Source organism: Pleurodeles waltl, chromosome 7, assembly GCF_031143425.1.
Source record: "Pleurodeles waltl isolate 20211129_DDA chromosome 7, aPleWal1.hap1.20221129, whole genome shotgun sequence".
NCBI classification, from domain to species: Eukaryota; Metazoa; Chordata; class Amphibia; order Caudata; family Salamandridae; genus Pleurodeles; species Pleurodeles waltl.
This window is the reverse complement of record NC_090446.1, coordinates 821,672,624-821,744,712: the sequence shown is the minus strand read 5'-3', so window position 1 is coordinate 821,744,712 and position 72,089 is coordinate 821,672,624.

Below are 72,089 nucleotides of genomic sequence, written 5' to 3'. Positions count from 1 at the left end.
TGTGGTCCTCTAAAACTTGTAAAAATTGGCTAATTCCCAATTAGCTTATTTAACTGTATTACAAGGATATAGAATGTGCATATGTATTTACAAAGGAATCACATACACTATTTGATTTTTAGGCCACTATACCTGTGATACTCATTGTAACAAATTGAGTTATTGGTTGCCTGGTATGTTAACCATGGTTAAGAAACAGTCACGAGTCCCTTTAGGGTAGACTATAAAAGTCACTAAATTAACCTGTGGTTAACCCTCTAATAGCTTGGCACAAAAGCAGCCTGGCTTAACTTAAAGACAATGTGTAAAATATTTAGCAGCACACAAACAGTAATGAATTGAAAACCCAGCACAAGTAAAATCCCACACCAAGTTAGGAATATAGAGTACAATTTAATAAATGATTTGACACCAAAATGACAAATGTCTGATCAGTAAAATCAGTTATTAATTTTTAAAGAAGTTAGTAAAAAACCCTAGGACTTAGAAGAAATTCTGTAAAAACATGTCCTAAGAAGGCACAGTTCAGCTGGCAGTGTCCAAGGATGGAGCGTTGCCATTGGGGAGCCAATGGACGAAGTCCCGGTGAAGACTTCTACTTTCTGATTTTGTAACTTTTATGGAAGTTGAAAACCTCAAGCAGGATGAGGCAGGAGACTGTACCCGACATGAGTTCATGAGGCTGGATACCCCTTTGGTAAAGGACTGCTGAATAGGATTTGCCTCTGAGTGTTCAAGGTAGGGTCCAGGTAGCAAAGCAGTCCTTCCAGGTGCAGCAAAGCAGTCTTGTTGAGGATACAGTGCACCACAGCAGCAGGCAGTCATCTAAATCTTGCTGTTGGTCCAGAAAGTGAACTGAAGAGTGGGTCTGAGAGTTAAATTTTTATACCTGCTGCCTTCTCGGAAGTGGGAAATGATTCCAGAGGTTTCTGTAGTCTTTGCATTTCCCGAGTCCCTTGCCCTGGCTCGAGGCTGGCTGAAGGACAATGCAGGGGTGACTGCCCTTTTTTTGAAGGTAGAGCACAGCCTGTTCAGTTACAAGTGGTGTTGTACCCAGCTCCGCCCTCACATTCTGCCAGCAGATGACCCATTCAGGCACACCCAATCCCTTTTTTGTGTGACTATCTAGGAGGAATTTTTAAAGTGTAACTGTCAGCTACACCTAGTCATTTGACCTAGGGCAGGCTGCATAAACCAAATGAGAGAGGGCCGGAAAATGCCAAATTGCTAAAAGCGACATTTTCTAAATTATAATTTAAAATCCAACTTGTTCCCAAACAAAAGTTTGCTTTAAATATAGGTAACAAAGTATTATCTTATGGGGCGGCACTGGAAGTATGCATTGGGGTGGCTGCTGCCAATTTCTCATAATTATAGATTCACCACATTTGCCACATAATCCATCAACTGCTGCATAATCTGCAGATTTTATCAAAAAAATGGTTTCTAGCTTGTCATAGCTGTGCAGTGATCCCACACAGAAATGTGGGGAAAATGTTTTTTTTTAGCTAAATTTGAGGTTTGCTGAGGATTCTGTGTAAGAAAATATTGGGGGATCCACTCAAGTCACACCTCCTTGGACTCCCTCGGGTGTCTAGTTTTCAGAAATGTCTGGGTTTGGTAGGTTTCCCTAAACGGATGCTGAGCCCAGTGCCAAAAACACAGGTGCCCCCGCAAAAACAGGTAGTTTTGTATTTGATCATTTTGATGTGTCCAGATAGTGTTTCGGGGCATTTCCTGTTGCGTGCACTAGGCCTACCCACACAAGTGAGGTTTTATTTTTATCGGGAGACTTGGGGAAATGCTGGGTGGAAGGAAATTTGTGGCTCCTCTCAGATTCCAGAACTTTCTGTCACTGAAATGTGAGGAAAAAGTGTTTTTTTGGCCATATTTTGAGGTTTGGAAAGGATTCTGGGTAACAGAACCTGGTGAGAGCCCGACAAGTCACCCCACCTTGGATTCCCCTAGGTGTCTAGTTTTCAAAAATGTGAAGGTTTGGTAGGTTTCCTTATGTGCTGGCTGAGCTGGAGGCCAAAATCTACAGCTAGGCACTTTGCAAAAAACACGTCAGATTTCAATGTAAAAATGTGATGTGTCCATGTTGCGTTTACTGTCAAAAGCATTGCCCCTACCCACACAAGTGAGGTACCATTTTTATCGGGAGACGTGGGGAAACACAGAATAGCAAAACAAGCCCCTTGTCTTTCTCTACGTTTTTTCCTTCCAAATGTAAGACTGTGTAAAAAAGACATCTATTTGAGAAATGCCCTGTAATTCACATGCTAGTATGGGCACCCCGGAATTCATAGATGTGCAAATAACCACTGCTTCTCAACACCTTATCTTGTACCCATTTTGGAAATAAAAAGGTTTTCTTGATACCTATATTTCACTCTTTATATTTCAGCAAATGAATTGCTGTATACCCAGTGTAGATGGAAAACCCATTCCAAGGTGCATCTCATTTATTGGCTCTGGGTACCTAGGGTTCTTGATGAACCTACAAGCCTTATATATCCCCACAATCAGAAGAGTCCAGCAGACGTAAAAGTATACTGCTCTCAAAAGTCTGACATCACAGAAAAAAGTTACAGAGTAAAACGAGGAAAAAAATGGCTGTCATTTTCACCTCAATTTCAATATTTTGTTATTTCAGCTGTTATTTTCTGTGTGAACCCCTTGTAGGATATACACAAATTACCCCTTCCTGAATTCAGAATTGTATCTACTTTTCATAAATGTTTAGCTTACTGAGACCTAGCATTGGTTTCACACCCATTTCTGTCACTAACTGGAAGGAGTCTTAAAGCACAGAAAATAGTAAAAATGGGGTATGTCCCAGTAAAATGTCAAAATTGTGCTGAAAAATTGGGTTTTCTGATTTAAGTCTGCCTGTTCCTGAAACCTGGGAAGATGGTGATTTTAGCACCGCAAACCCTTTGTTGATGCCATTTTCAGGGAAAAAAAACCACAAGCCTTCTTCTGCAGCCCTTTTTTCCCATTTGTTTGAAAAAAACAAACTTTTCGCTGTATTTTGGCTAATTTCTTGGTCTCTTTGAGGGGAACCCACAAAGTCTAGGTACCTCTAGAATCCATAGGATGTTAGAAAAAAAGGACACATATTTGGTGTGCATAGCTTATGTGTACAACAATTTATGAGGGCCTAAGCGTGAACTGGCCCAAATAGCCCCAAAAAAAGACCTGGCATCTGAGGGGGAAAAGGCCTGGCAGTGAAGGGGTTAATGCCACCCGGGCATCATATTTATACTATGACGCTGGGTGGGGCTAAAAATAAGTTGGAGTCATTTTTCGCAACGTTAACCATTGCGCCTTGTCGTAAGGCAAAATGACGGTAACGGAGGAAAAATTACTCTAATCTGTTTTACGACATGGAAACACGTAGCAAAACAGAAATGTACCATTTTTCCCCTCAATAGCATCAAATACAGATGCAAACAGAGAAAACAGTTTAATGGAGAGGCAAAATGGACCCAGGAGAGACCCCAGGGAGACCCCTTACAACCAGGAACCAGCCAGGAGGTCACAGACAGGACCCTGGGGAAGGGAGAAGAAAAAGAGAAAGTGTAATTTCAGTGCAGAGGAGCAAGAAATACTGGTGAGAGAGGTGACGGAGCATCAACATCAAATCTTCATCACCTCAAAATTGCCAATTGTAAGAAGAGAGGTTATTTGGCAGCAGATAGTTGATAAGATTAAGACTGTGACAGAGGTCAGGAGAACCAAAACTGAGTGCAAGAAATACTGGCATGACTGCAAGCGAAGGTCAAAGGAAAAAATGGCAAGGAACATTAAGGCAGCACTGTAAACTGGAGGTGGAAGTCCAGCATCACAAGAGGACTTGGACAAAACGGAGGAGATGGTTGCAGCAGTCATCCCAGAGGAAATTGTCACAGGAATCACAGGACAGGACAGCGCAGACTCCCAGGAAACAACACAAGTGCAGTGTAAGTTGCATGGGGGAAATGTATGCTAAAATGTCAAGTGCAAGAAGGGAGAGGCACATAAAACTCACACAATGCATGTCAAAGGAGTGCAGAGGGACACAATGCACACTAAGCAAGTTGCACAATGCTGATGTAAGCTACACATGTACCTACGCCTTGGTAATGCCATACACCACAACACATACACAACCTGGACATACGTTGAACACCAGGCCTAAATAACCCCATGTACATATGCAGCACATGGGATTGATTGCATGTATAATAACAGTGCCACTGGTTGTGTCATCACAACATCCCTTGCATACAGTCATATCAACACTACCAACATGACCAAGACCTCTGAGACTACGTAGTCAGTCAATACTATTCCTGGGGTAACGTCATGGTCCCTTGCAGTAACACCTTGCAACTGCCTTGCCTCATTGCCCAAATGCATGTGTGCTGAATCTCACAGCACACAAGTCATCATAACTGTCCCAACAGTACCTAGAGATGTGCTGGTAGCACCACCACACCACACATTGACAACTCATCCACATGAGGCAGCCACTACTCCATCCATCATGCAGTCAGGGTGCCCCCTGGGTGCAGGGAACAATGAACTGAACAGGCGCTGGTGGAATAGCAGGCTGGTCCTGTATCATTGGTAACATGCCACTACCCAGACCAACTAAACTGCAGTAGTGTTGAACCATACATCTTGATGCTGAACTGAAATGTGCCACTACAGAAAATATGTACCACAGATAACAAACAGTAGGTCACAACAGTCACAGGCTGAGCCCACAACTACTCTGACACAACCATGTCAGACACATATGAATGGGGAAATAAATACACACATACAACACATGTGGTATGACTGTGAACATAATGGCGTATAATTCTACATCGATGGCCGGGGGATGGTGCATGGGTAATTCCGGTGTTGGTAAGACTGCCAGTGCAGTATACACTTTGTGGTTGGCAGTATGAGTCACACGTTGGGATGGCGGCTGGAAATCTGTCTGCTCATGGTAGGTCTGTAGGGCACTTAATACAATAGTCTTGATGGATCAGGTAGACTCAGTACCAGTTTTGGGCTGCATTGGGTGTGACAGGACACGCTTCACTCAGCCCTGCAAATCAGGCAGTGGGCCAGGGCATGGAATCCCCTGCACTGCGCATGCCAAGTGCATGGGCTGTGCAGGGGCACCCAGGGGCTCACCACGTCACCAACAACCTTTGCATGGGGGTTTCACCGTCATGCAAAGGCTGGTGGAAATGCGGAAACAGATCTGGAGGGTAGCCTTTAACGTTATTCTGGTCTGGTGTGTTTTTGAGAGTGGCCAAATAGACAATGGCAGTCAGGTGCCCATAGGACTGACACACTTGAAATGAGGGACCAGTATGACTACATGCAGAATCACCACAAACTAGCTTCAGGCCCTGACCTAAGTACAACTGCTGTTAACTGGCTATGTCCATAGACTCATTTACCATCAGGCACTGTCACATACGTAATGATGTACACAGCAGAAATTTCATGCCCATGCTGTCCATACCTGTGCTTCTGTCAAATAATAAATATATATTTGAAGATAACAGCACTCAAACAGATGTATATATACAGTAAGCGTATGTTGTCAAAGAATGTTCAATACATTTTATCTCTAAAGATGTATTTATCCAAAAAGAATTAAATAGCAATTTCGTAATTTAATTGTATGAGAAGAGAGTCCTTCTTGATGTAATTGTGTTTCCATTCAATCAAGTCCAAAAAGTAATAGTTCGTAGTCAAGTTTTGTAGTAACAGCCACACGTAATTGTTCTTTGCAATGACAGCCAACACCTGTTTCGTCACACAGTGACTGTTTCAAGGCTGCAAAGAAATGAATATGTGTGCATGTTGAAAAACACAGTTAGTGAATGGATAAGGACATGATAAAGTCAGAAGAAACTACAACAACAGAACACAAAAGGTATCTCTCTTAACCATAACTCGTTGAGAAAAAGTGCCAAATTGTGATTGTGCCGAAAGAAACCCCTTGTATTTCCAAAGGAGTCATATTAGTACTGGAACATATTACAAAGGTGAGCATGCATTAATCTGCGTATATATGTGTTAAGAACACACCTGAAGAATGTGGGCAAAGAGTCCCTTGTCCAAAATAGATGAGAAGATAAAAATAGTCACAAAATACTATTCAAATCAGTGGACCTACCAGAGAGATCAAAATCAAGGCGTCTAAGTAAAAAGTTTTTTCAATTCTAATTTTTATAGCAGATTAAATACCATATTTGACGCCAGTCAGTCAAATGAAAACTGTCTAAAGATAAATGTATACCTGAAAATTGATACGTAAGGAGAGACGAAAGGTAAGCAACATATATATATTGTTCACCAATTGCATAACTGATGTGGGCCACAGTATATGAAGAGATGCAGAAAAATTACCTGCAATTACGAAATATAGAGGACCAATTAATGTGTCAAATTAGCTGCAATGCCACTATGCTGCACTCACGTATCTTAGTGTAAGGAGGGCTGCATTGAGGGTGAGGACATAAGTGGGTAGGAAGGCAAACACACCTGCACAGACAGAAGATGAAATTGAACTCTACTAAGGTCCATGAGTGCTATGCAATGTAGCACACATACACAAACATCAACAAGAGGAGCCATCAATGGTAATAAGAGCATAGTTTCCTAGCAGTGCGATCCCTGGGGTGGTGCAAGGTCTCAGCACCGCATGGGTGTATGTGAAACATGTAAGATTGGGACAGGGGAAGCTTGCCATGTGTGGGGCCGTGGCATGAGCACAGCAACACCCATTGCAAGGCCTCACCATGCAAATGGATGCATAGGGATAATGACAAGATGGTGTCAAGCCACAAAAATGAGAGACATCACACCTATAAGATATGACGCATCCAATTGCGCCAACTGGGTTTCTCTTCATGTGACACACAGGTGGGGCACAGGGCTGTAGATGGCAGCCATGTTGTACAGGAACAATGTTTTGGAACTAAGATGACAATGAGCCTCAAATAGCAAGTCAATGACGTCACATATCAACTGCAACAACACAGACAGACTGATTTAACACCATCTCATTGCAGAGGATGATAACTCTCATATGTATCTGCCTGTGCTGGAGTACCCAATGACCTGGATGACCGGCTGCCAACCATCAGCCAAGACACCCTCCAAGAAGTCCTTGTAAACTTCCAGACACCACCTCTAGTCGCAAGGAGGAGTATTGATGTAGCAGCCTTCCCACAGGCCCCACCTAACACCCCGATATTACGACCTTCCAGGATCGACACAGCTGAGGACTCAGAGGAGCCAGGGACCAGCTTTGAAAGGACAATGGTAGGAGTCCAGCGGGAGCTAGCCAAGGAGGTGCGGGTGGGGTTGCAAACTATGGCAGCCAGCCTAGAGGGTATGCACACATACATCGTTATGGCTACTGAACAGACTGCAGCCAACCGAGGCACACACTCCCCAATGCATGGAGTACAGCAGTGTCTGAGGGACATAGCAGCTTGGGCCACAACAATTGCCCTCCCAAACTGACATCAGAGTGCTTTAGAATAAGATGGATTCCTTGCACCGGGTGTGGTCTCCCACAAGGCAGACATGCCTGCCTATCACAGAGATGTTGCTGATATACTCAAAAACTAGCAGTTCCTCCTTGCTGCAGTTATGCCATATGTAGTTCCTCAAATGGCAGCTGCCAGGAATTGGGAGTTTCCGGTAGCACTAGCCCATGCCACATAGGCAGTGTTTTCCTTTGTCCTGTGCTTGACATCATGCCAGTGTTAGCACAGTTGGAGTTATGCACTCTTCACCGACACACTGTTGACCTTTCTGCTATGGACTGCAATTGTCTCTCACTTTTCAATTGGCAATTTATGTTCCCCTGCACTGAAAGACACTTTACCCAACCATGTCCTATGACATGTCCCTCAACTCTCGACTTGTGTTGTGTCACAATTGTATGGATTTCACTAATGGGGTCACAGACCTGGACATTGTAAATGTTGCACTACAACACTTGTAAATGAACACCACCTACACAACCAGCATGTCTTTGTGTATTGTGACACATCTACTATGCTTAGGAATTGTGATGTGTGTAACATGTCTTTAGTCACAGAGTGTCAATACAAGAGTGTAGGAATATGGGGGCACATATCTACGTACAAGGTACCTACATGATGAACATTGATGCTGGTCTCACTCCCTACAAGCAATTCACTGAGTATGTCAAAAATGCTGAACCCATGTAGGCTTCATCCACTACATATGGTAGGAATGGCTGTGAAACAGTTCTCGGGCAATACTGTCAGCTGGGAGTACCAGTAGAACACATTGGTGTGAAACAGAGGTACTTAACCTCATCTGTAATTGGCACTGGTCAGTCTAGCAGTATAGATATGAAATGTAGGCTTTTTTCAGATGTCCCACAGTGCCTGACATCCCGAAACAGGACCCAAACAATGACAGCTGAATTACCACACCTACTTGTCCAATACATGGTTAACATAGTCACATTGAGTGGTGAGTACACTGGATGGCAGATGCATAGAAAAGTAGATGTGTTGCAGCTGCCAATGTGACAGCTCAGTTGTAAGAAGGTGATGAACATGTCAAGAGAGGGATCTGGAGGCAGGATGCAATCCCTAGGCCAACACACAATGTTCACTGTATACTCATGAGAAGATCCTGAGACCCAAGCATATGAGACATGAAGTTAGGGAATACCCAAAGATTTTAAATAAGAATTAAACTAAACTAAAAAAGAATGCCTATCCTAATCTAACGTAACCTATCCTAACTATGTATAACCAAAAACTGACCCTAACTACCATATGCAAAATTTACCTAACACATTTAACAACACACTCTAAACATTGACCCCTCCCCCCTTATATCACAAGACACATGCAGGACAACATATACTAAGCTCCACATATACTACCTATATCTAAACAAATATATATTGTTTTGGTATTTTTCTTTTTGAAACTTTTTATATATTTTTTTTTATGGCCCAACATTACACAAAGTAAATGTAAAAAGTAGAAAACCCTCCCACAAACCTACTTATCCTAACTAAACTACTAACCTAATCTAACCTGACACTAACCCACTAAAACCCACTATAAAACATTAAAACAAATGAGGTGGGAGGGGACTGAACTGGGGGTGACAATCATTAAGCCAATTACAGATTGGCCCTCTTGAGTTTCCTTTTGATGAACTTCTGTCTGTTGGTGTTCTTCTCTACCTCCTTCTCCAGACTGTCCAACTTTGTCAGGACCAATGTCCATCCCTCTGTAGCTCCTTTGTTGCATTTATGTCCATGGCAGCAGGTGGGGTGGGCTGTGGCACAGATGGTTGAGGGTGTAGCAGAAGGGGTTGTTGTGATGGTGGCAGCTGTCCCCCTGCACAGATGTGGTGCTTGGTACTCTCTGTGTGGCCAGTGTGGGCCACCTTGGGTGAATGCCCGCCATTCCCCAGTGAATAGCTCCCTGCAATTTTGGCGTGCCATGCTATGGAACCCAAATTGCACTGCCAGGATATGCATGTAGCGGACTGCCCTCTTTTTAAATGCCCGCAGTTCCTCATTGTTCATGTTGGCAGCTCTTAAAATGAGACAGACAACCATCAATGTCAGCATTGTGTAGATTATGTACAGATTAATATTTTACACTCTACATCTAATTGCACATGCACTCCAACTCACATTCCGGATAAAACAATGGCCCTGATAAATATAATGGCAAATCTGCCTTAGCATAATTTCATTGACACCAAAGTGACGCGCAACAAGATGAGGAACCAAACCAAATTAGGTGTGCATTGATTTTGTGCCATGTGTAACAATGCAAAGGCAGCGTCAACTTCACAAAGATCAGGGCCAATATTCCTCATCACCTGTGTCAATATTCAACCATACATCACCAGTAAGTTGAATATGTTATTGGGAGCATGGGATGCAGTTGGTAACCATACGGGGTCAGTGTTTATAGGTACATATGCATGCCTGATCAAAATGACTGTCATCTACACTGTGAGCATCACATCTACCTACAAATTTGTTGTTCCTCTGCCCCTGTGCCTCGGGGGTGGCCATGCAATCCATAATTTCAACTGTTCAGGTTATCCACCAAGGTTTGCCCACGCATACATGGAGTCAGGGAGTGGACCATATGTTAGGAGGGCTGCCAGCTAGGAAGCTGGTATCCATAGGTGTATCACATCTATATTCATGTTTGCAGGTGTAGATATCCATCAATACCGGATCTGACAATACTATTTATTACATACCCATATCCATGCCAACACATGTCTGGCCTTGACCTGCATGCACGCCTATTACATTCCACATAAGTGTCACGTAAATGGAGTGCAAAATATGGGGCAAAATATTAGTGCAGTTTAATAGGTCAATCGGACGTGGTTGACAAGTCGAGATTGAGTCAAATGTGTGAATGCAACCTTCAATGGAGATTTGGCAAGTTCTAAAGTGCACTAGAACAAACCATTTACAAGTCGAGAGTAGGATTTGTGGGTCGAATTCTGCTTGCGAGTGCGGGATCTGAGAAGGAGAGAGTAGCGGCCAAGGCTTCAAGTGAAATCTCTGTAAAGTTCGGAAGCGAGTGTGTTATCCTTCCCGTAGTAAACTGGCAAATTTGGGTTTTGGGTTTGTGTTGTTAAAGGTGCTCGCAATATATTGCATTAGTTTCTGTGTGAGGAAGACAAGCTACAAGACTTTGTCAGCCGCAGTGTGTGTAAGTGTGACATCATTGGAGCTGTGCTGGGATAGGTCAGTTGCTGAGAGGGGTCACGCATGGATTGGCAGCCGTCTGTGAGAGGCAATTAGTTGAGAGGGTAGGCGAAGAGTGTTCTGGGAATTAAAGTCACTTCCTGATTAGATTCAAAACAAAATAAAAGACGCAAAAATTAAGTTTTTCATGGCTCTAAAGAGTGCTTTGAGGGGAGATGCATACATTACAGAGTGTGGGGGAGCCAACACCGCCAGAGGATACTCCGGCTTATACCGTAATAGAGGAGAAGGGAGTCGCGCCTTGTCTTTGGCTAAAGCAGTGGTGCAAAATGACAGAAAAGGAGGGAACGTTCAATATAAGGATTTTGGAAAATTTGCACAGGGTGTTAAGTGAGCAAAAACCGCCTCCGAGACCAGCTCAGTTTGAGGCATTAGCAATTTGGGATTTAATGGCCATACAACAGAGGCAGCAGAAATTTGTTAGGAGAATGAGAAGAGCAAAAAAGACTCTAGCGGGGGCTAGATGGGATGACGAGACTAAGATGTGGAGAAGGGGAATAATTGATGGAGTTAGGATGTTTCCGGCAATGACTCAAGAAGACGAGACACAGGGAAAAAAGGCCACTTGTAAAACCGAAAAGGGCTCTAGTAAGCCGAAGGAGACTCAGAAGTCCTGGGCAGATGCAGATGATTCAGATGATGGGGAGTTTCTTAATCAGTTGTTACATGATCGCCTGCCACCATATGCTATGAATGATAATGGACTGAGTACTAGTGCGGGTCCTGAAGATCTGAAACAAAATAAGGGAATCACGAATACAGTACAGACAAGCAATACAGTTCCGATACAGAATGGTATCAGTGTACCCACTGCACCAGACACACAGATACAGTTGCAGCCACCACCAATTCAGAGGCTCTATCCTGATATCCCAGTATTGGAGACAACTACGAGTTTGATGGTGCTGCTTGATCCGGTATGCACGAAAGCAAAGTCAAATCAAATCAAATCATTAGCATTTATAAAGCGCGCTACTCACCCGTGCGGGTCTCAAGGCGCTAGGGACAAAGGGGGTGGTTATCGCTGCTCGAACAGCCAGGTCTTTAGGAGTCTCCGGAAAGCGGAGTGGTCCTGGGTGGTCCTGAGGCTGGTGGGGAGGGAGTTCCAGGTCTTGGCCGCCAGGAAGGAGAAAGATCTCCCACCCGCCGTGGAGCGTCGGATGCGAGGGACGGCGGCGAGTGCGAGGCCAGAGGAACGGAGGGGGCGGGTGGGGACGTAGAAGTTGAGGCGTCTGTTGAGGTATTCCGGTCCCTTGTCGTGGAGGGCTTTGTGTGCGTGGGTGAGAAGTCGGAAGGTGATCCTTTTGCTGACTGGGAGCCAATGCAGGTGTCTCAGGTGTGCGGAGATGTGGCTGTTGCGGGGTACGTCGAGGATGAGGCGGGCTGAGGCGTTTTGAATGCGTTGCAGGCGATTTTGGAGTTTGGCGGTGGTCCCAGCGTAGAGGGTGTTGCCGTAGTCCAGGCGGCTCGTGACGAGGGCGTGGGTCACGGTTTTTCTGGTGTCGGCGGGGATCCAGCGGAAGATCTTGCGGAGCATGCGGAGGGTGAGGAAGCAGGCGGAGGACACGGCGTTGACTTGCTTGGTCATGGTGAGAAGGGGGACCAAGATGAAGCCGAGGTTGCGGGCGTGGTCTGTGGGGGTCGGTGCGGTGCCGAGGGCCGTGGGCCACCAGGAGTCGTCCCAGGTGGACGGGGTGTTGCCGAGGATGAGGACTTCAGTTTTTTCAGAGTTCAGCTTTAGGCGGCTGAGCCTCATCCAATCTGCGACATCCTTCATACCCTCTTGTAGGTTGGTCTTGGCGCTGGCGGGGTCCTTGGTGAGGGAGTGTATAAGTTGGGTGTCGTCGGGGTAGGAGGTGATGATGATGTCGTGCTTGCGTACGATGTTAGCGAGGGGGCTCATGTAGACATTGAAGAGTGTCGGGCTGAGTGATGAGCCTTGAGGTACGCCGCAGATGATCTCAGTGGGTTCTGAGCAAAACGGAGGGAGGTAGACTCTTTGGGAGCGGTTTACGAGGAAGGAGGCGATCCAGTCCAGGGCCTGGTCTTGGATCCCGGTGGAGAGGAGGCGGGTGATTAGGGTGCGGTGACAGACGGTGTCAAAGGCAGCCGAGAGGTCGAGAAGAATGAGGGCGACTGTTTCACCGTTGTCCATCAGGGTTCTGATGTCGTCTGTGACTGAGATGAGGGCGGTTTCAGTGCTGTGGTTGGTTCGGAATCCGGTCTGTGAGGGGTCGAGCAGGTTGTTGTATTCCAGGAAGGTGGTCAGCTGTTTGTTGACGGTCTTCTCTATTACTTTGGCTGGGAAAGGCAGAAGGGAGATGGGGCGGAAGTTTTTCAGGTCACTCGTGTCAGCCGTAGGTTTCTTTAGTAGGGCGTTGACTTCGGCGTGTTTCCAGCATTCGGGGAAGGTAGCAGAAGAAAAAGAAGAGTTGATGACGGTCTGGAGGTGCGGGGCGATGATGTTGTCGGCTTTGTTAAAGATGAAGTGCGGGCAGGGGTCCGAAGGGGCGCCGGAGTGGATAGAGTTCATGATGGATTTGGTTTCTTCCGTGCTGATGTGGGTCCAGTTGTTGAGGGTGATGGTCGGGGATGTGGGTTCGGTGGTGTTAGGTTGGGTCTGGTGTCCGAAGCTGTCGTGGAGGTCGCTGATCTTGCGATGGAAGAAAGTGGCGAGGGATTCGCATAGATCCTGTGAGGGCGTGACGGCGTTGGCGTTGGCGCTGGGGTTGGAGAACTCCTTGACGATGCTGAAGAGTTCTCTGCTGTTGTGGCTGTTTTTGTCCAGTCTGTCGGTGAAAAAATTCCTTTTGGCAGTGCGGATCAGGTGGTGGTGTTTGCGGGTAGCGTTCTTGAGGGCGGTCATGTTGTCAGCGGTGCGGTCCTTGCGCCAGGCGCGACAAGTTTTCTTTGATTCTTTGACGGTGTCAGAGAACCAGAGGGGTTTCTTGGTGTTGTTCTGTCGCTGCGAGCGTTTGAGGGGAGCAAGGTTGTCTGCGCAGTTGGAGATCCAGTTTGTGAGGTTGAGGGCTGCGACGTTGGGGTCGGTGGTGAGGGTGGGTTGGTTGGTGGCGAGTGCGGCGAAGAGTTGCTCTTCAGGGATCTTGTTCCACTGTCGGCGAGGGATGGGTTGAGTGCGGAGGTGGCGGGTCTCGCGTCGGAATGTGAAGTGGACGCAGCTGTGGTCGGTCCAATGAAGGGCGGAGGCGTGGCTGAAGAAGACGTGTTTGCTGGCGGAGAAGATAGGGTCGAGTGTGTGTCAGGCGATGTGGGTGGCAGTGTTCACCAGTTGTTTGAGGCCGAGGTTGGCGAGGTTGTCGAGCAGGGTGGTGGTGTTGGGGTCGTTGTTTTGTTCCAGATGGAAGTTGAGGTCGCCTAGGAGGATGTAGTCCGGTGAGGCGAGGGCGTGCGGGGAGATGAAGTCGGCAATGGTGTCGCTGAAAGGGGCGCGAGGTCCGGGAGGACGGTAGACGAGGGATCCTCTGAGGGTGGTCCTCGGGTCGGTGCGAATCTGAAAATGCAGGTGTTCAGCGGCAAGAGGGGAGTCTTCAGTGGAGGTGGTGACGCTGATGGAGTCTTTGAAGACGATGGCGATACCTCCTCCTACTTGGTTGGTGCGGTCTTTCCTGGAGATCTTGTAGCCTTCGGGGATGGCGGTGGCGATGTCTGGAGCAGAGGAGGCGTTCATCCAGGTCTCCGTGATGAAGGCGACGTCCGGTGCTGTGGAGTCTAGGAGGTCCCAGAGTTCAACGGCGTGTTTGTGAATGGAGCGAGCGTTGACTAGGATGCACTTGAGGTGGTTGATGGCGCGTGGGCTTGTGGTCGTAGTTGTTGCGTGGTGGAAGATACGTTTGCAGGAGTTGCAGGCGAAGGGTCCATGGGTGCGTTTGGGGTGAGCTTGGAAGCAGGTGTTGGAGCGTCCTGGGTTGAGGGCATGGAGGGTGGTGGGGTCAAAGAGGATCATCGGGGCTTGGGAGCGCTGGGGACCAGGGGTCATGGCGCTGGGCGCGGGCCAAGCGCGGACGGGCGCAGACGGACTTGCCTCTGCCGCGCCTCCGGCGCGCCAGCGGCGCACCCGCTGCGCGATCGCGCAGCGGCCGCCATATGAGGTAGGAGGGGGGGAGGGGTCAGCTGGGGGCGAATGGGAGCTGGGGGGCGGGGGCGTGCAGGAGGTCGTGGCGGGAAAGCGCGAGGGAGGGGGGAGACAGGTAGAGTGAGAAGAGCTGGGGGAGGGGGGTTTAAGGGTGGAGGGGGGAGAGTGTTAGGAGGTTTAGGAGATTAGGGAGAAAGATAGGTGTAGGGTTGTGAAGATAGGGGAGGGGGGGTTGTAGAGGTGGGTGAGGGTGAGAGGTAGAGTGAGGGGATAGGAAGATAGGTAATAGAGGGGGTGGCGGGAGGGGGGGAGAGATAGAGAAATAGGTAGAGAGAAAAGGTAGATAGAGAAATCGATAGATAGGGAAAAAGATAGAGAGATAGGAAGATAGGAGGAGGTGGAGAGTGAGGGAGTTGGATAGTGGGATAGAGAGATGGAGAGATAGGTAGATAGGAGGAGTGAGGGAGGTAGAAAGTGAACGGGTTAGATAGGGGAGATAGAGGGGGGGATGCGAGTGGGGGGGGGGATGAGGCAGGAGCAGGAGGGCAGGCGCGGGGAGAAGAGGACGGAGGAGGCAGAAGAGCCGAAGGCAGAAGACAAGAAGACAAGAAGAAAAGAAGAACAGAAGAAAAGAAGAACAGAAGAGCAGAAGACCGGAAGGACTGAAGACCGGAAGAGCAGAAGACCGGAAGAGCAGAAGACACACAGAAGAACACAGAAGAACAGAGAGGAGTACAGAAGAACAGAGAAGAATACAGAAGAACACAGAGGAAGACAGAAGAAGACAGAGGAAGACAGAAGAACAGAGAAGAATACAGAAGAACACAGAGGGAGACAGAAGAACACCGAGGAAGACAGAAAAACACAGAGGAAGACAGAAGAAGACAGAGGAAGACAGAAGAAGACAGAGGAACACAGAAGAACACGGAGGGAGATACAAAAAACGAAGAAACAGAGTGCAGAATACCACAGCAGAAGATGAGGAAGAAGAGAAGAGGAGAGAAGACGGGGAGAAGAGGAGTACAGAAGAAGAATACAGACGAGGAGCGAGGAGGAAGAACAGAGAAGAAGGAAAGAGGAAAAGAAGCAGGAGCAGGAGAGAGGGTGAGTAGCGCGGGGCAGAACGAGGGGCTGGGAGGTGGGGGGTACTTACTGTGGGGTGGGTCTCAGGAACTCAGGAACCTGGAGCAGCTGCAGTGGCAGGGGGAGCGACCTACCCTTGGGTCAAGGGTCGCTACCACTGTCGCGCAGCGGCCGCCATATGAGGTAGGAGGGGGGGGAGGGGTCAGCTGGGGGCGAATGGGAGCTGGGGGGCGGGGGCGTGCAGGAGGTCGCGGCGGGAAAGCGCGAGGGAGGGGGGGACAGGTAGAGTGAGAAGAGCTGGGGGAGGGGGGTTTAAGGGTGGAGGGGGGAGAGTGTTAGGAGGTTTAGGAGATTAGGAAGAAAGATAGGTGTAGGGTTGTGAAGATAGGGGAGGGGGGGTTGTAGAGGTGGGTGAGGGTGAGAGGTAGAGTGAGGGGATAGGAAGATAGGTAATAGAGGGGGTGGTGGGAGGGGGGAGAGATAGAGAAATAGGTAGAGAGAAAAGGTAGATAGAGAAATCGATAGATAGTGAAAAAGATAGAGAGATAGGAAGATAGGAGGAGGTGGAGAGTGAGGGAGTTGGATAGTGGGATAGAGAGATGGAGAGATAGGTAGATAGGAGGAGTGAGGGAGGTAGAAAGGGAACGGGTTAAATAGGGGAGATAGAGGGGGGGATGCGAGTGGGGGAGGGGGATGAGGCAGGAGCAGGAGGGCAGGCGCGGGGAGAAGAGGACGGAGGAGGCAGAAGAGCCGAAGGCAGAAGACAAGAAGACAAGAAGAAAAGAAGAACAGAAGAAAAGAAGAACAGAAGAGCAGAAGACCGGAAGGACTGAAGACCGGAAGAGCAGAAGACCGGAAGAGCAGAAGACACACAGAAGAACACAGAAGAACAGAGAGGAGTACAGAAGAACAGAGAAGAATACAGAAGAACACAGAGGAAGACAGAAGAAGACAGAGGAAGACAGAAGAACAGAGAAGAATACAGAAGAACACAGAGGGAGACAGAAGAACACCGAGGAAGACAGAAAGACACAGAGGAAGACAGAAGAAGACAGAGGAAGACAGAAGAAGACAGAGGAACACAGAAGAACACAGAAGAACACGGAGGGAGATACAAAAAACGAAGAAACAGAGTGCAGAATACCACAGCAGAAGATGAGGAAGAAGAGAAGAGGAGAGAAGACGGGGAGAAGAGGAGTACAGAAGAAGAATACAGACGAGGAGCAAGGAGGAAGAACAGAGAAGAAGGAAAGAGGAAAAGAAGCAGGAGCAGGAGAGAGGGTGAGTAGCGCGGGGCAGAACGAGGGGCTGGGAGGTGGGGGGTACTTACTGTGGGGTGGGTCTCAGGAACTCAGGAACCTGGAGGAGCTGCAGCGGCAGGGGGAGCGACCTACCCTTGGGTCAAGGGTCGCTACCACTGTCGCGCAGCGGCCGCCATATGAGGTAGGAGGGGGGGGAGGGGTCAGCTGGGGGCGAATGGGAGCTGGGGGGCGGGGCGTGCAGGAGGTCGCAGCGGGAAAGCGCGAGGGAGGGGGGGGACAGGTAGAGTGAGAAGAGCTGGGGGAGGGGGGTTTAAGGGTGGAGGGGGGAGAGTGTTAGGAGGTTTAGGAGGTTAGGGAGAAAGATAGGTGTAGGGTTGTGAAGATAGGGGAGGGGGGGTTGTAGAGGTGGGTGAGGGTGAGAGGTAGAGTGAGGGGATAGGAAGATAGGTAATAGAGGGGGTGGCGGGAGGGGGGAGAGATAGAGAAATAGGTAGAGAGAAAAGGTAGATAGAGAAATCGATAGATAGGGAAAAAGATAGAGAGATAGGAAGATAGGAGGAGGTGGAGAGTGAGGGAGTTGGATAGTGGGATAGAGAGATGGAGAGATAGGTAGATAGGAGGAGTGAGGGAGGTAGAAAGTGAACGGGTTAGATAGGGGAGATAGAGGGGGGGATGCGAGTGGGGGAGGGGGATGAGGCAGGAGCAGGAAGGCAGGCGCGGGGAGAAGAGGACGGAGGAGGCAGAAGAGCCGAAGGCAGAAGACAAGAAGACAAGAAGAAAAGAAGAACAGAAGAAAAGAAGAACAGAAGAGCAGAAGACCGGAAGGACTGAAGACCGGAAGAGCAGAAGACCGGAAGAGCAGAAGACACACAGAAGAACACAGAAGAACAGAGAGGAGTACAGAAGAACAGAGAAGAATACAGAAGAACACAGAGGAAGACAGAAGAAGACAGAGGAAGACAGAAGAACAGAGAAGAATACAGAAGAATACAGAGGGAGACAGAAGAACACCGAGGAAGACAGAAAAACACAGAGGAAGACAGAAGAAGACAGAGGAAGACAGAAGAAGACAGAGGAACACAGAAGAACACAGAAGAACACGGAGGGAGATACAAAAAACGAAGAAACAGAGTGCAGAATACCACAGCAGATGATGAGGAAGAAGAGAAGAGGAGAGAAGACAGGGAGAAGAGGAGTACAGAAGAAGAATACAGACGAGGAGCGAGGAGGAAGAACAGAGAAGAAGGAAAGAGGAAAAGAAGCAGGAGCAGGAGAGAGGGTGAGTAGCGCGGGGCAGAACGAGGGGCTGGGAGGTGGGGGGTACTTACTGTGGGGTGGGTCTCAGGAACTCAGGAACCTGGAGGAGCTGCAGCGGCAGGGGGAGCGACCAACCCTTGGGTCAAAGTTAGTGCAGATTGAGCAAACTCCACAATTGCTGCCCCAGCCGCAGCAACAGGTGGTTCCGAATTACACTTCTGTGACAGGACCGCAGTCAGTAGCCACAGCACCTATGATGAATCAAGCAATGGGAATTAAGGCTCCACAGGTTTTGGGAATTGGACAGACACCAGCTGCTATATCACTGCCAATTGCTGTTGGTCCACCAGTACCGCTGTATGCGCAAGACACAGGGGAGACAGACAGCCGAAAGGTCTAGATCCTTGTTGGACTTCAGTCCAATTGGGGTTCCTTTAGAGACAATGAGGCAAGCAGGGTTGGGTACACTCACCCCACAGGTGATGAGTGCAAATATGTCACAGACATCAATGATGCAGTCTGGAAATGTCTAGTTGCAAGGCTTAACAGTGCAACAGTTAAATTAGTGGTTAGACAAGCTCAGCACTCTGCAGACTACCTCAGTGACTGCAGAGAGATCAGAAAGAATACCTGAATTCTGTGAGGCTGGGTGTGGAAGCCACAGAATTAGTAGAAGGAACAATGGGGTGAACAGATTAGAGTCATACACGGAAGCAGAATTGAGGTTTCTGTGCCCCAAAATAACCAAAGAAGTGAGTAGGGTGCATCAGAGTTTGGCAAACCTAGCAGACAAATACGGCATAGACTTAGACAATACTAAGCATTTGAAGAGGAGTTATAGGTGAGACTTCGAACCTAAAGATTTCAATCACATGAGATCCACCGGAATGAAGGCACATCTTAAAGAGATATTGCAGAGTGCTCAAATATGGGGAGCCTTAGAGAAGTGGGAAGACAGATGGGCAAAGAAGAGAGATAAGGAGAAAGGTGACTGCCCGGAACCGAAACAGGCGAAAGCTGCACCAGACACAGGGACAATAAAAATGTTACCAATGAGAGAAACAGCTGGAGGGGTTCTGGTCCATGTACTGTGGTCTAGTGGTGACATCCTGTCATTCACAAATGATTATCCCAGGTTAAGGGAGAAGCCAATAGAGTGGTACCAGCAGACGGACAGGTTTGTGAAGCTTGCGAAATGTCTTTGGGAAGACTTGAATACATTGTTTGAGATCATAGTCCCAGCTGACTTATGGCTTGAGTGCAAGAGGGGTGTGGATTGGCCAACAGAGGAGCCAGCAAGGGACAAGATTACTGGAGCACAGTCTTCTGAAGTGATGAGATATTATCAAAAGGTGATTGAGTTTTTGAAACAGAAAGTGTCGCAGAAAGTTACTGATTGGCAGAAAATTGATTGAACGTCACAGGAAGGCAAATAGTCGATGCATGCTTACTATGAGCGGTTGTTGAAGGCATTCAAGCAGTATAGTGGTACTGAGGTCATAGAACCAAAAGACATGAATCACCTTGTGTTCAGATTTGTTGAAGGACTGAGACCAGAGATTAGCCAGATGATTAAGAATCATTTGATCTGTTGGCAAGCAAAGCCGATTGATGAAGTGTTGCAGTATGCAAAATACTGCAGCGATGAGATTGAATTGAAACAGAAAAAGTTTAAAGAGAAGGTGATGGTGATGCAAATTAGAGCAGCTCAGGCGGGGATGCAGGGAAACGGAACACAGCAGATGGTACAGCAGCAACCCCAAGGAAACTGAATGTTTCAGTCACAACCAAGAGGACGAGGTTGAGGAGGTTTTGTGAACCGTGGTCCAGATTTGAATACTGTTGTGGTTCAAAATGATGTGCAAGGGATGAAAAAGGTGTTACCATGTCACGCGTGCGGGGGCATGGGACACTAGAAGTGGGAGTGCCCAATGATGGTGCAGGATGGTGTTGTTCAACAAAGCAATGATGGCAGTGCATTTAAAAATGTGAGGGGTTCAAGAGTGAAGGGTCAAAATCCAAACTTCCAGAATAACATCGTGCAGATGCAGGGTCTCCAGCCTATGCAACAAATGCAAATGCCACATGTTCAACCAGCACAGATGCAGCAGGTACAACAGCAGATTCCCATGGTACCTAGACAGCAAATGCAGTTACCACTAGCTCCAATGGGACAGCAACAGGTGATGCTTCCTCAACAGGTCACAGCTCAAACAATGAGTCCAAATGATACAGTACAACAGTTTCCATTGTGTGGTGAGGATGGAATAAATGATGAATGGTCGGATCATTGTTCAGATAGTGAGGAGTGCAGGCTTGCTGCGTCCCTAGAAGTAGATCAGAGGGGACCTTAAGTACAGGGAAAGGTGATGGGTCATAAGGTTTTGTTCCTAGTTGATACAGGAGCTACACGCTCTACAGTCAGAAGTGCAGAGGTTCCGAAATTACCACTTTCGGGGAGTACCATAAGGGTGGTAGGAGTAGCCAATCAGCTCCTGACAAATTCGATTACAGATCCGGTCCAAGTTGAGATTGGTACTTTCCAGGGATTACATAGATTTGTAGTCTGTGATTCGAGTCACGTATCTCTACTGGGAAGAGACTTAGTGTGTAAGACGAAGTGTTCAATTACCTGTTCAAATGAAGGGATTGAGGTGCAGACTAACAGTGATGATGAAGGGGACGATAGTCAGATCTCGGAGCTGGAGACGGAGTCCGCAAATGAGGAGTACCCTTTGATAGCCTTCTTCCCGATGTTCACAGTGACTGATTTACCAGCCGAATTACAGGGAACAGTGACAGAGAAAGTGTGGGACTTGACAAGAAAGGAAGTGGGATTGATAAAAGGAGTAGAACCAGTCAAGGTAGAAGTGAAGCCAAATGCTGTGTTTCCCCAGGTACCGCAGTTCCACATGGCACAGGATGTTCTTATACAGGTGACACAGATAATTGCAGACTTTGTAAAGCAAGGGGTTCTAAAAGAAGTGATGAGCAGCCCGTGTAATTCACCAATAATGGGTCTGAAAAAGCCTTGTGGGAAAGTTTGAATTGTCCAAGACCTGAAAAAAATTAATGAGATTGTGGTAAAATGTTGCCTCATAGGTTCGGTGTGATGCAGAAAGGTTCACAGTTGTGGACATGTCTCAAGCATTCTTTTCGGTGCCTCTTCATGAGGACAGCCAATTTCTCTTCAGTTTCAAATTCCTGGACAAGGTTTACAGTTGGTGTCGAATTCCTCAAGGGTTTTCTGAATCGCCTTCCATCTTCAATCAGATATTGAAGAAGGACTTGGAATCATTAGAATTGCCTTTTAGTTCGACTCTAGTACAGTACATTGATGATTTGTTAATTGCGTCCAAAACAAGAGATGACTGCAGGTACAACACTATTGCTTTACTGAATCATTTGGGAAAGAACGGACATAAAGTGTCCCCAAAGAAGCTACAGTACTGTCAGAAAGAGGAGAAGTACTTAGGTCACCTGATTGAAAAAGGGTCAAGGAAAATACCCAAAGAAAGGGTGACAGCCATATTGCTGATGAATCCCCCGACAACCAAGAGAGACGTTAGGATGTTTTTGGGAATGGTGGGCTACTGTCGTGAGTGGATTCCCAACTTCTCGATTATCTCTAAACCTTTGGTGAGGTTGACGGTCAAAGAAATTCAGGATGGCCCGGGTGCCATAACCATGTCTGACAAAGAGATGAGGGCATTCATTGAACTGAGGGAAAGCATGTGCAGGGCACCAGCTGTAGGTATGCCTGATTACACAAAGCCTTTTGTATTGTTTTGTCATGAACGTGATGCTTGTTCTTTGTCTGTCCTGTCACAAGTCCATGGAGGTGCAAACCGCCCAGTAGCATATTTTTCAGTTACTTTGGACCCAGTTGCAGCAGCCTTACCAGGTTGTTTGCGTGCAGTTGCAGCAGTGGGTCAAAGCCTCACTCAGTGTGAAGGTATAGTGATGGGAGATCCCTTAACAGTAATGGTCCTACATTCAGTTGAAATTCTGTTGACCCGAACAAAGACTCAACATATGACGAATGCTCGTCTAACTAAGTATGAAACGATTATACTGGGGTCACCTAATGTATCTTTGAAGAGATGTACTGTGTTGAACCCGGCAACCTTGCTTCCTAATGAAAATGCAGACATTGATGATGCTGAGGAGGTAGAACATGATTGTCTTGAGGTAACGGATCTGTGCACCAAACCGAGACCCGACATTAAAGATACCCAATTGGAAGAGAACGATTACATTATCTTTGTTGATGGTTCATGCCTGAGAGACTCAGTAGGAGTACTGAGAGCTGGATATGCAGTGTGTACAATCTCTGGTATCCTAGAAGCATCCTGGCTCGAAAGAGTATACTCTGCTCAAGTGGCTGAATTAATTGCTCTTACTAGGGCATGCCATGCTGCTGGGAACCTAAAAGTCACTATTTATACTGATAGCAGATACCGATTTGGAATTGTCCATGATTTTGGCCAGTTGTGGTCACAGAGGGGTTAATTAACCTCTTCTGGTTCTCCAGTGAAAAATGGTGAAAGAATTAAGGAATTGTTGCACGTGATTCAATTACCTCTTGAAATGCAATGCTCATGTGAAATCACAAGACTTTGGGGGTCATTCTGACCCTGGTGGTCAGTGTTAAAGCGGCGGCCAACCCGCCAACAGGCTGGCGGTCCAAAAAATGGAATTATGACCCTGGCGGGAACCGCCAACACAGGCCGCCGCTTTAACACTCCGACCGCCACGGCGGCACAAACAAACAGCGCGGCGGTCACCGCCAACAGACAGGCGGCAGACAATGTACCGCCCACCCTATCACAACTCACCAATCCGCCACCTTTTCCGGAGCGGGAGCCCCGCCGATAAAAACACGGCGGAAACAGACATTTCCAATGGAAAACGCTCACCTCGACACACTCCACGCGGAATCGGGACAGCATGGAACCGGAACTCCACATCCTCCCAGCCATTGCCTTCCTGCTCTTCTTCCAGGATCACGAACGTCGCCCCAGACGACAACGGTAAGTACTGCACCTACGACACAGGGGAAGGGGGAGGAGGAAAGGTTACGGGCACACACATACGCCACACACCCACCCCCACCCTCACCCCCACCGAAATACCTACACACTAATGCAGATTGAAAAGTCAGAGTGACACCCCCAAACCCTCAAAACAAAAATGCAAAGAAAAAAGGCAATGATTGTAAAAATAGAACTATATTACATCAATAATTAAGTATAGCGAACTTACCAATATATAAAGAATTAATACACATCTAGAACTATATATATACAAGTAGCAAAAGTCCGGCACAGTTTTGCAAAGTCCAAATGTCCAACACATGGGAAAAGCCCACACACGAGATCGAGTCCATTGGAGAGAACACTGCTGGGGCATCACAAAAATAAAAAGCTGGCACCTCAGGGGGAAGGGAAGGGGGGGCACCTCAGCCACATGAGTACACGACGCCAGATCCACGAAGGGCCTCCATGCCCACTGTGCCATCCTGGGGAGTGCAAAGCCACAGTCTCTCAAGTCTCTACAGTGGGTGGATTGCCCACTGTGCCATCCTGGGGGGTGCAAAGCCACAGTCCATCAGGTGGATTACAGCGGAGCTGTGCTTGACAGGAGGACCCAGCGGAGCGGTGCTTGACAGGAGGGCCCAGCGGAGCGGTGCTTGACAGGAGGGCCAAGCGGAGCGGTGCTTGAGATGAGGGCCCAGCGGAGCGGTGCTTGACAGGAGGGCCCAGCGGAGCGGTGCTTGACAGGAGGGCCCAGTGGAGCGGTGCTTGACAGGAGGGCCCAGCGGAGTGGTGCTTGACAGGAGGGCCCAGCGGAGCGGTGCTTGACAGGAGGGCCCAGCGGAGCGGTGCTTGAGATGAGGGCCCAGCGGAGCGGTGCTTGACAGGAGGGCCCAGCGGAGCGGTGCTTGAGATGAGGGCCCAGCGGAGCGGTGCTTGACAGGAGGGCCCAGCGGAGCGGTGCTTGTGATGAGGGCCCAGCGGAGCGGTGCTTGACAGGAGGGCCCAGCGGAGCGGTGCTTGAGATGAGGGCCCAGCGGAGCGGTGCTTGACAGGAGGGCCCAGCGGAGCGGTGCTTGAGATGAGGCCCAGCGGAGCGGTGCTTGACAGGAGAGCCCAGCGGAGCGGTGCTTGACAGGAGGGCCCAGCGGAGCGGTGCTTGAGATGAGGGCCCAGCGGAACGGTGCTTGACTGGAGGGCCCAGCGGAGCGGGGCTTGACAGGAGGGCCCAGCAGAGCGGTGCTTGAGATGAGGGCCCAGCGGTGCGGTGCTTGACAGGAGGGCCCAGCGGAGCGGTGCTTGACAGGAGGGCCCAGCGGAGCGGTGCCTGACAGGAGGGCCCAGCGGAGCGGTGCTTGACAGGAGGGCCCAGCGGAGCGGGGCTTGACAGGAGGGCCCAGCGGAGCGGGGCTTGACAGGAGGGCCCAGCGGAGCGGTGCTTGACAGGAGGGCCCTGTTCAGCGGTGCCTGTCTTGGCGGGGCCCTGTTCAGCGGTGCTTCTCACGGCGGGGCCCTGTTCAGCGGTGCCTGTCTTGGGGGGGCCCTGTTCAGCGGTGCTTCTCACGGCGGGGCCCTGTTCAGCGGTGCCTGTCTTGGGGGGGCCCAGTTCAGCGGTGCTTCTCACGGCGGGGCCCTGTTCAGCGGTGCCTGTCTAGACGGGGCCCTGTTCAGAAGGTGCCCTTCACGGCGGGGCCCTGTTCAGCGGTGCTTCTCACGGCAGGGCCCTGTTCAGCGGTGCTCCTCACGGCGGGCCCTGTTCAGCGGTGCCCTTCACGGCAGGGCCCTGTTCAGCGGTGCTTCTCACGGCGGGGCCATGTGCAGCGGTGCTCCTCACGCCGGGGCCCTGTTCAGCGGTGCCTGTCTTGTGTTTCGAGTGAACCACACCTGGCCAATACTTCCTGCTCAGTCAGCATCGGACCTTTCCGTTGCGGGGCCCTCCTGTGATGGAGTCCTGGGGCCCTGGGTCTCCTCCGATACCCCCGGAATGGGGCTGGTGAGGCCCTCATGGCCAGGTCGGCTGCTCCCTGCCTTTTGCGCTTTGCTGCCCTTGCCCTCCTTGGCAGACTCTCCGTGGCCCTTGGCTCCCTTACCCGATGTGGCAGGTGACGGTGCAAGGCTACCCTCCTTGGGGGCAGGCGTATCAGGCCTGTCGCGCCTGCCCTTCAGTTTTTTGCTCCTCTTCCCAGGGGGGGGCTGGCTGTGCCTTTGCTGCTGGCCGATGTCCCTGCACAAGGAAAGGGCGGACTCCAAAAACCAGCCACGACGTTCTTGGGAGTTGCTGGGCTGGTGGTGGCTGAGGTGTTTTTGGAACTCTTACGAGATGGAGGGGGTGGGTCAGGTGAGGAAAAGAGGTCCAGTTTATAGAGGATTAGTTTTTTAGGAGCCATGGGAAGGGTAGCTGGAGTGGGTATGGGAGTGGTGGAAGAGGATGTGGTTCTAGGAGAGTCAAGTCTGGTGTCTTTGGGTGCAGGTGCTTGGGCTGGAGGCTGACGTGAGGTGGATGGCTGTTGGTTGGGTGCCTGCCTGCGTTGTTGTGGTTTGGAAGCGGGGATGACAGACACACTGGGAGAGGACACAGGGGACGTGTACATGGCAGTGGGGGTGGTGACTGCACGTGTGCGGACTGGTGTGGAGGGTGTGCTGGTGATGGGTGTACTGGCTGATGGTGGTGTGCATGCAGGTGTGAGTGTAGACGTCACAGGGAGGGAGGAGGGAGACGCGGAGGTGGGGGACACAGAGGAGGTAGTGGCTGTTGGCATGTCTGCATCTGTATGTTGCTTGTGTGAATGCTTGTGTGTTCTGTGGTGCTTATGTCTGGATGAGCTTCCCTTGGGTGTGGAGGTGTGTGCAGGCTGGTCTGTAGGTGTGGATGGGATAGGCAGAGGAACAGGGGAGTGGGACTGGGTGGAGGGAGTTAGAAGAGGGAGGCTGGAGACAGGGACAATCGCTGCCGGCAGTGCTGAGGCCAGAGCGTTGAACTATCGCTGATGGGCAGCCTGACCCGAATGAAGGCCCTCCAGGTATGCATTGCTTTGATGCACCTCCCTCTCCACACCCTGGATGGCATTCAAAAGGGTAGACTGCCCAACAATGATGGTCCTCAGGAGGTCAATGACCTCCTCACTGAGGGCAGCAGGGGTGACTGGGGCAGGGCCTGAGGTGCCTGGGGCGAAGGAGATGGCCGCCTTCCTGGCCGTGCGGGCACGGGCCGAAGGCCGAGGGGCTGCTGGGAGGGCAGAGCTGGTGCGCTGGGTGGCGGCTGTACCTGTAGTATCGGAGGGCACGGATGTTGCCGCCACCGCAAGGGAGCTCCCATCCGAGGACGTGTCGGTGTCACTGACGTCTGCACGGGTCCCCGTGGTGGAGCCCCCCTCGCCCTCCGTCTCACTGGTCATGTCGGAGTCCGTTGCATGGCCCTCCGGGGCCATGTGAGATGCAGCTCCCTCTTGCGCCGATGCCACTTCTTCTCCGCCTGATGATGCTAATGCACACATTCACCGAAAAACTAAAAAAAGTTGAGTGCATGCATTGGGGACACTGTTGGCGGAGAGGACAGACACAGAAGCCCCCTGCACTACGCTGCGCACTTGGGGTACACTACTCATTCCCTGGGACATGCCCTACAAGCCTATGGGCGACAACTGCCCACACAGAATACACAGGTCCATGAATAGCGTTACTAGGCACCCTACAGAGGTGGGGGGCGGGGCACAGGACCATACCTCACGGAGGGGCCTAGCCTACAGAAATCGCCCTGGCCTAGGGATACCCACAGCCCTCCTCCCCCACCCAGGCACCTCCACTGCGCGCAAATTTAGCTGAATGTGCTGGTACTCACCCCCTTGTGTCTGCTGTGATGTCCTCAAGCGCCCATCTAAATCGGGGTAGGCCACCGCCAGGATCCGGGACATCAGGGGGGGTCAAGGTACGACTGGCACCCCTCCTAGGTTGGGAGGCCATCCCCAGCAGAGCCTCGGCGGTCTTCCTGCTCCCGCGGCGGATGTCCTCCCACCTCTTGCGGCAGTGGGTGCCCCGTCTGTTGTGGACCCCCAGGGCCCGGACGTCCTTGGCGATGGCACGCCAAATATCGATCTTTTGATGGGCGCTGACCTATGTGACATGTACAGGGGGGGAAAAGAAACATCATCACTTTTCTGCATGCTCGATGTGAGTGGCCCCCCTCCCCAAACTTGCCAGGTGGCACATGCTCTCATCTGTCGTGCCATGCATTCGTAATTCGCTCCCCTCCCCTCCATCGTACATCCACCCCACTCATCACAGGCATTGCCCACTATGCATTGGCCCCCGTGTACTCACCTGTTGGTCTGGAGGACCGTAGAGTAGTGCATACTGGGGGAGGACCCCGTCCACGAGCTTCTCCAACCCTTCAGAACTGAAGGCGGGGGCCCTTTGCCCAGTCGCAGCAGCCATTGTCACTTCCAGACCGAGGTCACAGCAGCACTTGCAGTATAGGTCCTCTCCTGTGGATGGTCAGGTCTCGTGTGATTAAGCAGAGAGAAAATGGCGGTCACGCCCGCGGCGGTGCGTACCGTGGCGGTGTGTACCGCGACCGCCGTCGCACATCGTCATTGGCTCTGAAACCCATAGGGTTCAATGTTAACCAATGCTGCTTTGCGCCGCGGTCTTCGACCGCCTACCGCCACGGCGTGCCACGCCAGCGCAATGACCTCACTTCACATTGTCACACTTCACAGGTCAGGCAGCCGCCATTTCAAGGGCCCACATGTCTTAATTCCCACTGCGTCACACATGGCTAGGCCTTGCATCGACACTCATACAAGCTATTCAATCCAGAGAGATTTGTGTACTGTGCAGGCTGTGGGAACTTACCTGTGGGTTGATTGACTCTGTGCTCCATGTTGTCCTTCCTAGGCACCGTCCGCTAGGACTTGCGAGGAGACGGAGGAATGTTCCCGTGTACAGACCGCTGGTGGACCTGTCGACAATGGAAGAACGACATGTCATACTCACCTACAGACTCAACACTGCCACTATACAGGAACTGTGTGCCCAGCTGGAGCCAGACCTGATGTCACCCATCCGCCAACCCACAGGGATTCCGCCTCTAGTGCAGGTGCTGTCAGTACTCCATTTTTTGGCTAGTGGATCATTTCAAGGTGGGTGACTTGCCTACAGTGAAGGGTGATTTCTATGCCCTTGGACACATTCCCAATATCATTGGTGCTATTGATGGTACCCATGTGGCTTTGGTCCCCCCAAAGCCAATGAGCAGGTGTACAGGAACCGAAAAAGTTATCATTCGATGAATGTCCAGGTGGTCTGTTTGGCTGACCAGTACATCTCCCATTTAAATGCCAAGTTCCCAGGGTCAGTGCATGACGCGTACGTCATGCGAAATAGCAGCATCCCTTATGTGATGGAACAGCTACAGAGACAGCGTGTGTGGCTAATTGGTGACTCTGGTTACCCCAACCTGCCTTGGCTATTGACCCCAGTGAGGAATCCCAGGACAAGGGCAGAGGAACGGTACAATGAGGCACATGGGCGTACTAGGAGGGTGAAGGCCAGGTTTAGGTGCCTGCATATGACAGGTGGATCCCTAATGTACTCACCAAAGAAGGTGTGTCATATCATCGTGGCCTGCTGCATGCTTCACAACCTGGCTTTGCGACGCCAGGTGCCTTTCCTGCAGGAGGATGGTCCAGATGGTGGTGTTGTGGCCGCTGTGGAGCCTGCGGAGAGTGAAGGGGAGGAAGACGAAGAGGACGACACAGACAACAGGGACAGAGTGATACTGCAGTATTTCCAGCAACACACAGGTAAGAATCTACTCCTGCATTGTATTATATCTGTAACAGTACTGGCTCTCTACTGTCTGACCTTTCACCCCAATGTATGGTAACTTAGTTGTGATTTTGCCTTCCTATTTCAGTGATGTGGTCCCCACGGAGTGCCCTCTGGTTTATTTCCCCATGGACTACCGCTGTGTGACACTGGTATGTTGTCATCACAATGTATTTGGACATTTTTGGTTGGTTATATCAAATACATTTGGTTTAGAAAAATAAATAGCAGACTCCTGATGGTTTTTGTGCAATAATTGTGTTTATTGAAGTGCAAAAATTGGTGTATAGTTCAAAAAGGGTGATGGTGGAGGCATGTCCATGGCAGAGTCCAGACTCACGTTCGCACAGGTGCATTGTCCATATGCCTGTGGAAGGTGGAGCAGGGGCAGTTCAAGGTTGGACAGGGTGAACAAGTGGGACAGTGGGATGACATCCGGGGGGATCCGTGCATGGCGGGGGTCTTGACATCCTACTCTGTCTTCTTCCTCGATCTCAGGCCTTTCTTGAGGGGTGGTTCATGTTCTGCAGGGGGTGGGGTCTGGGTGGGCCGTTGCTGTTGTGTCGGGGCCTCCTGACCACTAGCGCCGGCGGAGGTGGTGGGCTGTTCTTCCTCCATGCTAGTGGCAGGGGCCCTTTGGGGGGCCACATGGTCCCACAATGTGGTGACAATCTGGTTGAGTGCCACCACGATTGTACCCATTGCGGAACTGATGCTGCGCAGTTCTTCCCGGAACCCCATGTACTGGCCCTCCTGCATGGCCTGGATCTCCTGGAACCTGGCCAGGACCGTCGCCATCGTCTCTTGGGAGTGGTGGTACGCTCCCATGATGGTGGTGAGGGCCTCTTGGACAGTGGGTTCCCTAGGCCTGTCCTCCCTCTGTCGCACAGCGGCCCTCCCAGTTCCCCTTTGTTCCTGGGCCTCTGTCCCCTGGACGGTGTGCCCACTACCACTGCCCCCAGGTCCCTGTTGTTGTTGGGGTGGTGGGTTGCCCTGGGTGCCCTGTAGTGGTAGACACACCGCTGCTTGACCTGTCCTGGAGACAGAGGCATGGGCCCGCTGGGTGGGTGCTGTGCTGGGGTTTCCAGAGGGGGGTAGGTCTGCTGTGGCCTGTGGCTGCCTGAGGGGAACCGACTGTCTAGAGGTCCCCGATGGACCGGGCTGGTCATCAGGTTCTAGGTCGACAGAGCTGCTGTCATCACTGGGGGCCTGTTCTGGGGGTGGGATGGACATTTCTGGACCCTCCGGGCCGGTGTCTTGGCGTTCGGGCCCTGCAGGGGTAACAGAGTATGGTTATTGCTTCTGTGTGTGCCATGGCGTGCGAATTGTGGGTGCCCTTGTCCCCCAGTGCTGGCATTCCCTTGTGGGAGGAGTTGTGAGGGTGGTTTGGGGGGGATGGGTATGTGCAGTGGTCATGCTTAGGTGATGGGTGTCCATGGTTTGTGTTGGCATTCAGGGGTTGGTGTTGGTTTGGGTGGGTTGTGCTGTTGAGACATTAGCAGGGAGGATATGTGCTGGGGGGTTGGGGGTGAGGGTGGGGGTAGGGGTTGGCATGCTGGTGGTTGGAGGGGGGGAAGTAGTTGAGATTAGACTTACCAGACTCCATTCCTCCGCCTACTCCAGCGAGGCCCTCAGGATGCAGGATGTTCAAGACCTCTTGCTCCCATGCTGTGAATTCGGGTGGAGTGGGTGGGGGTCCGCCGCCAGTCTTCTGCACAGCGATGTTGTGTCTTAACACCATCGCCCGCACCTTCCCCCGTAGGTCATTCCAGCGCTTTCGGATGTCTTCCCGATTTCTGGGATGCTGTCCCACAGCGTTGACCCTGTCGACGATCCTTTGCCATAGCTCCGCCTTCCTGGCTATTGTGGTGTGCTGCACCTGTGTGCCGAAGAGCTGGGGCTCTACCCTGATTATTTCCTCCACCATGACCCTGAGTTCTTGGTCCGAGAACCTGGGGTGTCTTTGGGGTGCCATGGGGTGGTGTGGATGAGGTGTGGGGTGGTGTTTGTGGTGATGAGTGTAGTGGTGTGTGGTGTTTTGTGCGTAGATGTAGTGTGGGGGATGATGTTGGGTTCCTGTGTGTGTTGTGGTTTGCGTTCCCTGTGCTCTCTCTCTGTGTATTGCGCCTTGTCTCTGAATTTCGATTTGTGGGGGTTTGTGGGTGATGTGGGTGTGTGTTTTATATCGTATTGATTGTGTGGGAGTGGTGTTTGTATGTGTATCAGGTGTGTGTATTTTGAATTATCCAATGTGGCTGTGTTTTGTAAAGGTGTGTGTATTTTGAGCGCGGCGGTGTGTACCGCCAATGGGATACCGCGGTTGAAAGACCGCCGCGTGGATTGGTGGGTCGTAATGGCATGGACGTATTTCTGTTGGCGTGATGGTGGAGGTTTGGTCATCTCCAGTTTATCGCTGACCGCTGATGTGGCGGCCTTCAGTGGAGGTCGGATTTTTGGCGGTTTGGCAGTTGTGGGTCAGAATGACCCTGGCGGGTTACCGCGGCTGCGGCGGTGTTATGGCGGTCTTCTGACCGGCGGTAACTGCCTTTTACCGCCAGGGTCAGAATGACCCCCTTTGTGTCAATGGGAAATGGATATGCAGATCAAGTCGCAAGGCTTTGTGCATTGAACTGTATATCGTTTCAAGATCAATGGGAATTGTTACCTGAAACTGAAAATGAAACATGCTCAGGTTATGCATTAAGGGTGGTTGACACACTGGATGAGTTGAGATCATTACAGGGACGTGCCAGCAAGGAGGAGAAACGTTCTTGGCTCAAAATACAATGCGTGCAGAGATCTGATGATTTATGGGTTTCAGAAGAGGGGAAATGGTTTTCCCAAACAGCCTTTTGTCACAGTTTGCGAGGTTTTACCATGGTCAAGCACATGTTGGGGGAGACGCAATAATCAGGTTGTTCAAAGTCGATTGGTTGAATCCAAAATTCAGACAAGCTGCAGAAGTTATCTGTCACAGGTGCATTATCTGTTAGCAGATGAATGCGGGGAAAGGGACAGTGGTGAATTTGAGCCACACTGGGAGAGCAGGAGGTCCATTTAGCAGAATGCAGATGGATTTTATTGAGATGCCTGTATGTGGAGGTCTGAGGTACGTGTTGGTGATTGTGTGCATTTTCAGTCACTGGATTAAAGCATACCCTACACGTAGAAATGACAGTCTCACAGTAACAAAACTGCTGCTTAGGGAGTTGATACCACATTTCGGGTTTCCGATCTCTTTAGAATCAGATAGGGGAAGTCACTTCAAAAATGAGGTGATTAAGCTCTTTTGTGCTGCCCTGAACATTGAACAGAAATTACACTGTAGCTATCGCCCTGAAGCATCAGGATTAGTGGAGCAGATGAATGGTACCTTGAAGTCGAGAATGGCAAAGATGTGTGCAGCCACAAATTTAAAATGGCCAGATGCATTGCCCTTAGTGCTGATGTCAATGAGAAACACACCCAACAAGAAAACAGGACTGTCTCCTCCTGAAATTGTTATGGGCCGAGCTATGAGATTGCCCACAGTGCCTGCAAATGCTCTTGTGAATATCACGGATGATATGGTGTTGGACTACTGCAAGGGTCTGGCTGACGTGGCCCGCTCTTTCTCTCACCAGGTGGAAGCTACCCCATTGCCACCGATAACTGATCCAGGTCACACCCTGAAAGCCGGTGACTGGGTTGTTGTCAAGAAACACGTGACGAAGTCGTGTTTGGAGCCACGTTGGAAGGGGCTTTATCAAGTAATACTGACAACCACTACTGCTGTGAAATGTGCAGGACTTCCAAACTGGATCCATGCCAGTCACACAAAGAAGGTGACGTGTCCAACTGATGAGGAACTTGAATTGTCCAAAACAACAGCTGCAGAGAAGGAAGTCTCAGGGCTGGAAAGTAATCAAAGGGGAACTGAGACTGAAGGAGAGCCCATTGAGGATGGCTTGGTCACTCAAACAGCAAACGAAATCCAGAGGGGTGACGGTGAGCCTATCTCAACTGAGGCACCAGCAGGACCGACCCAAAGAGAGGTTCTCCCAGAAGCAGATGGTTCGAAGTTGAGCCCTTGACAGACCCTGAAGGCGAAGGAAGTGAGGTAGAAGGAGGTCAAAGTATTCCGACTCCTCCTGAGCCGCTTGTAGATCCATCAAGTGAAAACACCATAGCACAAGAGGAGGGCACTGTTCAACATCCTGAAAGGCCGAGCGGTAGAAGAACACTTAAAGGAGATAATTGGCCAGAACCACAAGTTGCAAAGGAGAAAGGGGTCTCTAATGAAACAATAGAGGAGGAAGTCGACACAACCAGGAAAGAAGATGTCAGTGAAGGGGAGTTGCAGGGTGATCGCAAACTGAAAAGAAAGAGAGTTGCAAACAGGAGGTACGCAGGCCCTGAATGGGCGTATGCAAAATCAGCTGAGTGGCAACAAGAATTCTTGGCATTCTGTTTTGATCGAGAAATTCCAGGTCAATACTATGGCACCTGAATTCAATCATAGAAAGAGACTGTGTTAAATTGAAATTAAATAGAGAGAGAAACCTGAGAAAAGAGACTGATAAATTACCAGATGTGACACTGTTAACCTGAATTAACTCTGAAAAACCGATTATGACAAGCTGCTAACCGATTTGACAAAGGGTCCTGGGAGTGAGTGAAACGCTATACTTGCCAAGAGAGAGACTTTGCACAAGAAAAAAAAAAAAAGAGCTTTAAATCTTCCTCAGGTTGATTGTTTGCTTTATATTAATCTGCTCTCTGATTGTTTAATGAGTAACATTAGAAATAATGATAATTGGGGTAGGATTCGTGGTTGGTTGAGTGTTATTTTGGATGTTGTGTGTGCAATAATAATTATAGGTGTGATTGTGGGAATACCATAGGTGGATAAGAGTGTGATTAACAATGCTCCATCTCTTGAGACTGCTACACTAACACCATGGGAGAGGTGTGAGCAAGATATGAAGTATTTGCATGAGGGAACTAATACGAAAAAGAACTATCTACAAATGTCTTCCATCGTTGGTTGAATGAGTATGTTGATACAATGGATGCGAAGAATTGCTATGTGTGCACAAAGATTCGTTCGTCAGTACAAGAAGGGGTTACTTATCGTAGTTTGCCGCTTACCTACGGAATAAGCTGTAGTTTGCTATTAACAAGATTTTATGATCAAGAATATATTCAATACTTCTATTCTAATCTAGATGTAGTGTTTTCTTTTGTGCCTATAATTGAGTTTTTGAGTAAAAGAGCTAAGGAACATAACATAAAAATAGTTAGGGGTTTCTTTGAGCCGACACTGACCTTTGGGACTGCTCATGTGCACCGCAATAATCTAACCTGCTTACTAACGCCTGTAGAGAAAAGCTTCTTAGATCACACTGATGATAGGAGAAAAGTGTTAAAGGAAAAGCTAGAAAAGGGATTAGAAAAATGAACGTTTGCGAATGATTATGCTTATAGTGCAATAAAAGCGCCAACTGGCTGTAGATGCATTACACGTAGGCAAGCTTTGTATATATAGGCCAAAATCTGATCATGACACTTCATTTGTGGGAACGAGTGAGTGCAGACATGTGTCTGAGTAAGTGGACGTTCATGTTAAATGGACAGGATCCATTGATCCCTGGGATCTATTACATATGTGGACTTAATGCTTAATACCGTCTTCCAAAGGGATGTATGGGACATGTTATTTGGGAATAGTTTTCCCAAAGATCTACCAATTTGGTGACTTAAAGAATTTTCCTAAAATGTCTGAACTACATCATACTAGACAAAAGAGAGAGACAGCGGCTGCTGTCATAGGTGATATATTTGGAGGCATAATTCCTTCAGTGGGGGTTATCTTAAACTCCATAAAGATTCAAAAGTTGTCTAATATTGTGGATAACATGCTGACAAACTTCACAGGGGCTATACTCCTGATGGATACTGAACTTGTTGCGGCGAGGGCTATGACTCATCAAAACCTGCTTGCTTTAGACATTCTTTTAGCGAAGAGTGGCGGAGTCTGTAACATGATTAATGAGCGCCACTGTTGTGCATTCATTCCTGACAATAGTAATAAGATTAGGAGTGTGCTTATTAACCTAACAAGAGATAGTACAGATTTGAAGGAGCTGAAAGAACCTGGAGTTTGGGAAAAGGTTGGAAAGGGAATTGCTAAAGTAGGGAATTGGTGTAGTAGTATTTGGAATGGGATACTTGCAAAAATAATATGGGGTATATTGATTGTTATAGCTTGTTTATTCGGACTATGATTATCATGCAAAATTAGTTAAAGGGGTAAAAGAAAATTGACAAAACGCAATAAAAGGAAAGAGGAAAAGAAAAAGGAAAAAATATTCAAAGAAATTTGGGAAAAATCAAGAAAGGGGAAAGAAATTGAAATGCGTGAACTAAGAAAGTAAAAGTTTGTGAGGGAAAGGTTTTGTGTGATGACAAGTGTCATCAGAGGAGGGATTGAGGGAGCGTAGCTCTTATACTCAAAATTAACATGAAATGTTTATGAACTAATGCATAATAATGTTGCATAGAAAATTTATTAATGTGTTTTTGCTAAACGTGTGCATGAAATGTGCCCACGGGGAGTGGCCGTCAATGTATACAATGATTAATGACATTGACTAATAATTAAATAACAATGCGTTAATGAATGATTTTACACTAATATTAAGAGTTATATGTTAAGGATTTGCTAATAAATCACTAGGCCGTAGTTAGCATGAGTCGGGGCCTAGCTGCCCGGTTTCATATTAAATGTGTTTTTCTAACGTGCAGTGTGCTGACTTTCTGAAGGACATGTACTCATATTTTTCCAGAAGCTAGAAGATGAGTGTACAAGGTCGCCTAAACCGGTATAGACAATGGAACCACTGACTGTGGATGCGAGAGGACCACGAGAATATGAAATCATACCACACATTCTAACCATTGGAGACGTCAATCACAAGAACCAATAAACTACGTGAGAACTGTTATGAGGTGACAATTTTGATGGTACGACTGGAGAACCATTGGATGGAGATAGTGGGGTGCCAGACCTGCCCAATTAGAAATTAGGGGACTGTACAACAGAAAAGGGATAAAAACCTTTGACACGGGGAGCCATTAGAGATGCCATTGCAAACTATTCTTGCTATTACCCAGAGACTTTGTCACTCTGCCGAAAGACTTTGCTGTTTGACTCTTCAAACCATCCTCTCCCTTACGTTGCCCGTTCTACACTTCTCCTCCTTATGAGGAAAAGTGTCCCTACTTACCGTGTCTTGCTGAATTTTGCTATGTTTCCTGGCTGATGGCGAATCAACTGATGTCCTGAGGATGAAGACTGACTCTGTATGCCGACCCATTACGGAGGGTAACTATATGATGATGAAATTGTAATTGTCTGTTTGCCTTTCCTTTCTAGGTACCAACTGCTTCTTTTGACAGAGACCATAGATAGATGTATTCTAAATTGGTGTTACCAAATTGTTTTGCATGAAGCCCAACGTGCCAATGCTAATTCGGGGGTAGTTAGGAAGTTCACTAAACGGACGCAAATAGACAAATGACTGAATCAATGCTTTGTTGAATAATGCACTAATGATACTCTGCAAAGGTTAACCTATGTTGACGTTGTGTTATGTTCTAATGTTCGTGATCTTTGCTTTGATGAAATCTTACTCGAGTTGCCATATTATGACAATGTTGATGTGTTTCATGGTTCTGAGACTAATAAACCTGACCGACAAGGGTGAGACCGTGGCCCTCATACTTCTGGACCTATCTGCGGCCTTCGACACGGTCTGCCACCGCACCCTGATACGACGTCTCAGCAACGCCGGCATCAGAAACAAGGCCCTCTAATGGATCGTCTCCTTCCTCTCCGGCAGGACCCAGAGAGTCCGCCTCCCCCCCTTCAGATCAACAGCCACGGAAATCATCTGAGGCGTACCCCAAGGATCCTCCCTCAGCCCCACTCTCTTCAACGTCTACATGACCCCCCTGGCGAACCTCGCACGCAACCACGGACTCGACCTGATATCATACGCCGATGACACCCAGCTCATCCTATCCCTCACTAACAACCCCACCGCAGGCAGAACCAGATTACACGAAGGAATGAAGGAAGTGGCGAACTGGATGACAGACAGCCGTCTAAAACTGAACACAGACAAGACGGAGGTCCTCATCCTCGGCCCCACTCCCACCGCATGGGACGACTCCTGGTGGCCCCCCCGCCCTAGGCAGCACTCCCCAACCCACCGAACACGCCCGCAACCTCGGCTTCATCCTGGACTCATCCCTCACCATGTCCAGGCAGGTGAACGAAGTGACCTCGGCATGCTTCAATACCCTCCGCATGCTTCGCAAAATCTTCCGCTGGATCCCCACCGAGACCAGGAAGACGGTCATCCACGCCCTCGTAACCAGTCGCCTGGACTACGGGAACACCCTGTACGCCGGCATCACCACCAAGCTGATGAGGAAACTCCAACGTATCCAGAACGCCGCCGCGAGACTCATCCTGGACATCCCTCGCCACAATCACATCTCCGGACACCTGAAAAAACTCCACTGGCTCCCTGTCAACAAGAGGATCACCTTCCGACTTCTGACCCACGCACACAAAGCCCTTCACAACCTCGGACCCAAACTGATCAACAGCCGCATCTCCTTCTACACCCCTTCGCGCACTCTACGTTCCGCCGGTCAGGCCCTGGCAGCTGTACCCCGCATCCGCAAAGCCACCGCCGGAGGAAGATCTTTCTCTTTCTTGGCAGCGAAGACCTGGAACTCGCTACCCAGCCACCTTCGCGCCATACCTGACCACCTCCCCTTCAGAAGGCAGCTCAAGACCTGGCTCTTCAAGCACTGAACCCCCCCCCCCCAGCGCCTTGAGACACTTTATGGGTGAGTAGCGCGCTTTATAAATTTGATTGATTGATTGATTGATTGATAAACTTACTAGTAGAATTGTAACCAATAGGGAATAAACATCAAAATCGTACTAAACTGGTGTGGTTATTCATGACTGAAAGGTCATGGTGGTTTCCAAGTCTTATTGATGTTATTGATTAATCTAATTGATTTGTTATGGTGAATATTGATGACGTTATTGACTTATTGATTGACATGTTGATTAGAGATCTCGTCTTAAGCTGTCTTCAATCAGGGTCAAAAGATTCATCAGCCTAAAACGAGTCCCAGGGTGAATAAATTATCTAGATTGGGACGCGTTAGCAACCATGATGGGGGTCAATTGCCCACCCAGTCCTACATGTACATTACAATACAGGGATGCACCAATTTGTGTTCAAAATGGTGCATCACTGTGTTGTGAGAATGATGGTGTGTCTCAGTGCCAACATCCTCACAGCGGTGCACTTCTTAATCACATATTGGCCTACATGTCTCTTGTCATTACCTTGTTTACACGATGCTGCCCTTTGAGCACCACAAGCCTCACAGGCTTTCCATAGATGTACTGCACAGGCCCGCTTCTTTCATTGCTTGTCATACCTAATCATAATGGCCATTGTCACCAATGGTGTCCCCCCCCCGGTCACACATGCTCCATGCAGCCATTGCAACTCTCACACTGAGTTGTGTCAGTGGTCTGTTCAAACATTACAGTCTCACCATATTTTGACATCCACGGCCTCATTTTCGGGCCCATTGTTTACCTCCTATTTGAACATGTTATAGTTGTGTGTAATGAGCTATTGTTGACAAGTTGGCGATGTGGATGTAATTAATATGGTGTGGTCCATAGATTGTTTTCTTCAGTTGTCACATTCAAGTGATGAGGGTATTTGTGATGTGTGTGATGGTAGCAGTTCAATCTTATGCATCACATGTGATGTTGCTACAGTACTTTTCAGATTAGTGATTTTCACAAGCTCCCTGAGGTTACACTCACAATCCTGAGGTATATGTTGTGGAGACTGAGGAGATCAAAGCCGGATTGTGTGAATAAGTGAGGCATTTATTGGCAAAATGCACAAGGTGAGTTACATGATTATTAAGTGAAGACGTTTTCAACGGTATGCAGTCTGCGGCGTATCCTAGAAGCTGTGTTGTGCTGTTCCCCCTCATTTCCTTCTCCACCATCCTCCTCTGCAGGCAGGTCATCAAACTGCTCATGTAAGGGGACGTTCATCTGCACACATATGTTGTGCAGGATAGCACTTGCCATTAAGATCTTGCAGACGATATATGGGACTTATAGGAGGCTGCCTCCTGTGATGTCCAGGCACCTGAATCTGGACTTCAGGATGCCAAATGTCCTCTCCACAATATTCTGTGTCCTCCAATGTCCCTCACTACATGCACACTCTGCTGCTGTGCTTGGGTTGGGAAATGGGGTCATTATCCAAGGCTGTATGCCATAACCTTGATCTGCTGCAAAAGATTAAATGAGTAAGTTGTTAAGGCTTGCAACAGGTTTTTCGTGTGGCATGGGAGTTGATATTTTGAGTTGGTTGCGACTCACATGTGTTGTGGTATGCTGTGAGATACCACAACTCACAATGTCTCCTAAACACTGGGTTGCTGGACAGGACAATATTGTCTTTGTCTCAAGGACCTGAGACATTTGATTTGGATTCCAAACTGATGGTCAGTATGTATGTACCATGCGTTGTGTAGTGCACCTTTGTGTCAGTGTGCTATCACTGGAGAGGACATGACACACCCTCACAACACAATCGGGTCAGATGTGTTATCAACATGCTAGCACTACTGAGCCTGGACATCCCATCTATTTTGACATGTGTCTTTGAAGATGATGTGCAATACCTAGGGCCTTTGAAATTGGTAAGTGACAATGCACAACATGTCTCTAAAATTGGCTGCACTGCCCTGCAACATTTAGACTATGCAAGAATGCCCCATGTGTGACATGTTACTAGGCAACCCTTTGTTGTCCGCTGCACCAGTTGCTCATATGCAGGCGTGCACCTTCACTACCTACCGTGCACCAGGGTACATGGCTAGCTGCCTTGTGGAGGTGGATGTATCTGTGCAGGAAGGGACACTGCCCTGTACATATGCTGTTTTGATGGGCAATTGGTTCTTTCTGTGTGTGTAAGTATCCAGCATGCATTAGTGTCACAATCATCTGAGTTCAAAGCAAACTTTACTTCCTTATTGTAACCTGCAAACAGCACCCTTGGGGTGGTGTTTGTTTGTTGGCACTGCCTCAAGTTTTAGGTGACTCCTACATCTGAGTCAGCATAATCATGCTAGGTATCTTGTGGTGACAGACCTGCAGCAACACGCATTGCACAACTCTTCCACACTACATACAGCATGGGAGGGTGGACGATTTCCAATGTGGCTTCAAGTCGTTATAAAACGGTCATCTGCCAAGTTGTACATGCAGTGCAGGCCATGACAATTCCACTGTGGGCTTTTACATAGCTCTGTTGGTGATTCAGAGTGGCAGCTAATGTTTGTGGCATCCATGAGGTGTCCAAGGGTGTGTATCCCATTGTTATAGGATAATCAACATAACTACCAGTGTCTCTCCTATCTTCCAACACATGAATCAGCATTTATACCGTGAACACATGCACAGTGCAGGCTAAGGGATGAAGCTCAGCCTCTTAGCAAATGTGTCCCTTGGCACAGTGCATGTGAGGTCAGTGATGTCCTGTTTTCTCATACAGGGTCCCACTATGGCATCCATGATCTGCACTGTCTGACTGTGACTCTGCCCCACGGTGGGCCATTTGTTGTATCTGGTACAGACATGATTCTGTTGTGGGTCAGTAAGTGTTGCATGTGAGGTGGCAATACAGTAGGTGTGGTACCACTTATCACACATCTGGCACATGGTATGTGATGGGCATTTGTCTTGTATTCCTATGTGTGTGAGCCAATGCATCAGGCAGATGTCTCTGCATACTACAGGTACGTCAGATATATGTTGATGAGATGTAGTTGGTATAGGCAGCAGACTTGAGGGATCTGTGCCTATATGGAAGTTACATGACATGGGCATTGTGTATGCCATTGACGTGGCTATGTCATTCTTTGTTTGGTGTAATGTGTGTGAAGTGTACGTAGTAGGCAACCTGTGGGCACTTGTAGTGGTCTGTGTAGTTCTTCTGTTAGCAAAGGATACATCCATGCACCTGTCCTTCATGTGGTGTGCCTGTCAATTTGTGGGTGTGTTGCATACATGTGGGTGTATGTGTTTGTGGTGTGCACTGTTTGTGCTGTACTGCAGTATGGTGCATATGTGTTATTACCTGCACACTGTGTTACCCTGGCAATGTGTTAATGTAGTGGTGTATGTCTTGTGGGTCCTACAGTGTTGGTGTGTTGTGTGTATATTGCTAGGTTTGATGACTTTCCCACAACTAGGCTATTTCCATATTGCCCATCCTGGAATTGTTCATTGATCCTGCTGTGCCAGAATATGGAGGCATCATGGACACTTCCAGGATACTTGGCCAAAATGTTTATGAATAGTCCCCGGTGGTCCAGTATGGCCTGCACATTGATGGAATGAGTGTGCTTGCAATTCCGGTATAAGCGCTCGGTTGCTGCATGTGGTAAGAGCCGGACATAGGTGCAGTCCATTGCACCAAGCACATGCAGGAAGCCCTGGATTTGATAGAACCCGTGTTTGTTCTCTTGCTGCTTTTGCTGGGTGTTGGGGAAGCTGTTGTGGCGGGGTGTCAGGGAGATTATAGCGTATAACACCTTTGGCAGGAATGCAGAGAACAACTGCTGTGAGACACCAGCAACCATTGCACCCGTTGTTTGGAAGGAGCCACTTGCCACTATGTGCAGGACAGCTAGCAGCTTTGCCACAGGTGGTATGTTGAGTGGGGTCTGCAGGCTAGCTGTGATTTGTGGTTCAAGGTCATGCAGCAGGTGTAGTATGGCTTGCCCGTTCAGTCTGTAGGTCCTAATGATGTCCTGGTCTCTGAGGCCAAGGAGGGTTGTCCTGGTTCTAAAGACCCTCTCCTGCCTTCTGTATTGTTTTTTGGGCTCATTGTAGTGTTGGTGATTACTGTAGTTGTTGCTCTCCTCTGCATCATTTCACAAGCTGGATCAGTATCACCTCCATCTTCTCCTGTGGGGTGGTAATGTTGCTTCTGTGTGTTCTCCTTAAGTAGTGATGGGTTTGCCTCGTTTTTACGCCTGCTCTGACCTATGCATTACATTTTGACGCAAATTGGTTAATGTAATTTTTTGAGTCCACCTCCCACCCATGCATCATTTTTGCCCGGGTGGATAAATATGGTGCTGGGGGTTTGAGTCACTTTTTGTACAGGAATGCCTACTTTGCATCTCGTTGATGCAAGAAGGTTTCACGCATCCGAAAAATGAGGTCAACACCAATATTTTGATGCTAGACAGGTCTAGCTTCAAAATATAAATATGGCGTTGAGTTTGCACTGTATTAGCGTAAAAAAATTATGCCCCCTAGTGTCTGCACGAGAATGAAAGTGCTTGCTCACTTCACTGATTCTAGATAAAATAAGAAAACATGGTATCTCCTAGCGCCAAAAATGATTTGCAAAATCACATGATTTCATAAGAGTATCCTCAACTGCTGACCAAGTTTATTGGCATATAGTGGGGGATCTTTATGTGTGAGCAATGACCAATGTTTCAGGAAAGTTGCTCAGCCTGTTATCTATATAGAGTATTCATACTAAAATTAATCTAATGATTATACCTTTTACAAAGTGTGTTTTCAACAGACAATTCCTCTCCACGTGAGGAACATTCATTTAATCTTTTTATGATCATTCAGTGACATATAAATATTTCAAACATCTCTGGTGCATCAACCTTAACTTGTTCTCAATTTTCAGCTCCTATTTCATAACGTGTCTGAATTGCATAAAGTAGCTGTAAAATAATAACTACTTAGCAGTCCATGAAAAAACTGTCAAACCGGAATCAATATGTATCCACTTTTATTTTCAACACACACCAAACACAATGGGCCTGATTCAAGAAAAGTGGTGCTGCACCAAGTGCAGTGCCACTTTTATTGCTCCCCCATAGTGCCACCTAACGCCACCATGTGTGCACTGTATCTAAGATATGGCGCACCATGGCTGTAATTAAGGAAACTAGCATCAAAATTGTTGACACTAGTTTGGAGCTTTGCAGGATTAGCGTAAAAAATGTTGACGCTATTCTGGCAAAGCCCACTGAGGCCCATTGTAAACAATTGCATTCCTCCTTTTAACACCTACTCTGAGCTGCTATAATTACTGTAAAATAAATGACGCTAATGTGGTGCACGGAGGTGCTCTTAAATCTGTCCACAAGTTTCTGTCAATCTGTGTTTAATAAAACTAATTAGCAGAAATTTTTTTGCCGAATTTAAACTGCTGTTTCTATTCAGAGGTTTCCAAATTGTATGTTTTGTAACTGGTATCTAGAAGTAACTCAGACAGAACACTACTTTTACGGCTCAATATTTATGTAAAAAATAAATATCCTTTGACCCAAAATGTACTATCCATACTAGAGAAGCAGAGGGCAAAAATGCTGAGTCATGTTGCAAGAACATCAGAAAAGAGTATAGTGCATATTTGCAATGAGCTATCTGCTCATGATTTCTCTAACAGCAGTCTTGATAAGAACGGCTGTGTGCCCAGAGGGTGGCGTAGGCACAAAGGCGAGGCTGCGCTACAATAAGGGGCATGTTTTCAGGGAAGTGGAGTAGGGCAATGCCGCAATTCTTTAGGCAGGCTTCCCTACACATATTTGAAAGGGCAGAAATGCACCCGCATTTACAGTGTGTCTGTATTGCACAGGGTGTCTGTATTGTTGGCAAGATTGTTTTTGTGCAGGAAGGGATACCTTCCTGCACAAAAACAATCCTGGGAGGTGTTTTCCTCTTTCTATGTGTGCTGCAGAATGCAGCACACATAGAAAAAGAAAACAATGAGGTGAAATAAACATATTTCTCCTCGTTGCACCTGCCCTGGGGAGGCATACAAGTTTGACGCATTCCCAGGTTTACAGATCCTTATAAATCTGGGAATGTGTCCAAACCCAAGGATGTTGCATGGGAACACCCACTGCAACACCCATGGAATGCCTCCCTGACTCACTGCAAGTCAACAGAGCAACTTGCGCTGTGTTGCCTTATACTATATAAACAAGGCAATGAAATACCATGCAAGGTGGTTTTGCGAGCCCTCATAGATATGGGTTTGCACTCTACACCACCGGAGTGTCATTAAAAGTGATGCACCTGCGGCTCAAAGGGCTTGAAAGTATGCCCCTTGGTGTTAAGTTGTAACACAAACGCCAGGTCAGCACTATCATAGTTATTTGGGATTTGCATTAAAACCAATGGGTGTTAAGTTTCTCAACCTCAGAAATTCCCCTTTTGCATAGATTACAAGAGGCAGTGGCCCATTATGGCGCAAAGTGGAATTGGTGCTGTGTAAATGCCAACATTCCATGCTAAAACCATTAATGATGAAATGTGAACCAGTGAGGCCATTTGCACCTTTTTTAACACTTTCTGCTGAAATACTGGTGTGCATGTGCAAATCATTAATTAAATTAGCTGTAAATCATTACTGGATGAAAAGTTGGGTCATTATAAATTACATAGACATTGTAAATGAATACTGCCTAGAGAAAATGGCCAGACCTTTTGCTGAAGAGAAAGCTTCTTATTGACTAATACTTGTATTTTTGTGCCCACTCATTATGTTAAAACCAGTGCCAGTTAATTTGAGCCAATGGTTTCCGCTGCTTGGCACCAGCACTTAATTGCCAACACAGGGACTTACAACATTCTGCTATCTGCTGGCACTGTCCGTTTAATTTAGAGATTAGCACAATAAAAGTTGTTTATTAATTCAATATACATAAAAAATGACTATTACCAACAGCCCAACCTGTTCTCATAGCTTACAGGGGACTGCAATAGTTGTGCTAACACTATCATTGGCAGCACTGTCCGGGAGCGATGTGGTGCAATTTACAGGGGCCTCTGATGAGGCCTAGGCACTTATTATTTCACAAATTAAGCACTGGCTAAAACAGATTACTCATTCATCCTAATAAACCATAGCATCATGAATAAAAATAAATGTGACTGGCTGACTCAAGTCATTTGTTTTGTCAATGGGTGTACATTTAAAAAAATGTGCTTACAAGAAATGACCAAAAGTACAAATTGCCAAATCAAACTCCAGTTATGGTGCCTACTTTTACAGAGCATAGTAACTTCTGCCTAATGCTTAAGCTTGCCCTTCTGCCTTGAAAGTCATCATATTTTGTCAAATAAGCCTACTATGACTACAAAGTGCAATTTAATACCTGTTTTTTTGTGGCATAAACAACTAATGTCAGTTTCTGTATGATACCAAGACTACTGTATAAAAGCGAATCATTTAGGGCCTGGTTTAGATCTTGATGGTGTTACCACCAAGCTGTGTCGGCGGCAGACCCGAGAAGACTATCAAGTTAACGGTATTCCGCCCCCTGTATTCAGATGTATTGCAGCTGAGCCAAAGACCACCATGACAGAATTTACTCTGCCATGCCACCTGCATCCTAAAGCCGGCGGGGTGGACTCCACTGCTGATGAATACACCACTGTTGCCGTCTTGATGGCGGGATCACACAGAGCCTATTTAGATACACAGTAATGCTGGTGGAGGTTCAGCGGTGGGCCCATGACAGCGGGTGTGCGTAGCTGGAACCCATTCAGTTTAGTACTATGGCTGTGGCTATTGGTTGGACGTTAGCAGCTCACGCCTGTTGTATGTTGAACAATTGTAAACACCTGCAGAACACACTATAAAACACACTCCATTTCAGCCCATGACCCTTTGCTATTACACTGCAGCAGACCATTTGGATGCAGGAATTGCCACACAGGAGCCAGTTTTTTGTCTGTGTTTCTCTCCCTCTGTGTTGTTTGTTAATATTACTTTTTTATCTTCTTCAACATTTTGGGCACTAGTTTTTTCACAATTATTCACTATGACAGGGAAGAGAAATCCATGTTTCACAGAGGGAGAGTTGTCTGCATTGGTGGATAAAATCATCAGAGTAGTACCACAATTGTTTGGAGCACAAGTACAAAATACAATCACATCTCAGAAAAGGCAAATGTGGACCAGAATAGTAGACAGAGTGAAAGCTATGATAACCTGCCCACACAGGAGGAGATTAGGAAGAGGTGGAATTAACTGCAGGGGAAGCATTACCTTGAGGCCCAGGGGGCTGGTGGTGGTTCTCCAATCCCCCCATTTCTCTGGAAGGAGCAGGTCTTGCAGATTCTACATCCTGAAGGCTTGACATGAATCCCTGGTAGAGTGGAGACTTATAAATTGCACTTAGAAATGTCTCAACAATCACAAATGGAGTAATACCCTTAACTTGAACATTTAGAATGGTCCAACACATCAAAGCAGATCTACCTATACTTAATTCCACAAAATATCTTATTTCATACCAATTACTAGCATCATGGTTGTATCTCTCTTTTTAACAATGGGCAATATGTTTAGTCAGATTGTGGCGGTCATTCTGACTTTGGCGGGCGGCGGAGGCCGCCCGCCAAAGTCCCGCCGTCAGAATACCGCTGCGCGGTCAGAAGACCGCCGCGGTAATTCTGAGTTTCCCGCTGGGCTGGTGGGCGACCGCCAGAAGGCCGCCCGCCAGTCCAGCGGGAAACCCCCTTCCATGAGGATGCCGGCAGACACTAACAATCTTGGTGGGGCCCTGATAGGGGGCCCCTGCAGTGCCCATGTCCCAGGGGCCCCACGACACCCATTACCACCAGCCAGGTTCTGGCGGTCAAAACCGCCAGAACCAGGCTGGCGGTAAGGGGGTCGGAATCCCCATGGCGGTGCTGCCTGCAGCGCCGCCATGGAGGATTCCTTTGGGCAGCGGGAAACCGGCGGGACACCGCTGGTTTCCCGTTTCTGACCGCGGCTGTACCGCCGCGGTCAGAATGCCCATGGATGTACCGCCAGCCTGTTGGCGGTGCATCCGCGGTCCCCGGCCCTGGCGGTAGTCAACCGCCAGGGTCGGAATGACCCCCTGTGTGTTGTTCCCATGGATCATCCCTTGCACTTTCTTAGTCCCGTGCTTTCTATCAATGTATATTGTTGTTCTCCCCAAAACATGTCCTAAACACCATTCATTTACACAGGAGTGGTATTTGCACCTTATCACATCATACGCATATGTGTATACATGTTGTAAAATTGTGTTCATCTTCACTATAGTTATTGAAATAGATTTGTGTAGCTCTTTTTAACAACTCTTCTCTACCGTGTCAACAGATGACCATAACCACCATGATGCCCTGTTTTTGTGTCTGCAAAACAATACTGCAGTGTGATAGTGCTCTACCTTTCTTTACTTCTGTATGTGCATACATCTCAAAAACTTGCTCATCTGACAGCCACCATGTCATGCTATGGATAAAAATGTCAGTTGTTGTGTACCTCAAGCATGTTGGCACCTCCTCATAACTACATTCAAGTAATGTAAATGCTCACAATATTCATACGTTATTGAATTCAAGATTTCCTACAATGTGATGCGGCATGCTGACTAGAAGTATTATCCACACAAAATTTACTTAGCACTTACCATATGATGACTAATGTCACTTTTACAATAAAGAAGAACCAACGATTGTCTAATGTTTTGTGGCCTGCTAGGTCTTGGAATAGTTCAGTACTCTAATCTGCTCCCCACTATGTTAGGTTAAATGTCTGGTACATGTAATGTACAACTACTGAAATAAAATGATGTACTTCAAAACATCTCTACAACCTCATCCCTAGAGTTTGCATCTGTGTAAATCAGCCTGCATGTGTAAAACAATGAAAATCACGCAAAGGCCTAATAATTCTATAAGTCTGATTTACATTTTTTAGGTTGTCCCGTTTGATGCTAAGGACACATATGAAATACAGGCCAGATTCTAATTTCATATTGTATGCTTTCTTTTCAGGCCACCGTCCCCCCAACCCCTGGGCCAGTGTACCACCGTCTGAAACTCAAGACAACTCCACTCCAGGCCAGGATCAAGCCATCATTTAGGACTACACTCCTGCAAGTTTGGATGACACTTCTCGTTTCCAAAGGAACATCACTCCAGTCTTGTGCCCCCCAGCCCTGGCTGTTGTTGACTCAACACCAAAACTGCTTCCAGTTGTGCCACGACGCAGTCGGAGGGGGCACAGTGTCTATAGGGCACAGGGTAGTGGGGGTAGGCATCATGGGAGGGAATTGGTGGGCCACTGGTGTCCTTGTCAGCCAGACCACCATAGACTGAGTCTTGGGAGCAATACAAGAGTCCAAGTACAAGATGGGCCAGGTAAGTACTGAGTCCAATGAGCTCAAGGAGGTGCAGTGGGAGCTCATATCAGAAATAGCAACCACAATGACCAAATGAGCTCCCTGACTGAGGTGAATTTAGACATCTATCACCACTTGTGCAGGTGTCAGAGTCACCAGATCCTCGGGGTCCGAGCACGTTCCCAACACGTCCACCACTGAGCAGCTCCATGACTCTGATAGATAAATCACAGAGACTGAGAGAGTTTGAGAGGGGAAGAGGGGATTAGGAAGGGAACAGCTGGGAAAGAGACCTGTAGTAAGAAAAAGGTTAGAACACAAAATATGAAAATTATATCTCCTGAAATCAATAATAGACTATGATTCTAAGCCTAGTCACTCTGAAAACATGAACAATCTAAGAGTTAAGTTTAAAATGACTAAGTTTCAAGATGGCCGGATACCTGTAGGGGAATCAAGATGAATTAAATGAAAACTTTCTTATTCAAGTATTTTCCTTTACATGAGAATCAGAAAAACATTCTGACTAAATTTTAAACCAGTCATATAAATCCTGTTTTGAGAATGTATACTAGGACCATACAATGTTCCATCTAGAAACTCTGGCCTTCTGTGTACTCTTAAAATGTTTCAACACAAATTGCGCATATTGTAGATATATTTATATATATAGTAAACACCGTAAAAGGATGTTGCACCATGAATTACACAATATGGATTCAGGAAACAAATCACATAACTTGTCAACTCGAATATTACATAATAAATATCTTAGAATAGTGACATACAATAAACAACATGAAATAAACTTGAGGAGAGAATCGTGTGTCTTGCCGATTCGAGTTTCACCATGTAAAATACCAAGAAATGGTAGCACGCAATTAATATCAAAGTCAAATCATCATTAATCGAATCGCCCGTCTTGCCGATTCGTAAAACACGAGGTAAATGTCAAGAAATAACAGCTCACAATAAATAACAAGATCAAAGTACAATGAAACGAATCGCGCTTCTTTTTGCCGATTCTTAAGCCACCATGTAAATGTCAAGAAATGGTAGCGCGCAATGAACAACAAAGTTAAATTCTCATGAAACGAGTTGCGCGTCTTGCCAATTCATAAAACATCATGTAAATGTCAAGAAATAGTAGCGCGCAATGGACAACAATGTTTAAACACCATAAAATGAATTGAGCTTCTTGCCGATTCTTAAGCCACCATGCCAATGTCAAGAAATGGTAGCACGCAATGAATAACTAAGTAAAACCTTTGTGAAACAAATTGCGCATCTTGCCTATTTGTAAAGTGCCATATAAATGTCAAGAAATGGTAGCACGCAAATAATCTGTTACTCATTTAAGAATTAAAACCAAGAATATGAAAATTCTCAATAACGGTGTCGGGACAGTCCAACCACCGTCTTACCGCCTGGAACAATGATCACCAATGAAGGATGAAGAGCAGAAGACTGGAAGATCCAAATAGGCCACCGGGAAAGGAACTCAGGAAGAAGCTGCTGCTCTGCACTGGGACCTCTGAATAGTGAGCACTGGGAGTTGGGCTGGCTCTCTTTTATAGAGTCTTGGCCCAGCCCCAGAACCACGCCCAGGCATGTTGCAGGGAAAGTCTCTGGAAGGCGCTGGAAAGGGGCCACACCCTAACACACTCTGAAAACCTGCAGCAATACATTGCAAAGGAACAGCATTTGTAAGCATATGAAAAATAAGTGTTCAGGATTGAACTCTGCAATACAAAAGGTTAAACCACAGCATATCAGCACAATGCATAAATAACGTTGTTTTGAGAGTTCTGGGTTTTTGCATTTTTGTCGCCAATAGAGCGCGTACTGCTCTGGTGTTGACAGTACTCCCAGATGCGCACTAGGGCCTGGTTTGCTTGGATTAAGACAATGAAAGCGTCTCACAAGTACTGGAGCATGAACATCAGATGCGGAAACCCATGAGTTACTTTCAGGACCATAACCTTTCCATGAGATTAAGTACCATAGATTATGCCCTCTCAGTTTAGAATCCAACACTTTCTTGACTTCGTATTCTTCTTCCCCTAGTAGTAGAACAGGAGCTGGATGAGGGTGGACCTTTTGGACTGCCTTTTTCAAGAGGGAAGTGTGGAACACTGCTTGAATCCGTAAGGATCTGGGCAATTGTAGTTTATAGGTCACCGGATTGATTTGCTGAAGGACAGTATAAGGACCTATGAATTTGGGGTTAAACGTGCTTCTTCTTGAAGTCTATATGTTTTGTGGAAAGCCACACTTTGTCACCTGGTTGATATTGTGGTCCCTCACAATGTTTCTTGTCATAATTCCTTTTATATTTTTGTTTGGCTTTTTCTAAATGCTGTTGAATCAGTTTCTGGGTTTGTTGTAAATGCTGAATGGTTTCTGACACAGCTGGAGTAAGAGAACTTTCTTGAGGAATTGTGATGGGCAAGGTGTCAGGATGATAGCCAAATAAACCAAAGAAGGGTGTAATGCCAATAGAAGTGTGGAATGAGTTATTGTAAGCTAACTAAGCTAACCAGAGCATAGATGTCCAAGAATGAAGTGCCTTTTCAGCGTAGGCACGTAGGTATTGTTTCAAAGTCTGAATTAGTCTCTCCGTTTGACCATCTGTTTGAGGATGGTGACTGGTAGATATCGTAGATGTCACTTGGAGTGTTTTACACCATGTCTTCCAGAAATTGGAGGAAAATTGTGACCCCCGATCGGAGAGGATAACCTTCGGCAGTCCATGATAACGAACCACTCTGTTCAGTAAAATAGTTGCCAATTCACTAGAGGTGGGCAATTTTTTACAGGCGATGAAATGTCCATATTTCGTGAGACTATCTACTACCACCAGAATTACTGAATGCTGTTGAACCACTGGCAGACCGGTAATAAAGTCTAAAGAAATGTGCTCCCATGGACGACTTGGGGTTGGAAGTGGATGTAACAACCCTTTTGGTTTTGAGTGACTTGTTTTAATGCGAGCACAGACTTCACAGTTGTTTACCATTGCTTTTATATATTTTGTTAGGGTAGGCCACCAAAAATAGCATTGGATCAGTTCAAGAGTTTTAGGAGTACCTGGGTGACCTGCCGTAGGTATAACATGGAACCAATGAAACACTATCTTGCGAAGTTTGGTAGTGGGTACGAACAAACGAGCGTCATGAAAGGGTAAACCTTGCTTGATTGACCTTTTGGGATCTGCTTGGGCCCATGTTTGCCATTTTTCAACAGTGAAAGAGTTGCAAATTTCTTCAAAGAAATCTTCAGTTTTTATGATACATAGAACCTTGTCAGGAGCAATGATAGCTCTGGAAGCTTGAAATGCAGGCAACGTGGTAGACTGTTGACGGGACAAGGCATCAGCCTTGCGATTATCTTTACCAGGCCGTAAGGATACTACAAAATCAAATTCGGCAAAAAAAAGCATCCAGCGTAATTGCCGAGGGGTCAAAAGTCTGGCGGAACTCATGAATTGAAGATTACGATGATCAGTATATTCTGTGACAGTGTATTTGGCACCCAGCAAATGATGTCTCCATTCTTTAAAGGCGTCACGAATCGCCAGAAGCTCTTTTTAAGCAATGACATAGTTCTGTTCGGCTTCATTCAACTTCCGAGACGTATAAGCTACAGGATGAAGTTGACCAGTGTCTTTATTTCATTGTGATAAGACGGCTCCTATTGCTACATCTGAAGCATCAGCTTCCGCTATGAAAGGTTGATTCGCATCAGGATGAGTCAAAACTGGGGGAGTGGAGAAAGCTTCCTTCAAAATCGAATTGGCTTGATCAGCTTCTGGGGACCATACAAACTTTTCTTTCGTTCTTAGTAGCTTAGTGATTGGAGCCACTGTCTGGGAGAAATGATTTATGAACCTCCGGTAAAAATTTGCAAACCCCAGGAAACATTGGACATCACAAAAAGTCTTTGGGGTGGGCCAATCAGATACGGCTTTTACTTTTTTTTCTGCCATCACCATACCTTGAGGGGTAAGAATAACCCCTAAAAACTCAACTGTGGTAACATGAAACTCACACTGGGTTAGTTTGCAATATAAATGGTGTTTTCGAAGGGCTGCAAGAATTTTCTTGACATGTTGGACATGTTCGTTTTCTTTGTCTGATTAGATAAAAATGTCATTGATGTAGACTATGGCAAATATGTCAAGCTACTCTCTAAGAACGTCATTCAAGAAAAATGTAAATGCTGCTGGAGCATTACACAATCCAAAAGGCATGACGGTGTATTCAAAAAGGCCATATCTTGTCTTGAACGCTGTTTTCCATTCGTCACCCTCTCTCATTCTGACCAAATGATAAGTACCTCGAAGGTCAAGCTTCGTGTAGATTTTTGCTTTCTTTACTTGTTCCAATAGGACCGGAATTAGGGGTAAAGGATATTTATTCTTGATGGTGACTTTGTTCAAACCCCTATAGTTGATGCAAGTTGGAAGTTCTCCATTAGCTTTTGGAACAAAAAACAAAGGAGAAGCTGCAGGAGACTTGGAGGGGCGAATGAAGCTCTTCTCCAAAAATTGATCTAGGTATTTTCGTAAGTGTTGATTTTCATGTTCTGACAGGGCATATACACGACAGTTGGGAAGTATCGTACCTGGGGCTAGATCAATTTGACAGTCATAAGATCTATGAGGAGGTAGAGTCTCTGTTCCTTTCTCATCAAATACATCTTTGTAAGATGAATACTGTTTGGGCAGCTGAATTTCTTTCTCCGCGGCAGTAGCTATGTAAGAGTTGCAAACTTTTGGTACTTGAATCTTTTGGAGACATTGTTCGTTACATAGCGCAGATGAGAACACGATTTTTCATTCTGCCCAATTGATCTCCGGATTGTGATGAGTTAACCATGGCAAGCCGAGGATAATCCCATATTGGGGAGCATGGATCACGTCAAGGATGATTTTCTCTTTATGTTTCTTTCTTTGATTCTTATCTTCACAAATCATTGACAAGGGGATAGTCTGAAGAGTTACCGGACCTCCAGTCAAGAGTTTTCCATCGACTGCCTGGATGATTTCTGGGGTCTTCTTTTCAATACATGGGATCCCCCATGCACGAACCAATTGGACATCAACAAAGTTCCCAGTAGCCCCATAATCGACTAGAGCTTTTTTGAAATAGATCTTTTTCTTGACCTGAACTCTTATTTCCAGTTTAAGATGTCTAGATTGTGAAGGGTCCACGGTGACACCCAAGAGCAACCCTTCTCTGCATCTTGGGTGTTTTAGTTTTCCAACTCGACTGGTGCATTGGCTGCAACCTTCTGAACTGGACCCTGCTTGTTCTTTGGTTTGATTGGACAATCTTTGGCAAAATGACCTTTTTGCCCACAATAAAGACATTGTCCATTTTTTCTGCGTAGGTCCTTTTCATCTTTGGTCAAAGGTCTTCTGATGGTTCCGATTTCCATCGGTTCCGGCGTTCTTTCTTTCGGAGCTCTTGAGTCTTTGTTATCATGAACGCACCATGAATATTTTTCAATCTTTTTGTGCGTTCCTTTACGTTCTGCTAAACGATGATCAAGTCACAAGACAAGATTTATTCATTCTTGACAGTCTGTTGGTTGTGGGTCGATTTGCGCTGAGATATCTTTTAGTTCCTCTTTGAGTCCCTTGTAAAACAAGACCGCTTGTTTTTCTTCAGGCTAGGATGTCTCGGCAACCAGCCAGTTAAAGTTGGCTAAATACGACACTAGGTCTTGATTCCCTTGGCGTAAATCTAATAATTCACGATCTGCTGACTGTGTTACAGTTCTACGATCAAAAACTCTCTCAAATTCACGAAAAAAAATTCTCCAGTTGTACAACAAGGGACTATTTTTACGCACCAGAGGATTTGCCCAAGTAGCTGCATCCCCAGACAGATATAATAACAAGAAAGCTACTTTGGACTGGGCATCGGGGAAAGTATTTGGTCTGCAGGTGAAGTGTAGTTCCACTTGAACCAGGAAAGATTGCGCTTTCAAAGGGTCACCTGAGAAACGTTCTGGGGGAGCTAAAGGAATTGCAGAAGGAAGATTTAGGGAAATCTGATTACTTCCAGAAGCCTGAGAAGAAGTACCTGGCCAAGAAACACCTGTGGTACTTTGTTCGTTCTTCTCTACCTTATCTTGCAACTGACTCACTCTCTCTGCTAAGCTAGTTGTCAATTCTTTGGATGATACCACCTCTGCTTGGAGCTGGGTGATAGCCTTGACTAACTCGTCTAGCGTGGCCATACTGAGAACATACACAAGCCAGGAGGATAATAATTTGTGGCTCACTATTTTGTTAGAGTCACCAGATCCTCGGGGTCTGTGCACGTTCCCAACACATCCACCACTGAACAGCTCCAAGACTCTGATAGATAAATCACAGAGACTGAGAGAGTTCAAGAGGGGAAGAGGGGATTAGGAAGGGAACAGCTGGGAAGGAGACCTGTAGTAAGAAAAAGGTTAGAACACACAATATAAAAATTATATTTCCTGAAATCAATACTAGACTATGAATCTAAGCCTAGTCACTCTGAAAACATGAACAATCTAAGAGTTAAGTTTAAAATGACTAAGTTTCAAGATGGCCGGATACCTGTAGGGGAATCAAGATGAATTAAATGAAAACTTTCTTATTTAAGTATTTTCCTTTACATGAGAATCAGAAAAACATTCTGACTAAATTTTAAACCAGTCATATAAATCCTGTTTTGAGAATGTATACTGGGACCAAACAATATTGCATCTAGAAACTCTGGCCTTCTGTGTACTCTTAAAATGTTTCAACACAAATTGTGCATATTGTATATATATATATATATATATATATATATATATATATATATATATATATATATAGTAAACACCATAAAAGGATTGTGCACCATGAATAACACAATATGGATTCAGGAAACAAATCACATAACTTGTCAACTCGAATATTACATAATAAATATCTTAGAATAGTGACATACAATAAACAACATGAAATAAACTCGAGGAGAGAATCGTGCATCTTGCCGATTCGAGTGTCACCATGTAAAATACCAAGAAATGGTAGCACGCAATGAATATCAAAGTCAAATCATCATTGATCAAATTGTGCGTCTTGCCGATTCGTGAAACACGATGTAAATGTCAAGAAATAACAGCTCACAATAAGTAACAAGATCAAAGTACAATGAAACGAATCGCACTTCTTTTTGCCGATTCTTAAGCCACCATGTAAATGTCAAGAAATGGTAGCGCGCAATGAACAACAAAGTTAAATCCTCATGAAACGAGTTGCGCGTCTTGCCAATTCGTAAAACATCATGTAAATGTCAAGAAATAATAGCGCGCAATGGACAACAATGTTTAAACACCATAAAACGAATTGCGCTTCTTGCCGATTCTTATGCCACCATGCCAATGTCAAGAAATGGTAGTACGCAATGAATAACTAAGTCAAACCTTTATGAAACAAATCGCGCATCTTGCCTCTTTGTAAACTACCATATAAATGTCAAGAAATGGTAGCGCGCAAGTAATCTGTTACTCATTTAAGAATTAAAACCAAGAATATGAAAATTCTCAATAACGGTGTCGGGACAGTCCAACCACCGTCTTACCGCCTGGAACAATGATCACCAATGAAGGATGAAGGGCAGAAGACTGGAAGATCCAAATAGGACGCCGGGACAGGAACTCAGGAAGAAGCTGCTGCTCTGCACCGGGACCTCTGAATAGTGAGCACTGGGAGTTGGGCTGGCTCTCTTTTATAGAGTCTTGGCCCAGCCCCAGAACCACGCCCAGGCATGTTGCAGGGAAAGTCTCTGGAAGGCCCTGGAAAGGGGCCACACCCTAACACACTCTGAAAACCTGCAGCAATACACTGCAAAGGAACAGTATTTGTAAGCATATTAAAAATAAGTTTTCAGGATTGAACTCTGCAATGCAAAAGGTTAAACCACAACATATCAGCACAATGCATAAATTACGTTGTTTTGAGAGTGCTGGGTTTTTGCAGTTTTGTCGCCAATAGAGCGCGTACTGCTCTGGTGTTGACAGCAGGGCTTTTACCATACCATTGACCCCTGTCTGTGGTCCTTCTACATCTGGACCAAGTACAACACTGCCAGCCAAGGACAGAGTGGCCCTGCCACAGGAGGAACCTGCTCCTTCCAACCCAGTCCATACCCCTGTGCCCCTCTCCTAAAAGCGGTGGTCATCTGGACCACCAAGGATGGCAAGACCCCACCTCCAAGAGGTACAGATCCTAATTCTTTCCAGTGTGTGTCTACCATGCACTTTGTGGACTATTTCAGGGACACATTTGCTTTCTTTGAGGACAGTTGTATTTTGTACATTGGACTCCAAACTGTTTTAGCCTCTACTACTATTCTTTCATCCAACACAAAAACTTTTTTTAGTTCATTTTCTCATTATTTGAAGCTCCTTTTCGTTCCTTTCTGTCATGCAAATAAATGATTTGAACACAATGTACACGATTGTTCTTGCATTTATTGTGTTTTAGACCTGGCATCCTTTGCGTCGTCTACCCAAAGTTTTTGCCACTGTTTCCCAGGTTGTTGATGTGTGCTGGACTCTGTTTTTGCTGTTTTTGATACTCTGGGTACTTTGCCACTAAAGTGCAAGTGCCCCTATGTAAAATGTATTTGCGATTGGCTTTTTCGTGATTGGCATTTCTGATTTACTAGTAAGACTCTAGTACAGTGCACTAGAGGTGCGTGCCCAGGGCCTGTAAATCAAGTGCTACTACAGCACTGGTTGTGCCACACATATGAGTAGCCCTGTAAACATGGCTCAGACCTGTCACTGCAGTGTATATGTGTGTAGTGTTAAAACTGCCAATTTGACTCGGCAAGGGTACCCACTTTCCAGGCCTAAACCTTCCCTTTTCATACATGTAAGGCACCCCTAAGGTAGGCCCTCGGTAGCATAGAGCAGGGTGCAGTGTATGTTTAAGGAAGGGCATATACTAATGTGTTGTATATGTCCTGACAGTCAAATACTGCCAAATTCAGTTTTCACTGTTCAAGGCTTATCTCTCACATAGAGTAACATGTGGGCTGCCTTTAAATATTATTAAAGAGCAGATTCCCTTTGGGAGCAAATAAAAATATGGAGTTTATGGTCTCCGAACTCACAGTTGAAAAATACATCTTTTAGTAAAGGTTGTTTTTAGCCTGTTTGTTTGAAAATGACACTTCGATAGTAGGCATTTTCTTGCTTAAACTATTCTGTGACCATGCCTTTTATAGATTCCCTGTCTGGGTCGCTTTGACAGTTGGGCTGTTTTCATCTCTCCTCTTGACAGTGAGACAAAGGGAGCTGGGGTGTAGCCTGCATATCCTGATGAGCCATCTGTGCTAGGAGGAAGGGGAGGAGTGGTCACTCACACAGAAAAGGGATGTGCTTGCCCTCACACATTGCAGTCTCCAAGCCCCTGGTTTGTGTCTGGGATCTGACCTGGGGAAGGCAGGATCTTACAAACAAGAGAGACTTCGAAATCCCTTTGTATTGGTAACATGCATATGAAGGTAACAAGTCTTTCACAAAATCAGAGCTGAGTTTCACAAACCATACATTACCTTAATATTCTGTGCCATTTAGGGGTGGATGCTCCATGAACTTGACACCGTGGAAGAAAGTGAATATTGCATAGGATCAAATTAAATAGGCAAACTATCATTGATGCATGACCTCATTTGGACCCCTACAAACTGCCCTCACAATCGGAATCCTACATCAATAGCACCAATAGTCTACATCATGTCATTTACACAATTTGAGGCCACACAACCATTACAGGACACTATTGCAGACTCTAGTGTAATGACACAAACACCAATCAGTGGTGTGCTAACAAAAGTTCTATCAACTATGAGGAGACATATCACAGCTTTCTCCACTGAACACAAGTTGAAGATTTAGCCAGTGTGAATGAAGACCAATATGTTATGGCTTGAAATACACATGTGCTTTGAGCAAGTTGAGTGGCACATATCGCTTGATAGCAACATCGCACAGGAACAGGTATGATGCAATCATCTGAATTTCCATTCAATCACAGTGCAAGTTGTCCCAGACAAGATCTGTTTTTCCCAGAATCAACACGTGTTCCCATTGTACTTTCCTTTCTAATTTCCAGCAGCAACCTATCACTGCAAATGTCACAACTGTGAAATATCCAAATGAAGATGACATGGTGAAAGACCCTGAAACAGAATAACAAGGGACAATTAATGATTTCACATATTGCATTTGACTTAAATGACAAGTTAGGAGGACCATTTTTGGTTAGTGTTGGTGTCTTGCAATTTCAAAGAGCCATAGATGCTCTTTTTAGATCCGCTAAGCAGTTGGGACATAAACGACTGAAGGAAATGCTGACTGTTTTTAAAAGCAAATGTTTTTCTAGTGCATTGTTCAAAGCTGGGGTGTGGGGCTACACTGATTGGAAGAGTCCCCAGGTAGTTGAAAACAAGTTCCTAAGAAGGCTGTTAGCAGTCCCACAATCTACCCTGGCAGTGTTTTGTCATGACAAAGTAGGCCTGAGGGGCATAGCCGACCATATAAGATTGCAACCTGTATTGCTCTGGCTAAAGGTCTGGCTAAATCCAGAAGCCAATCTGTGTAGATCAGTGATTATGGATTATTTGTCACTGACTCGGTCGATGGATATACCTTGGCTCAGATGTGTCAATTGTATACTTTCTTGTCTTGGGGCAGGGAAATATTTCCTGGCCCCAGACTCCTAGGAGGGGCGGGTTAAGGAGAGGATTAAGGAGCTATGTTGACATTCTATCTACGACTTGAACTTAGTTAACAACACAGCTGGGGGATTTGGAGAGGAGGCTGCTATAGCCATCACACCCCAAGTTGTATCTTAACATTATTACCTCTGAGCGGGATACATTTTTACTTAATAAACTACGTCTGAAGACTATACACTATTTATCATTATTTCCCGTTCAAGGTACCTGGTTTAATAAACTTCTGCTATGCCATTGCAATGGTAAATCCCCCAAAGCACTCTACACTTTGCCTTTTCTGTAATTTAAGCATTGTGCCCAGGAGAAGGTTTTTACATCCTGTACTCTTGCATATGGGCATTAGGACCAGCCACTTTGCATATTCTTATTTACATAATCTGGGAAGTGAAGGGATAATACAGGCTGTGTTAAATTTTAAATATGCTTCTTTCGTATTCAAAACTGTTAATTTCTGTAATATGCTTTTTATACTGTTAGGTATTGCATTTATGAGACTTATGTATGCAATTGATTATGTCTTTTATGGTTCTTTTGAACCAAATAAAGTATTTGAATGAAAAAATGAAGTTAGGAGGACACATATACTTAGCACAAGCAAAGGTAATAGCCACAGTAGACAATGTAGGGAAAATCCAATCAACTAACATATTTGCCTTGGACTTTCTAAACTGACCATTCCTACCAAACTACCATTGCCGACTTCCGTATGTCACAAGTTGTTATGACATTGTAGGTTATAATATGTAAAGGTAAACTTACACTCAGCTGAAGAAGTGGTCAAATAGATCTTAATGTAGGCCAATTCTGTCTTCTTCACCACTGTCATCTTCACTGGGCATCTCAACAACCTCCTCGGTGGATCTTCACGGTTTCCCTCCTCCTTGATTATTGGGATGTTCCGTTGCAGGGCGATGCTGTGGAGCATTCAGAAAGCAACAGGGATGTGGCACACCTTATCGGGTGAGTAGAGGAAGGCTCCACCGATCTTGTTCAGGCACCTAAACCTGGACTTGAGGAGCCCACATCCTGCTCTACTGGTCTCAAATTCAGCCATGGGCCTCATTGAAATGGACTTCCCCTGCCATTGTTGGATTCCTCAGCAGCACTAACAACCATGGACTTTTAGGATAAGCTGAGTCTTCTACATTGAAGCAACATATCAATTGATTATTATCATACCAAGCCATTATACCTTCCTAAACATGGATTTAAGCAAATTATACTCAAGTCATATTATACTTACAAATAAGCCAGACCCTCTCTGGTCCGAATTGTGGCATCTGTAGGGGCATAGTGCTGTTCAATAGTACAAATGAGTCATGTTTTGACCGACAAAAATGGGCACACACGCTTCAGATGTATAAATTCTGTAAGTAGACAACTTGCACATTGATGGAATGGAAGTTCTTCCAATTGCTATACTCCTGATCACTTGTGTGTGGTAACACCAAGGCAATATGTATTTCACCTATTGCTCCAACCACATGTGGTAGTCCAGTCCACCCAAAGAATAAAATCATCCCTTCACAGTGGACAAATCATCCTGTCATGGGAATTGGATAGCTATTGATATGTCTCATCATTGAAGCAAGGAATGCTGGTAGCACACCACTGAAAGTTGGTTGGGACATTTTCCCAGATACTGCCACAGTGTATTGAAAAAAGCCAGTAGCCACAAAATGAAGCATTGCCATGAGTTTCACTATTGGTGTTATTGCTGTTGTATTCCTATTGTGAGGCAGAAAATCATGCTTTAGCTAGTGACACAAATCCAGGATAGTTTGCCTATTTAGCCGAAACATTTTTATAACATTGCTTTCCTGCATGGTGGCAAGCTCTGAAAATGGCTAGAAGACCTAAGCTCATCATCTCCTCTTCATAACTGGGTTCAAAGGTCTGCATGTATGGAAAAGAAAATGTCAGCTTAAATGGTCACGCCATACTTTGTTGATCAACTAACATCGTAAGTCTTGGTAACATTAGGAATATCATTATTTAATACACGTACACACATTGTTATCAAATTATTTGAATTTCACAACTATTTTTTTCATTCTCTTTTCATTTTTAAATTATGCACAAATAATAAATTGTAAATGTATTATTTGCAGTTATTTTATATATTTTTTATTTGTTTTAATGCCGTCAACAAAGGTATTACTTTCCCCATGGCACTATCGATGTTGAACACAGTCATGGTTTACTTTTTATTGTGAATATTTAGCCTAAAACAGTGACATTTGTACAGACACTAGTCTCCATTTTAAGTGCTGGTGATGCACAAACAATTGAAAAATACACAGCTTCACACCCTAAAATGGTGACAGCATGACCTTTTTTTCAGGACATTAGCTAGCTGACATGCATTGGCAGATGTTGATAGTGTAGTAGGCGGAACAATCCACAACAGACCCTGCCATAGGCTAACGTGTGTGACGGCTATACATGAAAGCCAGTGACTATATATGTCTCCATCACAGATGGCGTCTGCAATGTACATGTATGAAGCGTTGTTAGAAATGGGGTCTTTGGTTGGCAGTCAGGTTAACCCCTGTCGAAGCAAGGACCCTCACTCAAGTCAGGGTAAGTCACACACAACCAAAATTATCCTGTGCCCACCCTCTCTTAGGTTGGCACTGAGCAGTCAGGCTTAACTTAGAATGCAATGTGTAAAGTATTTGTGCATTAAATCATGCAATAACACCGTAGAACACCACAAAAATACACCACACAGTGTTTAGAAAAATATATAATATTTATCTGGTAAGATGCAGGTCAAAACAATCAAGATTCAATAAGTATATGTTGAAATATCAATGTAAAAATAATATAAAGTGTTTTTAGTCTTTTAAAAAGCAACAAGTGTCTCTTAAAAGCACAAAGTACCTGGTTTGCGTTCAAATTCTCTGCAAGGTACCGCAGAGGAGGAGTTGCGTGGAAAACGGGGAGGTGTGCGTCAATTTGTCTGGTTCATACAGATGATGCGTTGTTGAGTTTTTGAGTTTTCACATAGGGCCGGCTTTGCGGCGATTTCCAGTGCGTAGACTGGAATCCTCTTTAGGTTGCAGGGTTTTCGGACACCCCGGGGAATGATGCGTTGAAATCCTGGGCGTGCAGGATGAAGTCACAGGGGCTGCGTCGATCTGGTGGGCGATGCATGGAAATTTCTGCCGCACGACAGGTGCTGCGTCGATTCTTCTCAGGAAGTCAGGCTGTGTTGTTCCGGCTCAGCTTTGCATCGATCTAGTGGTCCATGCATCTAATTTCCGGTCGCAATGCTGGAGCTGCATCATTCTGCTCTTCAGAAAGTTGGGCTGAGTCAATCCAGTTCAGCATGCATGATTTTATCACCATGACGGACGCTGTGCGTCATTTCTTGCAGGCTGTCCATCAATTATCGCTGCACAAGGAGTTCTTTTGCAGGAATTAAGGCTTTTTGGTCCTGAAACTTCAGAGAACAGGAGGCAAGCTCTCTCCAAGCCCTTGTAGAGAACTTCTCAGCACAGCCAGAGAGAAGCAGGGCAACAGGGCAACAGTAAGGCAGCAGTCCTTCTCAGAAAAGCAGTCCAGGTGAGTCCTTTGGGCAGCCAGGCAGTTCTTCTTCGCAGGTTGTAGGTTCTGGTTCAGGGATTCTTCTCCAGTTGTATCTTGTCCATAAGTGTCTGAGTTGGTAGGGTCAGAGACCCTGCTTAAATCCCCAAATGTGCCTTTGAGGTGGGAAAGACTTCAAAGAGTGGCTCAGAAGTGCATAAGGTCCTCTTTCAGTTCCATCCTGGGTGCCAGGGTCCCAGTAGGGGGTGTGGCAGTCCTTTGTGTGAGGGCAGGCTACTGTCCTTTGACATGTAAGTGTCAGGCCCTCCGCCCTCCCAGTCCAGGAAGACCAATCCAATATGCAGATGTGTGCAAGTGTGAATGAGCATCCTGTGTTTTGGGTTTGTCTGAGTGGAATGCACAAGGGAGCTGTCAACTAACCCAGCCAGACATGGATTGTAAGGCACAGAAGGCTTTAAGTGCAGAGAAATGCTCACTTTCTGAAAGTGGCATTTCTAAAATAGTAATCTTAAATCCAACTTCACCAGTCAACAGGATTTTATATTACCATTCTGGCCCTACTAAATATGACCTTGTTACTCCTTACTCCTTTCAGATCAGAATCTACCACTCAAACAGTATATGAGGGTATCACTAAAGTTAGCCTATGAAAGGAGCAGGACTCACAGTAGTGTAAAAACAAATTTAGGAGTTTTACACTACCAGCACATATAAACTGTACAGGTACATGTCCTGCCTTTTATCTACATAGCACCCTGCCCTATGGGTTACCTAGGGTCTACCTTAGGGGTGACTTATATGTAGAACAAGGGGAGTTTAAGACTTGGAAAGTACTTTTGAATGACAAGTTGAAGTGACAGTGAAACTGGACACACAGGCCTTGCAATGGCAGGCCTAAAACATGGTTAAGAGGCTACTTATGTGGGTGGCAAAATCAGTGCTGCAGGCACACTAGTAGCATTTAATCTACAGGCCCTGGGCACATGTAGTGCACTATACTGGGGTCTTAAAAGTAGATTAAATACGCCAATTGGGTATTAACCATTGTCACCATGTTTTAAGGGAGAGAGCGTATGCACTTCAGCACTGGTTATCAGTTGTAAAGTGTGCAGAGTCCTAAAACCAGCAAAAACAGTGGACAAAAAGTGGAGGGAGGAAGGCCAAAATTTAGGGGTGACCCCCCCTAGGGCTGTCAGGTCTAACAAGTGTATTTAAAATAAAAAACTGCCTTGCCTCCTCACAGAGCAGCCAACAAGAACTCATCATTCTGTGCTGCTGTTGCAGACCTCTGGGAGCCACAATGCTGGGCATAGTAGGTGACAGGGCCTCTGCCTTCAGCACTTCAGCACGGAGGAGCTGGAGCTTCTTTCCAGAGAGGTCCTGTCCCTATGCATACAGGGAAATGTTTGATGAAGTAGCTGGTTCCTTTAATTTGGCTAATTTGTACATTTTCATGCATGTGTGAAGTGTTGTAATTGGAGTGTAGTAAACTGAATGATTTAGCTGGGGGAAAATGTTGTTAGTCACTGTTAGAAATGTCCGTGCATGATAATGTAAAGTCCCCTGAAAGTATAACTGTAATATTTATCCATGTAACTCACAATTCAAGTTTCATCAGACAAAACTGCAGTGACCAGTAGACAATGTACCAGGAGTATAAGTGACAACATACAGCCAGTGTCAAAATGATAGGGATGTTAAGTGGACGAAAATGTTTTAAAGTAATAGAGTTGTCTGATGCTCTCATGTCAAGTGAGATTGCCCCCCATATTGTGGAATAGGATACTCTGTATGGTTCAAACATGTCTTGGTGCCACATATAAGGGTAGTTATTTCCCGTGCTGCAAGTTCAAATGCCACAAGCTCTCAATCATCCATACAGGTATGTCCCATTGCTGCACACACTTGTTCATACATCCCTAAATCCCTGCGCTCACTGACACAAATCAGCCCTTCCATATTGCTTTTAGTCACTGTATGTGATACATACCATGGGTTCTGACTCTTGGGAGTTTAGGCATGAAGCCAATGTAATAGTGCGTGGGGTTTTGTGCAAGGATTGTACAGGTTGTTTAGCCTTTAGTAGCTCACAATGATTGTTTGTAATCTGGAGTGGGTCTCACAAGTGGAAATGTTTCACAACCCTGGCCTAGATGATGTTCTGAACCTGAATTTGTAACATGAAGAGATAGGAAGTGTTGAAGGAGCTCAAACAATCACTCCAAATCAGTATTTCCTAGGAACCTTTACTGTTTTGTGAATGCATGTAAGCAATGCAACAAAACTGTGTCACAAAAATACAGACAAATCAAATCACTTAAAACGTATTTTCTTGTTCTTTTCTATCATCTATACAGGTCAACACCCATTGAAAGCGGAAAATATAAAGGCAGACACTAAGAAGGTGTAGACCCGTGGGTCCATAAGGGGCACAGTCTGCATTGCTAGAGCAGGCGGAGGACTTCAGACGCTTGACGGGTAAATCTGCGGAAGGCCAGCTCGGGCAGTTCTCCCAACGATCCAAGCAAGTGAACTGCACCCTGACCCCCTAATGACCTGCATCCTTGAGGTGGTCTACCCAAGGCTCGATGGGCAGTTGATCATCATAGCATGTTGGTGCAAACCATTTATAAACATTACTTTCCAGGTGTCAAGGTTTTTATTTTTTTATTTTTTTTAATTATCACCCTTCCCCAAGAGCAATATTTTTGTGAGTTCCTGAAGGTGAGAGCCGTGACCTAGAGATGCTAAAGGGACCCAGCATGTACTTTCAGTGAGGTCAGGACAAGCAAGAGATATAAAAATCTATGGCTCCTAGAAGAAGAGTGAAAGATGTTGGCAAAAACAGTGGTGTTTAGAAAGAAAGAAAGAAGGAAGGAAAGAAAGAAAGAAAGAAAGAAAGAAAGAAAGAAAGAAAGAAAGAAAGAAAGAAAGAAAGAAAGAAAGAAAGAAAGACGTAAGGGAGTCTTCTCACTTTGGTTCGTTTCCTGTATCATACCAACAGGAGAGAGCGAGGGAAGAAAACTACCATTATGCCTTTGTTATTAGGATTGAAAACATATTCCATCAGCTATGCACAGCTTAATAGATCTCAGTTCTGACAGGTACAATTGCAGTCATATTAATAAGAGTCATCTCCTTTTCCATCAGTTCATCCACATAAAACTAGATATGAAACATGAATCGTAATATACTTAGTCAGTAAGCCAGTTAGAAAACCAATAATATTTAGAATTGTGTCTTTTTATCTTAGATAAGTCCCAGTACAAATATATATACCATATATTTAGAAATATGGTCAAAACCAGTACCATTTTCAAAGGTTGTAGAACACGTACTGTGGTCCAGATTCTTACAACATGATAGTAGTGTTCTGCGCCATTTATCATCATTTAATATATCCTAATTGAAAGACAAATTGCATGTGCTTGTCAGTATTGACTATATATCAACATAGCTCTGCTATAATTTAAGACAACAAATTACTAACTTGGCTTATGGAGAGCTACAGTCTGACTTGGAAATATTATCTCTAGGACAAAACAAGTTATATTTATGTCAAGAAAGTTCTGCCGGCATTAATAGGAATGGTCTATGGCCTCACTTTAAAATAATAGTCTATGGCATCCTCTATTTAATCACTCAATATAGACAGCATTATATTAGTGAGTATGGCCTAAGCCATAGTAAGTTAATAGTATTGTAGGGCTTGGTACAAAATCGCTTAACTTAGGGCCTGATTCAGATGTTGGTGGACAAGTTACTCCATCACAACAGTGACAGATATCCCATCCACCAAAATCTAAATCCCATAGGATATGATGAGATTTAGATTTTGATGGATAGGTTATCTGTCACCGTTGTGACAGAGTAACCCCTCTGCCAATATCTAAATCAGGCCTGTAATCTTTAAAAAGCTGTCAAACATCTAGTTTTTATAAGCTGGGCAGTGAGTGCTCATATTTACGGCACCCAGGCCCTGCAGAAAAGTAAACATCTGTGTCACATCAGTTAGAGTTCAAAAGTGTAACTGGACCAATAAGTGCTATTCATGTGTAATAATTGTTAAAAGCGTTGATCCATTATCCATTCGGGCTAATATTCGGCATAGATAAAGTGCAGCTCTGCCTGATTTTAAGATGCTATCAGCAGTCTAGTCTCTAGTAACTGGTGCATATGTTTTAATGCACCCTAGCATTGCAGAGGAAGCCTCAGTTAAAACACAAGTTGTAAAATACATGTTGTAAAGCAACCTATAAGTCATATTTAGTAAAAAGTTCAACATGTCATCTTAATGGCACCATCAGGTCATGAGAACTATTGCAAACATCCAACAGAAGTCTGTTCAGTGTTGTAGTATTACTGCTAGTTTATCATTTTCGGCATCCACATTCTCAAGACATACTGGGGCACTACTTTGCTGCTATTGAACCAAATGTATCATCTAGAACAATCATCTAAAATAAATGAGAATTGAATATCTAAAACAAAGGATTCTACAATATTTGTGATAAATGGTGGATTGACTCAACTTTTTTTACAACATTACTTACACTGAGGAAAGTGAATCCACACCTCAAACAGCAATCTACCGCATCAACTTGACCAAGAGTATTAATAAACAGGGATAGAGTGTTGGACCAATGATCCTTCAAACTGTTGTATCTGTCTTTTCAGCATCAGCTATGGAAGGCAAAGGTGACAGCGGCCATGTTGGTGGGGAAGAAGCTGGCCACTGTGGCTTGGGTGTGGGCATCACAGACACCAAGGAACACAGTGGCACGCAGGGTTGGGGGAGTGGCACAGAGTCCAGGATTGATATCTTCTTTGGAGGACTCCACTGAAGACCGATCCCAAGTGTTGGTGGGCCCTAGAGCAACTGTTACACCTGTGTTGTCGCCTGTTACCCATGTTCCAATCTCCACTCTTCCTCTTGCTCCCCCCCAGTTGGCCATATCTGCCCTTCTAAAGGGGGTTACATCACCTTTGCTCTAGGTACCTCCCCCTTGCCCCGGTGTCCCAGGCTGTGCTTACTCAGGAGGCTGTAGATCTTTTAAGGACTATCGCTGTAGTCCAGACCGCAATACTGAATGCCAACCAGGGGCTGACAGGCCAGAACACCCAGTTGCTTGCTCATCTGGTTGGCATTCATGGTGCCATGGCTGGCCTACAGTGGTCATTCCAGAATCTGGACTCATTGAGTGCAGCATTCTACCCACCCCAACCTACTACCCCTTCCCCATCCAAACTCCCTCCACCCAGCCCTATTCCAAGTGCACTAAAACATTTGCATGCACCCACTGCAATGAACACAAGCAGCACATCCTCACACTGACGTACCAAGAAAAACAGACACAGACTCACACATGCAGACACAACACACATACCACTACCACAACAAGCATACCCACAGGCATCACACCTACCACGACAGAAAAACACACCCACCACCAGCACACCCGCAGACACCACACCCACCACTATACCAACACCCACACACCTGTGCACCCGCAGTGAGCCCACCCACCATGAAATATGCATGCACAAGCACACCCACAGACACCACAACACACAACACCTCCACACACAAACACACACATACTAAACACAAATGCTCACACTCACCCACCCAACATACACCCAGTAGGAAACACAAAGTAAAACAAAGCAAAACAAGCAGCACATATACCAGACCTTCAGGCACCCACACCTTAAAAAGACACATGCACATCAGACACTTCCGCTCCCTTTACCTCAGAATGCGAACCTACTGCCAAGCATCCTGCCCATTTTCCCAAGTAAGATCTTCTTATTTCCATGACCCATTCCACATCCCATCCCATCTCTTCCACATCCCTACTCACCCTCCCAAATGTAAATCCAACCCTCCCAAACTCGTTTCCACCTCTTCTACACCCCAACCCACACCTTTCACATCCTAACCCACACCGTACACATTCCAACTCATCCCTTTCAAATCCCAAATCACCCCTCCCAAACCCAAACCCACCCCTCCCATACCCAGAACCAATTCCTACCGCGCCCCCCAGTAACATAACTGAGGTACCTGCTTCATGTCCCATAAATACCCCTTCCAGAAGAGATGTATTTTAGCAGTGCTAGTAGGAGGCAAGTGGTTGGTGTGCACCCACACAATTCACTACTGGTCTAGTGCTTTTGTTTTTTTTCTATACAGTGCAATTTAATTGACTTCTGAGAGAGTTATCTCATTTCCATGACACATTTTTTTTTTAGAATATTTTTGTCCTGGCCTTATGTAATGATTGTTACTAATTGTTTGCTGATAAATGCTATTTCTGCTACTGTGTGCCATGCACTTATTCTCATTTGTGACAATGCAAACACAGGTTGAATTCTTTAGGTTTTTTCTTAAATGCATGCATTAGTGTTGTACATTTGTGATGGACATGTTAATTGTGGTGTAAGCATTCATCTTGTTATTGGACACATACCAAAATTAAATGTGTTTCTGTTATTGTGACTGGAGACTGCATGTGTGTTTATTTTGACATGATGTGTTATTGATATGCACATAAGCAATGCACAGGGAACATGGCATTTTACGGCTAGATTACATTTATTGTTTGTCATATGTTACACACACCAAGAGGACATCATTGCCATGTTTGAAGTTTGCAGGGAAGGTTGGTAGTTCATTTTGCGTATATCCACTTGTAGCATGATGTAGTGCAATTGCTATATTATCATGGTATTGAGTAGTTCCTATTAGGTATACTGGTCAGTTAATGATTTCAAATGTATTGGGAAATCTGGACTCAAGCAGCCTGGCCCTCTGCTCTTCAGATGCCCGCAACATCACTTAGCACAACCCTCTTCAACACTTACCTGATCCCTCTGGTCAGCATCATCCACTCCCATGACATCAACATCCTCTGCTTTGCAGATAACACCCAACTCATAAACTCCCTCTCAGACAAGACCCTCAGCCCCTGGAGCAAGTTCAGCGTGCATGACTGAAGTCACTGACTGGATGAGGACCAACTGCCTCAAACTCAACAGTGACAAAATAAAGGTCATGATCTTTAAGAAAAACATTTCACTATGGGACTCCACCTGCCTGAACTAGGTGCAAAACCCAACCCCTCACACCCTTGCCAAGAACCTCATGATCATCATAATCTACAAACTTAACATGACCACCAAAGTCAATGCTATCACAGCTCCCTGATTCTTCACCCTGAAGATGGTGAGGAAAATCTACAAATGGTTCCTGAGCAGGACCTGCCAAATCCTCACACACACCATCAACACTAGCAATCTGGAGGACATGAATTCCCATTACATGAGATAAAATATCAATCCACCAGAGACTGCAAACAATTCAGACCTCGGCCACCAGAATCACTCTCAAAATCTGTGTAGTATATACATGATACCACACATCAAAGAGCTCCTCTATTTCCCAATACACAAATGTGCACAATTCAAACTCCTCACTCACATCTTCAAAGCACTGGACAACACCAACCCAACCTACCTCAATACTCACTGCGGTGCACAAAGGGACTTGGAAATATCCCCCTAAGTTAAGACTTCAGGTCTAACTTCGATTTCAGGTCTAAAAATTGAATTTAGGTCTAACTTAGACTTCAAGTCTAATGTTTGACTTCAGGTCTAAACTTAAACTCCTGGTTTGAATTTAGGTTTGTGCATTGGGCCTAAATGCTTTGGCCAGCCTGATCCTATGTCTTCATAAATATGCTAAAATCACAGTGATCTTCAGACAATTCCACCGGCTTCCTTTGACAGCCTGCATTATGCTGAAGTCCAGCTGTATCATCTGCAAAGCAGTTATGTCAGGAGCCCCACTACTCCTGGAAAAGAGCATTAAGAGCATTAAGTGCTCCCTTACATTGTAAATTACTCTCAGCATTACCAGTTTTGAGACCAAAAAGAGGGAGAAATAGTAAGATACCAGAACTTATCTTGCTACTCTGAAATTGTTTGGAACATCAGCTTGGTTAACATTTTGTATTTTTCTTCCATTGCAGGAGGACATCACAGCTACCTCATGAAAAATACCTCATTTCAATGTCCTTAAGGGTTCATAGACTCCAACTAAAATGAGGCCACCTCTGTGCCTGATTTAAACTCTCAACATTTTCCACTGAAACACTGTAAACCACATTCTCTTCTACTTTCACATGTATGCACAATTAAGAAAATTATGCAATTACTAATTTAAGTATTGAGACAATTATTTAAGTGAGCAGGAAAACAGTATTGTGGAATTTAATTGCTTTGGTGTCTAGAAATGGTTAGGATTTGTGTAAGATCTTGAGCCAAATATACAAAGCATAAAATGCTTTTTGCCATACACCAACCCTAGTTTGTGAGTCAGTAACCTAATACTGACTTACAAAATAGGGTTTGTGAGTCACTATTCGGAAGGGGCATGCCAAGGGCACCCCTTCCGTATAGTGAGTCACACTGGTATGTAGGAATGTTTTGGGACCATATTCCAGGTAAGGTATCACCAACTATAAGTTGGTGGTAAGCCATTCACAATGGCGAAGGGGTCCCCAAGGGTCCAAACATTTTTAAGAGCAGACAGTGGCCCCACTGCCTACTATTAAAAAAATTAAAAGAAAACTTTTTATTTTTATTTTTGTAATGCATCCCATTTTCCTTTAAGGATAGCAGGCTGCATTACAAAAAGAAATTGCTTTATTGAAAAAGCAATCACAGGCATGGTGGTCTGCTGTCCCCAGAAGGCGACAATCCTTCTGATTGTAGCCATTCCTAAAGGGTCGAAAATTGCAACCTGCCTCATAAATATTGATGAGGCAGGTCCATTTGCGACCCTCTGCGAATAGCTAAATGTGTCTAAGACACATTAATACATCATAGTTTGCAATTTCCAAATTGCAAATCTCAAAGATTCTCAATTAGGCAATTATAAACTGGATTCTTTGTACACCTGGCCGTTAGTCCTTTCAGTTTGAGAAAGGACAAATAATATAATTCAACAGTGGGGATTGAATTTATAGAGTATGTAAATGACTCATCGACAAAAGAAGAAAATGTAAACCA